This window comes from Mastigoproctus giganteus, chromosome 1, assembly GCF_048544385.1.
Source record: "Mastigoproctus giganteus isolate SK-2022 chromosome 1, ASM4854438v1, whole genome shotgun sequence".
Lineage (NCBI taxonomy): Eukaryota > Metazoa > Arthropoda > Arachnida > Uropygi > Thelyphonidae > Mastigoproctus > Mastigoproctus giganteus.
In genome coordinates this window covers 239,253,465-239,325,553 of record NC_143575.1, presented here as the reverse complement: position 1 = coordinate 239,325,553, position 72,089 = coordinate 239,253,465, and the positions used below count along the sequence as shown (strand labels likewise).

The window sequence follows — 72,089 nt, the reverse complement described above, 5'->3', positions numbered from 1 at the left end:
TGCTATGGCATATCTGTGGGCGGTTTGTCTGTTCACAGGTGCTGTGGCCAGTGATTTGTTAAGACTGAATGTAATGGCGCGATGATCAGACGTTGTCCAGGCCTCACGGACGGTCCAATTGGAAATGTTGTTGGCAGCATTCCTCGTTGCCATGGTGACGTCTATAGTGGCCTCCCATAATGTGTTGCAGAATGTAGGCAGATTATTGGGTAAGTTTAGTACAGTTAATGTTGAGGTTGCCAGGAACTCTTCCAACTTGGTCCCGTTTCTGGTACCCTGTCTATCTGGGGTATGGCTGTGCCACATTGGCGACCGGCAGTTAACGTCTGCTCCCACGATGATTTTTGCATTTGGAGCATATCACTAGCCAGACTTAGGTACCTTACTGCGAAGTCGATGTCCTCACCCGGACGTCAGTAAAGGGCTATGACATAAAACGCGCCCAAGGTCGTATGCGGCCCAAGATGTGCATAGCTGAGTAATTTTGGTCACCGTTATATCTGGGTTTCTTACCAAGATCGCTGCCCATGGGGTGTCATCCCCCGTTTGGACTACTTTGTATGTTATGGGATAGCCCCTGACAGCCTTCATATGTATATATGGTTCTTGTAATATTACTACATCAATGTTTTCTTCTTCCGCCTTCTTGCGGATTTGGTCGGCGACCGCTTTGGCTCTATGTGCATTTATCTGTATGAATTTAACCTCTGTGATGTTATATTTTTTAGGATGTGTTCCCATAGTTGAGTCTTGATTGGAATAAACTCTTTGCTTTCAGGTATGTAGGACATTGACCATCTCTGATTGAATGTGCGCTATCTAACTTTAAACTCTTGCAGTTTACACAGGTTGGGTCGGTGTTTTTGTTTGGGCAGTCACGGAAGGCATGACCTTTTGCCGAACAATGCCCGCACGTGGGAATTGTCTGGGTGCATGTGTGGGTTGTATGCCCAAATTTGCAGCTCCTGTAGCATTTGGGCACAGTCACATGCTCCCGAAAGCGGTGACTGCCCCAGTTAACATAGATTCTGTTCTGGATGCTTAAAGCCCTCCATGCCATGGGCGCGAGCTCAACAACCCAGTTTTGGCGGCTTCCGTCCCTTGACTTGGTTATGTACTTGGGCGTCACTAGGTCTTCCTTATTCCTGTCCGAAAATATGGCCTGTAGATTTCTTTGGAATAGCTCCTCTGATAGTTGATCTGGGGTAAGGTCTTTGGCCAGGTCGTATATTACGATTGAAGGGCCTCGGTTTTTGGGCGCAGCAGCGGTTAGTCCTAGTTCAGGTATTTTCGGATTTTCTATTATTCTTTGTGCTTCCTCTCTTGTTTCCGTTTCTATCAGTAGTCCGACGTTCCTTGTTTTCCTTACGGCCTTTATTCTTGTTGTTTTAAATTCTTCGTTTAGGTTAGTCATTATTTGGGATTTGAGTTTTTCACTGGACTGGTTGTCGTGGAGCTTTGTTGGTCGTAGGACCACTAAGTGTGGTTGTTTAGGTAGGATCTTTCTTTCGGGTTCGGGTGCTTTGCCGGCCACTATCGAGTCACTTGTTGGTGTCTTCAGCGCTTGTGCATACGATGGAGCGCGCTGTAGCATTTGTTTGTCTCCATCCATGTTTCGTGCTTCCAATATTGCCTCTGCCTTCTGTAGTTGGCCGAATGTGTTCATTAAGATGGCTTCGAGTTTATTCCATTGGTGTACGATTTCTGCTCGTAGTACGGATGTTATTCTGCTGCAGTTTTCCTTCATCAGATTTTCTAAGGCCGCTCGCAGCAGTAGTGTTTGCTCTGGAACGGTTCCCTTTGGTAGTGTTGGATCGAGTTTAGCATTTTCTGAAGGCTTGGGTTGGTCATCTGTCCCTCTTGGGTGTTCATGCTGATCCTTTATTTGGCTGGTACTCCGGGTTTTCCGGTCAGATTTTGGTACTGTTCCATTTTTGTTTTTTCTTTTGGCAATTGGTCTATGATCCTCGGCCTCTTCCTGTTTCTTTTCAGTTTGGTTGAGGGTACCAATCTCAATGACTTCCATGTCGTTTTCATGCATTTTATTTATTTTCCGGATAATCGGAATTGTCTGGTTTATCGAGGTGCTGCTGTTTTCCTACACAGGTCTCTTCGGAAGTCGCTGAAAGATGCCTCACACGAGTCCGTACGTTAATTTGGAGAGGTACACTACTATGTGTGTGTTTTTCCTTCCCCCACCGAAACACATGGGGGGTGAACAGCCGAGGGTAGAAATTCCCCTAGAACGATGGGAAGTTTTTCCTTAGCGGTTTCTGAGGACGCTAAAGATGATGGTCAGATGAAAAGATCAAAAAAAGTTGGGAAATGCACGAGAGAGAAGTTCCACTTCACCATGAAAGTTTATGGCAGAGAGGGGGGGGAGGGCAGTCACTGAACGCATAGTTTGTAATTAAAGGTTAACTCAGTCACAAGAAAGTTGGGGCTCTCGTTCAGCCCAGGGTACACACTATTTGGGGGGGATCCTTCCCCAGTCAAGGGCCAGATCCTAGCGCGGCAGCCGCGTTATACCGGAGCACTTCTCTATTTTCCCTTCGCGAGCCGCATGGTGACCATACAGTCTCGCAAACAAAGGAAAACAGAGAATAACGCTAGTATCTGGAGTAAATCCCAAAAGAATAGCAAAGGTTTCTCACCATGGCACTCCAATAAGGTCAGTCTTCTTGTGGAAATACATTGTAGCACTTACACTGTTGATTAAATACTTTTTTTTTTTTTCCTAATTTCCAATGTTCAGTTTCTTAGAACGAATGTCACGAAACTCCTCAGGCACTGTCTCAACATTGGACAGTGGAGGATTGAAGAAACGTTGCCTGATCTGACGAATCTCAGTTCCTGCTGTTTCACGCTGATGAGAGAACCAGAAGGTTGGTCGCGGTGTAATGGTGTGGATATTGTTTTCGTGGTGCATGTTGGGTTAATACAAGTAGACAAACATTTTAACCGCACAGTTTATCTGAAAATTTCTTCCAGCTAGGCGGTCCCTTTACGACCGTAGTATCCATTTGTGAATGGGTTCTTTGAACAAGATAATGTGACATGCCTCCAGGTCAGAAATGCACACAAACTGGTTCCAGGAGCTTGAGTAAAATTCTTATTACTGCTGTGGCCTCTCCTGTCAAGAGATCTCAGTCCAACTGACCACCTGTGAGATTAGACAGAACGAGCTCTTTGGAACAGAGGTCCGTTACCATTTTCAACAACTATGGTACACAATTGGGTTAACAATGGTCCCTGAAGAACGCTTTCAACACTTCGTTTAGCCAAATCACGAAAAATGGGGTCTGTTCCGATGGCCAAGGGGAAAGTCCTGTTTTCACTGTTAGTTACATGTACATAATAAAGGGGAAATTCGGTATAAATGTGGTAACAGTTGGAAACGTGTAGAATTCAAATTACAGAGTAATCCCCCCATTTCTCCAGTCAAAGGAGGTCTCAACGATTATCTTGAACATTTTCTAAGTTAAACTTTTCTAGTACTGGCAGGGACATAGAGTCAAAAGAATTCTTATTAACAGCAACAATAATTTGTATCTTAGAAACTCGTAGATTTGCTTAAACTAAAACTTTGTAAAGAAGGCTACATTGTCTTGTTTCGAATGTACATCTAAAAGAACTGTAATTCTGATTTCAGGAGGCTGAAATTGTCTACTTAATTTTTCTGATGAAGTTATTCGAACTGTTCGAAACTGTAAGTATTTATTAATTTTATATGACATAACTTGGATTTCAGCGTTATAATAATAAGTTAATTAATCCCATTAAGCGTTAATGGGATTAATTAGCGTTAATTAATATATATATATACATATGTGTATATTATTCTTTTAAATATACACTCTTATTTAGATTTACTTTTATAATACTCAGTATATACGTTGTTATCGGAATTTACTCTGCTGTGCATATTTTCAATAGAATAAAATGAATATTTGAAAAGAATTTCTAAACTTTTCCTGTTGATTTTCCCGATATGAAATAAGGTACTAATTTTCTTATTCTTATACACTATAAGAGGAACGCACATTTCAAAGAAAGGTCAATTTAGCGTGTGTTCAGGTCAATACACAACCTGTTGAGTTTTGCATCCAAGGTCATCCACATCGAGGTATTGAAGAAATTTGTCTTGGCAGTTCCGAAGCCAAGAAATTAATACTTCGCTGACCCCTTGACTCCATCCCAACAGTTAAAAAACAGAAAAACATCTTACTTCACTATTTTTATTTTAAATTTCAAATCTTTTCCAACACCTTAAGCAACTTTAAAATTTGTGTCTATAAAAGAGGGTCAATGAAATCAGTGAGCAACTGAATCGTTTGATCCACTTTCCAATGGGTCCATCCATTATATTTTACTAGATGGAAACTAATTTCCAACCGGTAAAGTTATCCCATCTTCTTCATGACTCACAAACAACCAGAGGATCGAAGTGTTTCTTCCTATGAAGGGACTTGTCTGGTGCAGGATTTTGACCAGTGTTGTGAGTAGGTTTCGCTAAAAGTTTCTGTTATTTATTAAGCTGTAAAAAAAGTGAAGAACTTTTTTACAATTTTACTCAATGGACATTCATCTTTTTAGGTGTTCTTCGTTTTACGAAAGAAAACGGATCAAATCAGTCACCTGCACGTGATCCATCACACAAATAACGTACTACTATCGTATTTCTGCTTGAAGTATTCTCCAGGTGTGTATAAATTTTGATTTGATAGCCTCAACGATTCGATTTTCTTTTTCCGTGCATTGGACGTGATGGTCACTTTTAATTTCGATGGTGTCCTAAAATTTCTGTAGTATCCTATCGTATGTTGACTTGTTGACTTTCTATGCTACCTATTTTTTATACGTTAATTTGCGTTTAATTGTATTTTTATTTATTTTTTAAAGGTGGATCCATTTTAACTGTTATTGCTCTTAACGGCTTTGTGCACGTGTTCATGTATTTCTATTATGGTCTGTCTGCTTTTGGCGAATCTGTAAAGAAGTATTTGTGGTGGAAAAGATATCTCACATTGCTGCAAATTGTAAGTATTTATACGAGTGTGTCTTGTAGCCAGGGTGCCATTTTAATTACATTCATATATGCTATCCAGTTTTAAAATTGTTCTAGTAGCGAAGATAAGCTAACCAATTTTCTGAAAAGCCATCACGTCAATGATGCGAAGGAATATTTTTTGGTCTTTTCCACAACTTGAGATATGAAAAACAGCAAATCAATACATTCAGAACTTATTATCTAAATACAATAAGCTTAAATATGGAAACGTAACTAAAAACGTTGTTATGGCAGTGAATCATAAAATAGCAATGAAATGTGGAGAAAACAAAAACTTCCGACAGGTATAGAGGACATTTATAGGAGTTGTATAAGAATTATCAAGGTTATTATGTATAACCTGGTGTCCCCATTTAGTGTTGATGAGCTCCACGCTGCAACTGCTCTGATCAGAGATAGAAAATGCCCAGGACCAGACCTTTTGGAGGAAATAATCAAAAACACTGTCGAGTACACCCCCAGATCATTTAAAATCTCCTCAACTGCTGTTTGCAAGCTGGAATATTTTCAAGAGATTGGAAAATAGCCAATTTGATACTCATCCTTAAGAACCCCAAAGAAACTTCCAGAGTTACCAGAATACCGCCCAATCGCACTTCTTTCAGTCCTTAGTAAACTATTAGAAATATTACTCCATAAAGGAATTTTACAGCATTACGAAAATGCCAACTTGCCTTCACCAAAACAATATGGGTTTAGACATGGTTCCTCCATGGTTGATGCCTTACAAAATCTTCTCATAGCGGCTGCTGACACAGATTCAAATTATATTAGGGCCACCCGTAATCTCTTAGATATACCCACATATGTATTATGATTGTAAATTGCGTGTGTTCTCTGGTCGATTTGCCTGTTTTGCTGGACGAAAAAATTCCAGTTTCTGGGGAAAAAAATCTCGCTATCTACGCCTGAGACTGACTAACTCAGCCACGGAGTGAAAGAAAAGCCGACTAAAGTTCCTCGCGTCATCAAAGGGATTCGAACCCGGACCTTTCCCTCCCGGTGTGGGGAGGACGGTGCCGATACCACGGTGCTGCTTGCGTGGGGCTGCTGACACAGACAAGAAGTACTTCTTGACTTCGCTGGGGCGCTCGACTTACTTTGGTGGCCGAGCGTCCTTGGCAGATTTCGCAGAGCCTCCATCCCTAAAATTTTTATGAGACCATCAAATCATATCTCTCCAACAGAAGCGTCGCAATTAATGCTCCATATCACAAAGTCTCGAGAAACGTCTTCCGCGACTGCCCGCATGGTTCGGTCCTGGGACCTTTATTATGGAATATTGTTTTGGATGACTTCTTCAACATTGATCTGGGAGATGTCATATCTCAAGCATATGCTGATGATCTTATCATCACTGTGGTGGCGGACTCCAGGGCCGGCCTTAAGACACTTGCTGATCATGCCCTTTGCATTCTCAAAAATTGGGCAAAAGAGAGTAACCTTCAAACATCTCCAACTAAAATTAACTGTATACTCTTGAAAGGCAAACTAAATACTGGAAGACCACCGCAAATAAAACTAGATGGAAAGACCATTAAATTGTCAACGCAAATGAAGTACCTTGGAGTAATGCTTCATACCAACCTCTTATTCCAGCCACATCTGAACTACCTCCGAACCAAAATTCGAAACTATGCTGTTCTTATTGCCAGGGTCTCACGCTGGGTTTGGGGCCTTAAGCGAAGAACCCTCTCATTAGTCTATAAGGCTGCTTTCATACCTATCGTCACGTATGCCCCAGGAATCTGGTTCATCAAAGCTGTTATGGACTCCAACAGGAAAATAATAGATACTATTCAGCAGTTCATTCTGCCTGCCATTACCCGCGCCTACTGCACGGTCAGCACCCACGCCCTCCAGATTCTGACAAGTGTTGTACCCCTTGATTTGGAGGTGGTAAGAAGGATATTGCTCTACTGGCTTTCAAAAGTAGTTTCACATACCATCCTCAACTACACAACCAACCCGGCCGATGAATGTAAGGAAGAGAAGCAACGAATACTTCACCACTTGCAGCAGGAGCGTCAGAGTCAGTGGTCCAACTCTACAAAGGGTGAAATCACCCGGAAATTCTTTCGAATGTAAACATGATCTTCCCCAGACCTCCCCCATGGTTCTCGCTAGGTTTATACACAACTTACCAATTTACTGGCCATGGATCCATTAAAGCCAAGCTAACATCACTGGGCATCATTGAAGATCCATCTTGTGCTTGGGGGAGGGGGGCTGGAAAGCTGGAAAATCTAAACCTCAACAACAGAACTCAACGTAATACTTGTCATATACAACACACAATACTTTTTTCTGGCTTTTACAGAGTAATCTATATACTTCACAAGAGTACTTACGGCGCAGTTGTGTGAAACCACCCGTGGCGCCCCCTGAAACACTATGTGCTCTATGTACAGAAGTAGATACAAGATGCTCGAAAATATTATCACATGACATGAGTACGGCGTATGATGCCTTCCAACGACTAAACAGGCATGACAGCAGTGAATCATGCTCGATATTAAGATTATCTAAAAGATTCTGTGGCAACAAATCCCATTCTTTCACGACATGAGCTCACCAAATGACCGAGGTGTTGGCTGTCGGCGTTCAGCGAGAAGCCCAAGGGCATCCCACACATGTTCGATCGGATTTAAGTCTGGTGATCGTGCTGGCCATAGCAGTCGTTGGATATCTTCAGTTTCAAGATATTCCTCCACCACTTGAACACAATATGCAGTGGCGTTGTCAAGAATATGGTGTCATTACATCTGAGCAGTTACGGTATTCCTATAAAAAAACATGAAGGTGGGTGTGGCCGTTGTTTCTTATTCCGCCCCACACGAAGACAACACTTCCACCGTAAGAGTACCTTTCTCTAAAGTTGGAGGGATGGTACCGCATTCCTTGTTGTCTCCAGATAAAAAAAACGTCTAGAATCTGTTTGAAGGCTAAAATGGGACTCGTCAGAGAACAGAACTGTATCCCATTTGTCAGTCACATAACAATAAAATCTTCGTGAAAAACATTTTCTTCTGTTAATTTTGTCGAGCAGTGTAGAAACCTCACAACTATTATTTTAATTACATTTATTTATTTATTTATTCAAATAATGAACACTAGTTTTTCACCAATGCTTCTAATTTTCGTACGACTGACTCTTTTTGCTTTATTTTGACAGGTCCACCTGTTGTTCATTTCCCTGTATTATGCACAAATCCTTCTATTTCAAGATTGTGGTTTGTCACCAGCCTACAGCCTGTGGATTTCTGCAATGACGTGTATTTTGGCTGTTCTGTTTATCAGCTACTATTTTAAAGAATATACTGTAGAACTTTGGATTGTCAGAAGTATAAAATTTCTCATTCTTAATGTGCAACGTAATAACCTTATTCCAATCGACATCCACAAACCTTTCGCTACGAAAGAAGACGATTCAGATGGAACTAAGAAAGAAAAATGACTTCAATGAACATCGGATATTTTATATTGAATTCTGAAATCAATTTCTTTCCTTTGCCATTTTGATTAAATTTTATTTTTTGTGTAGAGACCAGCTATATGTGGAATAAATAATCAATTACAATCATGGACTTCATGGACTGCACAATTTTTAGTGTTCCACAGCAATCAGTTAGACAATAATTGAAGTCGTTCAATTTACCGGTAAATTGAACCACTTCAAATTACTGGTAACATTAAGAAATATTTTTAAGAGTAAGAATAATGGGTCGCAGTCCCTCAACTCATTCGACTTCCTTGGGTGAGGACAGATATAAAGAGGATTTTGATTTGATTATTGAAACATATCCCGTACGATTCTTCTTGGAAAATTCGATTATCCTGAATGTACACTATGTGCAGTATTTTCTCGAATACAATGTACCTGATTAAGACGCCAATCCCATTTTTAAATGGATAAAACATTTAAAAGAAAAATATCTGATTTCATTTTAAATTGGGAAGATGATTTCAATGAACTTCAATGTGCTCAACGTACTCAACGTGAAAAACCGTGAGCGCGTACATTTATTATCGACGCATTAGCATTATAGAGGAATATGATGCAATGAAGCAAGCTAAAAGAGCACCAGGGAAAAAAAAAGAAAAGAAACATTACCATTTCACCCAGCCATTCATTCCAAAAGTTTATCTAGTTCAGCCTAGATTTATTTAAGCTGTCAATTTCAACAACGAGAGATGGAAGTTTGTGCCTTCAATGAACTACCCGCTGGTTAAAGGCAAATTTCCGCACATCTATTCTGTAATTTTCCAAGAACAGAAGTTAAACTAACAGGTCTGCAAGTATTCGTGTCACCCTTTGACCTCCCTATGTGAATTGGGGATACATTTGCACATCTCTAGTCCGTGGGGACTTCCCCTCGGTCCCAGGATGCTGCCTCCTTCAGTATAAATAGATAGATCCCATCCCCCCAGATGCCTTTCTTAGGTTTAACTTCAGAAATTTCTCCTCCACTTTGCTCTCAGTTATTACAAAATCATGTAACTTCCTGTTAGAGTTTGCTAAGCTTCTGGCCACAGTTCCCAACAGAATTCATTATGTGTGATTGTAGATGCAAAATACTCATTTAAAAAAATGAATCATCAACAATCGAACCATCGATATCAAGTGGACCAATATGATTCATCTCCTTCCTTCTAGAGTTGTCTAAGTAAAGATGTCTTTGATTTAACCATTGATTTAACTATTTCAATTTCCAGAAATTCCTTTAGGATTTCTGATTGGACTATACTGACTACATAATCAGTAAGCACCGGTCAATCAACATTTAAGCAGTCGCTCCTTTCAACTACTTCTACTAGTCGGCCTCCTCTTCCTCCTACTCTGCCAGATCTTAGAAGATTTTCTATCAAAACCATCAAATGTCTTCAATTCACAGGGACTTTAATGCTAACATTCATTCCTTTTTTAAACAAGCCTCAGAATATGCATTGTATGTAGGCCTTACTTCGTGCTACAAAATGCTCTGCGAGCAACCATACTACAGTTCCATGATGAACAGATGAATTTTTTTCTCTGCTCAAAAAAGCCAACAAAGCAAGCATAGACTTTCAACGGAGAAGGTCCTGGCCAGAACCGAAGGTCACCAAGCTGAAAAATATCTATAAAGACCTGCTGAAAGAAAATAAAAAAATTCCAAAACAAAACCTTTATCTTTTGCAATATTTAGTTCATTCTACAGGAAATTCCGATACGTGGGGTCTATTAAATTAAATTTGCAAAAATACGTTTTACTCTCATAAACTGTGCAACAACACTGTGGTCAACAATGACACAGAAACCACTACCTGGAAGGATTCAGTTAATGCCATCCTGGATGGCCTGCTTCTCGTAGACGACCTCACTACAGAAACTCCAAATAAATTATCTATTAGGAATTGCAACCTAGCATTCCTCATATGAAACGGAGCTATTCATTATTCCTCGTTAAAGCTGACACTAAGCAAAATAAGTATTTATAAATGTTCAGGTTTAGATCTTGTGGAACGTTTTAATTCTGAAATTTGCCGGAATCCTTTCAGAAATACTTTTAACTATGTACAACAAATGTCTTATTGAGGGGATTTTTCCTAATCTCTGGAAAGTAACTTTGATCAAAATTATTCAAAAGCCTGGAAAAAAATTAATAAATCTTATCCCAAAAATCCAGCTTTCGATTCCCTGAATCGAAATAAGACAAGACAATAAGACAATAAGACGATAAGACAATTGAGCTGAATGCTCAATTGTCTTATCAAAGCCAAGTGTTTTCAGCAAATCTTCCAAGCTATCAAAAGATATTTTCAAAATAGATTCATCCCAGTATTTTCGAAACAGCAGTTTCTCTCTCCCTCTCAAGGACTAGCTCAAGAGGATGTCCCCAAGGATCAGTACTGAGTCCCCTCTTCTGGTCCGGCCGATGACGGAGGAATATTTACGAACCTTTTTCACAAAGTGGCTGAGTTGATCGATCTCAAGCGAGAATGGCAGATTTTTTCTCCCGGGAATTCGAGTGTTCGTCCAGCAAGCGGAAAATTAACCTCAGAGCACACGCAATTTAGCAATTTATATACAATATACACAGAGCAATATGGTCTTAGTCACAGATATACTACAACTACTACTGACCCTCTTGTGTTTTGGGCAGCTGGCTTTTGCAAAAACCTGACAATATCTCGGGCTTTTCCTGTGCTGATAATACTAATTCCAGGTCGATCGCGGCTTCAACTAGAACAATGTGCCAATATAACTCTTTCTGAATTAATCAAGTGGTCTAGTATAAATATCTGGCATAAAAACAAAACTAATGGATTTTATGCGTAGGTTATGCTTCAGGAGTCTGGTTTCAGAGAGCCATTAATGTTAAACTTTGTTCCAAGCTTATCTGCATTCAACAAGATTTGTTGAATGTATTGGTTATTCAGGCAGGTGAGACCATGAGTTGCCAGTGCGATTTGCTCAATTTGCGACCTCTTACTTGTTTCATATTAAACACGTTTCTCAGCATACAGTCAAATATATGCCAAGGGAATTTGAAATGAGGAAACTAATATTGCTTCCTGAGAAATGTTGTGCTTTTATCTTTAATTATTTCGACAATCTCAGTTTATACAGTTAGAGTTTTCTTATAATAACACTGCCAAATAACATGAATAAATTAATATAAAATGGATTTCCTATCTGTTTTCATCGACTCTCTTAAAAGCATTTTTAAGAAACCATAAAAAATATAGAAATTAAGAAACCTTTGAAGCTAAAACTTTAACTATAAAAGTATTAATTACAACACAGAAGCCACGAGGATTCGCATACTTTACCAACGATAGAGAACAGCTACCTTCCATATAATATCGTCCCCAAAATTTTAATAAATGCAAGCACATAGTCTGTTTTGTTGCTTGCTGTTGTTGTGATTCAATTTAGGAATGCACACCACAAACAGATTTTTCTTTTGACTTCAACCACATCGCACGTCCAAGTCTGCAAAAGATACTGGCTTGGTATTACACAACCCATGCCTATTCTGAGAAACAGCCCTTTTCTGAAAAGAACTCCACACTGAAGTTTAACAAGAGCATTATAATAGATTGCCAGTTCTCCGTAAGTATGGTGCCTTTTCACCTTTATCAGTTCTTGAGCGATTCCACCCAGATGAACTTTGAGGTTGTCCATTATTAATAAAATATCCACATCTGCATGGCTTCACTGTGTTTTAGTTCTGTGTTTCTCTATAATTCCTGTCTTTTAGCTGTTCCATCTATCTATTGCTGTTGTAATTCAATTTAGGAATGCACATCACGTGAGGAATACGTAAGGAATATTTCGAAGCTATTGCAGAAGCCAAAAGATCCTCATGGCAGAAATTAGTGTCCCATACAGGTAATTCTGACCCATGGGGATTAATATACAAAATTTGACGTGACAAACTTGTAACTCCTGAGATATATAGTTCTGTGTACTCTAACGGAAGTCGCTTTGACTACTGATTGGCTCTCCACGGTTGAAACTATTATAGAGAGACTTTTCCCCTGATGATCACCCAGAGCAAGACACAACCGAACAAGCTCAGATAAGGTTCGTTAACAGATCTTACAACGGATCAAATGACACGGAACTATTTAGTCTAGATAAACTTGCACTTGCAATTTCTAAAATCAATCTGTCAAAATATCCTGAAATGGACTTAGTTGAAAATGTGGCAATCAAAAGATTTCACCAACATTTTCCACATATATTGTTGAATATATTCAACAAATGTCTATTAAAGAGGACTTTTCCAAATTTTTGGAAGATCGCATTAGTAAAGATGCTCAGAAAGCCCGGAAAATTGGCAACGGATCCCAAGGCATATCGCCAATATCCCTTCTAGGAAATCTTGGAAAGCTTTATGGGAGATTATTAGCTCCTAGGATGCAGAAGGTTTTGGCTGCAAGTAATATGAGTTCTAATTCAAAATTCGGCTTTAAGAAAGGTTCCTCCACTAAAGATGCCATCAGAAATTTGGTGAATCTATGTAAAACTACAGACAAAAAAATACATGATGGTTGTTTTTATCGACTTTGAGGGCGCTTTCGATACACTCTGGTGGGAGAGCGCCCTCAGGTCACTTCGAGAGGCAGAATGTGATAATTTACTATATCAGGTTATTCGATCTTATTTTTCAAATAGGCAGATAAAAGTCATCTCACAACACTTGGTATTTTCAAAATTCATTTCCAGAGGATGCCCACAAGGCTCGGTCCGTGGACCTCTCCTCTGGAATTCTGTTTTAGACCAATGGTTACTAAAAGAAAGTCAAATTTGAAATAAAATAGCATATGCCGACGATTTAGCGCTATGCATACCAGGCAGGTTAAGGCTTTTGCAAGAAACACATGGGAAAGAAATCCTGGATGATTTGCTGGAATGGTCTAGAATTAACAAATTAAAAATTTCTGAGACGAAAACTAAAATGATGATCTTCAACAATAAACTGGATTATAATAGACCTCCTAAACTGAAGATCAACAATGTCCAAATTCCTTATGTTTCTCAAAATAAACACTATTCTTATATCTTATATCTTATATCTTAGTCTCTTAATTGATGATAAATTTTCTTTTATTCCCCACGTAAAGAACATAGCTGAAAAGATTAACAAGTTTACTGCCAATGTGATTAGGCTCTCCAGAGCTGAATGGGGTATAAAGCACAAAACTTTGGCATTATATTATAAGGCTATAGTTTTGCCAATTGTAGTATATATGGCTGCCATATGGTTTCCTAGGATTACTCACGTCACAGTGAAGGCCAAATTCTTATCATTGCAGAGAAAGATGATATTGGCAACACGCAGATGCTGCAGAACAACATCAACCAATGCTTTACAAGTGATCTCAGGTTGTATCCCGATTGACCTTTATGTGGCATACCGAGGCATGATTTCTAACTTAAAGAAAGGTTTGGCAACTCAAATCCTCGACATTGCAAGTAATCCGGCCACGGACATTCGGCAGGAGAAAATTAATCTTTGGACAAAATTCACTGAGAAGTGGAAATACAGACGGCAATCCAGTGAAACAGGACTCACTACCAGGGAGTTCATTGAAGACGCAATGTTTGCTGTAAATAAGAAAGTTATGGGATGGTTTTATCCTTCAATGACCACGTCATATTTAATAACTGGACAAAGTTCACTGCGGGATAAATTGTGTAAATTTTGACTCGAACCTGACCCTTTGTGTTTTTGTGGGGCAGTAGAAGATTGGAGGTATGTTCTGCTTTATTGCCCGGCTTATGACGACTTCAGACAAGAATTATTTAACAGCACTCAACCTATTAGGATTGACAACCTCGATATTTTGATTCAAGATGCCAAGAACTCTGCAGCATTCCAATCCTTTTCTAACAAGGTGTTTAAAAGAAGACGCACCTTGTTTACTAATTCTAGAAGTGGTGGACAGTAGACTGATGTATTCGTGAAATTATATTTCTACCTTACAACTGTTAACTTACAAACTAAATGTTATGTTCTTAAATTAATAATAATATAGAATGTACAAAATGGTATTAACTATACATAAAATTTTATTTTTTATTTATTTTATTTTTTCCCCCTCGGGTTGGGCAGCCTGAGGGCTCCTGTCCTTTGGTATTGCACTCCTTCCACTGGACGACTTGCACTGGAATAATAGGGGCAGGCACAACTACTCATGCTTAGAAATGGGCAGTGATTGACAGGGCGTTGATCTGCAGAGTGTAGACAGTTACTCTCTCTCTCTCTCTCTCTCTCTCTCTCTCTCTCTCTCTCTCTCTCTCTCTCTCTCTCAACACAGATTTTCCAAGGTGGAGTTCGACTAAACGTCTAGGTGCCACCCAAAACAAGTACATCCGCATACATACATACATAGTATATCTTTTATTGCGTTTTATTGCTTGCAAGTGATGCTGTATAATTAAAATTGTTTCTTGCGCAGAATGCGATGATTGTAAATAGAAAGTGTTTGTATCTATGTATATTTGTATATATGTAAATAAAATAAAATAAAAATAAAAAAATGTTCCGTCTATCGCTCCGTGGCTGAGTTAGTCGGTCTCAGGCGTAATAGTAAGGTTTTCCTCACCAGAAACTGAGGTTTTTTCTTCCAGCAAACAGGCAAATCGACCAGAGAACGCACGCAATTTACAGACAAAATAAATATTGGTAGATTTAATCATTTACAGGGGACCCTAATATCATAATTTGGCTTTGTTCCATCTATCGCTTGTTTATTTCCAAAATATCAATATAAAAGAACGAAAGAGACGTTAGGGTACAGTGTATAACATTCAATCTCCATTGGAGTTATTCTTCCTTCTTAGTTAAATTTAAATGGTCGGCTTCCTTGACCAAAGATTTTCCAAATCCACTTGGAATAAGGACATCCGGTTCTTCTTGTTGACATCGATTCAATGAAACAGCCTTTCCTCTGACATGCGTATGTTTGTGAAGATAGCTTTTTATGTAGAAATCGATGAACAGAACGAAGAAATTGGTCATTGAGAGAGTGAACCACAAACTGTAGATGGGTGGCACACCGCAATCTCGAAATAGTAAAATCTGTAGATAGTAGAGAATCATTAAGAATAGCTGGACCTGTCAAAAAATAATAAAATAATAATAAGAAATTTAATACAGTATGTAAGTCAGAAATCAGCTTCATTATGCATACATAAAGAGTACGCCTGCCTGTTATGAATGAAATTCAAATGAAACCACAGCTTAACACGCATGCTCGTATAAACACTTACAATTTGAAGCATTGTGAGATAATTCTTCCAGTACAAATACTTCTTTACAGATTCACCTAGCGCAGCCAGTGCATAGTATAAATACATGAACACGTGTACAAAGCTATTAAGTACAACAACAATCAAAGAGGATCCACCTTTAAAAAATAAAACAAAAAACATAAATTAATGCATCAGCAAAACACTCGTTGTGCATAGATGGATAATACATTACTGTAATATTAATTTCGATTTACTCTAATATATCGCACACAATAAGGTAATTCAGCAATCTTTGAACAAGATTCAATTTAAAACTGAGCATCAAGTATTTTAATATACAGAAAAAAATATATATGGGCTAAAAAGAATCAAATCTTTTTATTCTTTTTAGCACACTTATCAAACAACAGATTTATGAGATGGTAATGTCATTGTCTTAGCCCGAGTAGTCAAAGACTTGACATCAAATTCTGAACAAATTCTAGAGAAATGACTTTGGGTATATCAACGATTGTTCGCCAAAGAGACAGTATACGTTGTATACGCATGTGTGGACATGTGTTTTTGTAAAGGGCGGCTCCTTGAACGTCAGTTCATCTCCACCTCGTATCTCTGTGAAGATTAGTATCACTACAAACGGGCCAGATGTGCGTGACGTAGGTTTGTGTGTATAATGTGTGTGTTCTGTTGTTCTGTTCTGGCCACTTAGCTACCGAGAAGCATCAGTCACCTGGACAGATGATTCTGGGTACTCGTCCACACCACGGGAAGGTGGGCCAGTCCCAACAATGCTCGTGATGTCTCAATTCGAGACTGTGACCCAACTGATGTTGCCAAATGGTGGGTCAGATTCCTCTGAGGTGGGCCTCCACAGGGGAAAATGGGGGAAGGAAGGAGAGAGGGGTTCCCGCTGCGTATTAAGAAAAAAAGGAGGTTCCTGTAGTGTATTAAAAAATAATAATAAATAATAATAATAAAAATAAGGGGTTCCCCTGGGGTATTAAAAAAAAAAAAGAGAGAGAGAGAGATTTTTTCTCACCCACTCTTTTTAATACGCCACAAAGTGAAAAAAACAAGTTGAGATTTATTCATTTACAGCAAAATCTATTGTTTTATAAAATGGTGAGGGCACAGCCAGACAGTTCGTCGTAAACATCAAATTGAATGTCAAGTTGGGTTCGGGCCAGAGTAACTGCTGTCATCTGAGGCAGTACCAGTCTTCTCATAAAAGCTTCTTTTGCAAAAGACTGCAGCGCTCGGTAGATATCTACATCCTGCACCAACACTGACTCTTGACCAGTGAAAAGATTAGGCACTGCTTCCCTAAGCCTGGCCCTAGAATCCGTATAGTTTGGGCATGAATGCAATACATGTTGACAGTCTTCAACCTCTCCACACTGACATAGATCTGTTGTTGACAACCTAAATTTATATAATTTCATGTTCATCGAGCTGTGACCAGTCAGCAAGTATGAAGTAAACAGATCCATACAGAACCAGACATTCATCTTCTTGTCCATCAATGTGTAGGCCTCGGGGAAGAATTTTTTCGTAACACAGACAACTGATGAAGTGTCCCATCTAGATTGCCAAAGGGTTATTAGTTCATTCCAAATTCTTTTAGGTTCATGTTTGACATCCGAGTCTAAATTAATTGTGATTCCAAAGAGTTCTGAGGGAATTGTACGTTTTAGTCTGTAGGTCAATCCTCTGTAGATCACGTGTAGGTCGAGAGGCAGAAAACCCGACAGGACCTGAAGTGCGGTCGTTGAGACTGTGCGGCACGCTTTCAGAACACTTAGGAACATTATTGTCTGAAGTGTCATCAATTTAGCTTTGAATTATACAATTGTGACCATATAGAACCATGTGCCTGCAGCATAGGCCACCAGAGGGACAAACACAGCTGTATAGTAGAGCCTCATGGATCGTCTGGAGAGGCCCCACTCATTTCGAGAAACTCTAACTACAGCATTGGCAAAGCGTTTAAATTTTGGACCAAGGCTTAACAAATGTGCCCTAAAATTCAATTTATGGTCAATAATAACACCCAACAATTTAGTTTCGGTGACTATAGCGATTTGAGCATTACCAATTTTAGACGCAGGTGGATGCCGGATGTCAGGTTTACCCCCAAGGACCATGATCTTGGTCTTGGAAGGACTTATCTTCAATTTATTTTCGTGGGTCCAAATCTGTAGGTCTTCTAGGACTATTCTAGCTCTATACGCAGAGCGTTATATTTCAGGCGCGTTAGAAAATAGTAATAAATTATGCTTTATAACAAAAAACGAGAAAAAATCAATTACTTTCATGTGCGAACAGGGAAATTTTAGTTTCTGCGCATCTACCACGTAGCCCCTTCATTTTACCAACCAGCGAATGGCAGCGAAAATTGTTTTTTTTTATATATAGTACTTAGAACTCTTCATGGGTTGAAGGAGATGAGGGGGTGGGGTCATGCCGGAAAGTTTGCTGATCAATCTGATCGTTGTATAATTTTGTTATACACACCTGGAATATACTTAAGGGCGAAAAACACCAGCAGCATGGCAATTGAGTGATGACTCACATGAAGATGACTGATTTGAGAACTCTTCTTTCGTAAAACGAAGAACACCTGTAAAAACAAACGCAGATTAACTAAAAGTAGCAATAAATTTCCAGTTTGTTTAGAGCTTAATAAACTTAAAAATGCTTAGTAAAAAATTACTGGAAACAGTTTGTCAAAATTCTCCACCAGATAAGTTTCGTCCTAGAAGCAACTTGAACAACACAAAACGCAAGTGTACCTTCGATTCTCATGTTGTTTGCCAGCCATGAAGAGTCTGACGAAACATAATCACAGATTCCTACTAGTCCAGGAATCCTTGATGGTCTTGTGCTGAGAATCTTGGGGATTTTTCTGGATGGAAATTGGTTCGAAGTTACTCACTGGGTCCTTTGGTCGTCTTCTGTATATCAATAAAATATTAAACTGCTTAAAGCGCGTTTGGGAAGGTTCGAGATTGCAATGAGTGATTGAAAAAAAAATAAAGAAAACTATTTTCTGAAATACTGTTGCTATGCGGTCAGATGTTGAAAGATTTGAGAATGACAGCAGAGGAGGTCAGGAAACCCTCAGCCCAAAGAGTATATTCTTTGATTCTGAAGAGTTCCCATTGTACAGGAGATGAGTGAATGCATCTGCAGTTCACAAAGGGAAATCAAAAGGCAACATGAGGACAATTACAGCCCAGAACTGTTAACTTAATTTCTGTTCCAGGGAAAATAATTGAGTCACTGGTTAAAGAAGTAATGCAAGAGCATCTGGAGAGATTGCAATTATACTGCAGTCAGAGCACGAATTTCTTAAAGGACGATCTTGTCTGACAAATTGGATGGATTACTATAACACAGTAGCAAAGGAACTGGATGCAAAAAATAATTTTAACATCATATACTAGGATTTCAGAAAACATTTTGATAATGTTGCACACGTAAAAGACTGCTGTACGAATTGGAGCAGAGTGGTATTAAGGGCAAGTTGCTGCTATGGATAAAGGTAGGGCTGGGTAGGAGAATAAAGAGTGATTATCAAAGGGCACTGCTCTTTTTGCACAAATGTTATTAGCCTGAACTCAAAATTAAAGGCTGGACCCTTTACTGTTTACAATATACACTGAGTGATAACCGAATTATGACCACCCCTATGAAAACTGAATGTAACCCGTTGACCACGTGAGGTACGAGATTGTGGAGTTAGTCGACCTACATAGCATAGATAAGGTGTCAGTGGTTCAGTAGGTAGTAAAATTCCGAGCGTGATTGGTAAAGGGGAAGGATTAATCGGATTTTGATAAAGGACAGATTGTGGGTGCACGACGAGCTGGTGTCTCGATTTCTCAAACGGCTGAACTGGTGGGGTATTCGAGAGCCACCGTAGTTAAAGTGTACCAGGACTGGCGTAAAAATGATCAAACAACGATCAGACGACAAAACTGCAAAGGTCAGCGAAAGGCTGTTAGAGGTGAGTGTCGGGAACTCGTACAGGCGAACAGGCGCACCACTGTTGAAGAGTTCACTGTCCAATACAACTTGGGCCAACCCGGAACAATATCTGGCATGACCAAGCATCGCACGCTCGCACGTATGGGCTATACCAGCAGACGACCCCTACGGCATCCTCTCCTAACCAAGGTTCAAAGGTTCAAAGTTCGACTGGTGCAAAGAGCATGCAAGTTGGACGTTAGAAGACTGGAAGAAGGTGTGATGGTCGGATGAGTCACGTTATTTTCTCCACACCGTGGATGGTAGTGTACGGATTTGGCGTCAGCAACATGAGGTTCTTGTTCCATCATGCACGGTATCAAAAGTGCAGGCCGGTGGAAGCGGTTGTATGGTGTGGGGCATATTTCACTGGCAGGAACTTGGACCCCTGGTGCATGTGGATCAACGTATCAGTGGTCTCCGCAATCGTCAACTGCTTGCTAACTGTGTACACCCCGCTGTTTTACACTTTTTTCCCGAATGGCGATGGTATCTTCCAAGATGACAATGCGCCTAGCCATCGGGCACTGGTTGTGTAGGAATGCTCTGAGGAACACAGTTCTGACTTCCAGCATATCGATTGGCCTCCGAACTTCCCGATATGAATCCCATAGAGCAATTGTGGGACACTATGGAAAGACATATCAGGCGCCTGAGTACACCAATCACCTCCATTGCTGACCGAACGCTTGCGACATCTTGTTGAATCAATGCCATGTCGGATAGCTGTTGTACTGAGGACAAAAGGAGGACCTACGAAGTATTAGGTGGGTGGTCATAATTCAGTGATCACTCAGTGTATATAATTAATATCGTTGAAGGCGTATGCCTTAATATCTAAGGTTCCAGGTCATAAAGTTGCCAGGGTGGTTAGGGAAAGTAACTGGGATATGCTACTGCAGGAAGATCTAAACAAATTAGGCAGACGGGCTGGGAAGTAGCAAATCGCGTTTCACAGCGACCAATGCAAGGCACGTATTGAATATGGGTAGCAGTAATGCCAGAATAGCATACCAACTGTGCGGTACCTCACTGAGGAAAGGGAAGAATGAAAAGAGCTGGTAGAATTGTGTCATCAGATATGAAGTTCTCTGATCAGTGCATATTGGCTCCTAGGATAGTTTATTGGATTTGTTAATGATAAGCAGGAATAGGATCCTTGGTGTTCCCTTTGTACAAGCCCATGTTAGGCCACACCTTGAGTGCTGCATACAGGTCTAAAGTCCTCATTTTAGGAAGGATATTGATTTGTTGAAACTTTGCAGAGAAGAGAAACGAGCTTAGTTGGTGAACGTTATATGAAAGGAACGTGCACGAGGTCGTGAACGTTAAATGGAAGTACCATTAAATGGATTACTGGGGAGAATCAGACACTTGCTGTTGGTAATGTCGATCGCGTATGTAGAACGCATGCCAACTTTCATTGTAAGTCAACTGCCTCCATAACGTTCCCCAACCTCGTGCACGTGCTTCACTGTCTAATACCTGACCACACCCAGCATCATTTACTGTTCCATTCTAACGTTTTTTGTATATTAATATCAGTTGAAGAAGGGACCCATCCCGGCATAGTATGTATATTCGTAAATAGTTTAGTGTATTGTAAATATTTTAAATATTTGTATAGTTTATAAATATTTTAAAAAGTTTTATAGTTTGTAAATATTTTAGTTAAATATTTAAGTGCTGCTCTTTCAGATGCAACAATAATCCTCATAGATTATGGAACCCGAAGCAACAGACCTTTTCCTAAGTGACCTATGTGAATAAAGGTAAATAATTATGTAGTGATATTTATTCGACCTTGAGAATGCCGCGTGGTGGGGTAGCCAATGGGAGAAGAGAGATGTGGGTCACGTGGTACCAGTGGGGGGGTAATTACGTCATTACAAATACACAGGTATATAATTACATAAGTCATATTCTGATTAGATATCGATCAGTACCTTTCACACAGGTATGTCTTTTCCGTAGAAAAGATTTGACTTTCTCTGTCATACCTCTATATTTTAGGTAGAAAAGCATGTGCGCGGGTTGGAGAGCAATGCGAGCAGGGTGCGGAGCCCCCTAATTATTATTATTATAATGATTTTAACAAACAGTAAAAATGAAGTTCACTAATTATCACGTACTTACTGTATCTAGTAGTTCTAATAACTTGGACATAAAATATATCCAGACAATGTCAGCCTCCTGAAATTAGAATCACAAGTCAGTGCATTAGAATCATTTCAAAAAAAAATTTGAATAAAACAATATTTATATAGATCATTAACAGCAACAATATATATATTGTTGCTGTTAATGTTAACAGGACTCTATCCTGTTAACATTACTCTACCCCTCTGTGTATACAGTTAGCGCAGTAGGTAGGATCGCTGTTCTATCCACACCCGATGAAAAAGATTTGAGTTCGGGTCCCTTTCATGAAGTGAGGAATTTTTATGGTCCTTTTTCACAACGTGGCTGAGTTAATCGGTCTCAGGAGAGGGCAGAATGTTTTTTCTCTCCCAAAAACACTCGGGTTTGACGTCCAAAAAACAGAAAATAGACCTCGGAACACACGCATTGTACGGACAGCGCATTAGCATTAGCATTAGTAGAGGCATTTGATGCAAGAAAGCAAGCTTATTCAGCATCAGCCAAAAAAATAAATAAATAAATAAATAAATAAAAAAATACCCACTTCCACTTCACCCCTCTGTTCGTTCGAAATACCTGTCCAGCTGAACCTTAAACTTATTTAGGCTATCAACTTCCACGACAAGGGATGGAAGTCTGTTCCACCTACCAACCACCCGCTGGCTAAAGGCAAATTTCCGCACATCTATCCTACCTCTGTCTTTCCTCAATTTGAATTTATGCCCTCTCAGGTGATTATTCTGAGCGAGAGGAAGAATCCCATCAGCATTGAGCATGCTTAAACCATTCAAGGCTTTGTACACCTCTATCAGATCACCTCGCTGGTGCCTAGTCTCCAGACACTATAATTTGCAAAACTTAAGCCTTTCTTCGTAAGAGCACCCCTTTGTTCCATTCACTAATCTTGTTGCCCTTCTCTGTACTCGTTCCAGCAGCTCTACATCCTTCTTGAAATGAGGCCTCCAGACCTGTATACAGTACTCTAGGTGTTGCCTGACCATTGCCTTATACAAGGGAATAATCACATCCTTATCCCTGCTAGAAAAATTCCTATATATCATCGACAACACACCATGAGATACTCTTGCAGCCCGTCTGCACTGCTCAGAAAACTTCATATCTGCTTGCACAACCACCCTCAGGTCCCTTTCATTCTCTACGACTGCCAGTGTAGTACCACAGAGTTGATACGTTGCTCTGGGGTTGCTGTTTCCCATATATAGTACTTTACATTTGCCAATGTTAAACTTCATTTGCGACCCCTCAGCCCATCTGCCCAACCTTTCCAGATCCTGTTGCAGCAGCATAGTGTCAGTAGTGTCCTTGACAACCCTGCCAACCTTCGTATCGTCTGCAAACTTGGACATTAAGCTTAATATTCCATCATCAATATCATTTATAAATACAGAAAACAATAATGGACCCAATACTGAACACTGAGGGACTCCACTAATAACATTAGTCCACGATGAGGAGTGTCCATTGATTACCACCCTCTGTCTTCTTCCCCTCAACCACCCCTTTATCCATAGCAGCAATTTGCCTCCAATGCCACACTGCTCCAATTTGTGTAGCAGTCTTTCATGTGCAACAGTATTAAAAGCCTTTCTAAGATCCAAGTATATAATATCAAAGTTATTCCCTGCATCCAGTTCTTTTGTGACTGCATCATAGTATCCAATCAAATTGGTCAGGCAAGACTTCCCCTTAACAAAACCATGCTGTGTCTGAGCTATAACTGAAGTCTTGTCTAGATGATCCTGCAGTGCTTCTTTAACCAGTGCTTCCATTAATTTTTCCGGGAATAGAAGTTAAACTAACAGGTCTATAATTACTTGTGTCGCCTTTTGATCCTCCTTTGTGAATTGGGGTCACATTTGCACATCGCCAGTCTATGGGTACCTCCGCTGAGTCCAAGGAAGCTCTCATAATTATGGCTAAGGGTTTGCTTACTTCCTTTGCTGCCTCCTTTAATATAACTGGATAGATCCCATCCACCCCGGGTGCCTTTCTTGTGTTCATCTTCAACAATTTCTCCTCCACTTTACTCTCAGTTATTACAAGATTCTCTAGCTTACTGCCAGAGTTGAATACACCTCTGGCATTCCCCTCGCTGAATGTGTGAATGTCAATGCAAAATATTCATTTAGTTTGTTAGCTACCTGAGCAGGATCATCAACAGTTGACCCATCGATATCAAGTGGACCAATCTGATTCATCCCCTTCCTTCTAGAGTTAACATAAGTAAAGAACTCTTTGCTGTTTTTCTTTGCATCCCTTGCCAAGGATTTCTCGTAATCTTCCTTCGCCTGCCTAACCTCCTTTGTAACTTGGTTACAGATCAACTTGTCTCTATCATAGGCTTCTGTGTCACGTGTTAATTTGTATGTATCCCATGCATTTTTCTTCTGTGCCACATGTCTCATTAGTTCATCTGACATCCATTTTGGCCTAAACCTTGAACAATATTTCTTAGTTGGTATGTACAGCCTAGTAGCTTCCAAGATAAGTTCTTTGAATGCTTCCCATTTTGAATTTGCTGTTGGTAACATCATCAGTTGATCCCACTGTATAGAATTTAAATACTGTCTCAGACCATCATAGTCGCCTTTACGAAAGCAATTACCCATCCCTTTACCCCTAATGGTAGTTACCTCTTTGAGTAAATCCCACTTCAGCACACTGTGATCACTGCCACCTAGTGGTTCATTTATCTGCAGATTCCTAATGCATGAAGAATCACTCCTGATAATCAGATCAAGAGTATTACTCCCTCTAGTTGCCTCATGAACATGCTGATGTAGAAAACAATCATCCAATAAATCCACAAAAGCCTTGCTAGTGCGTGAGTAACCAGCCCCCAAATTCCAGTCAATATCTGGAAAATTAAAATCCCCCATTATAAGACTCTCTGAATTACTGGCCCACTGCATTTCCCTGTACAGTTTCTTATTATACTCATCAGAGTCATTAGGCCTATAGCACACTCCTCTTCTCAATTTTGATCTCCCAATGTTTATGTCACACCAAACTGACTCGACACTGCACTGTCCAGCGATGTTGACTGGCTTCACTTCCTTGGATTTTATGTATTTCGTAACTAATAGCATAACCCCTCCTCCCTTCCTATTCTTTCTGTAGACGTTGTACTCCCCAAATTCCAGTTCTGCATTCCTTATATCTGTGTGATACCATGTCTCTGATATCCCAACAATATCTGCCTTTGATGTTTTGAGCAATACCTCAAATTCATCAAATTTATTTACCAAACTCCTAGCATTGGTGTACACGCAGGTATACACGCACCTGTTTCTATTCTTAGCTACCCTAACACAACCCATGTGTTTACTTGTACCCCAATGACTCCCGGCAGTCTCTGAAATATCCTGCATCTTATTTTCAAGGCTGCTGGTCATTCCAATTGAAGCAGTGCAAGAATCACTTTCACCTCTGCCAGTGGCTACTGTTAATCTATTAGTCGTTGTATCCCCCAAGCTAGCAGTTTTCCGACCCACCTAACAATGCCTCGATAGCATCAGCAAACACTCTTGCACCCCTTCTACTTAAGTGTACCCCATCCCTGTAGAAGCAGTCTCTCCTGTTAACAAGTACAGACCAGGCTGAAAAAAATTCTACCCCTTGAGCCTTGCACAATCTTTCCAGGGCCGAATTGATCGACAGGGCTCTCATCATATACTCCCTCCTATCGTGTCTGGGCAGAATTGCAGACACTTTCAAATTCAACCCTACTTCACGGCTTTTTTTCTACAGTGACCTGTACTTGTTAAGTAATTCCACCGGTTTCCTACTCTTAATATCATTAGTGCCAACGTGTACAACTATATCACCTTTTGTGCCCTTAAATACGGAAATATACGGAACAATATGGTCTTATTCGCTGATGCTCCTAAAAAACCCTACCCGTGTGTACAGGATGAATTTTTGTACTGAAAATCTTTTTATTTTAAAACTTAAATCAAGTTTTAAAATAAAAAGTTTTTTTAAAACTTAAATAGGCTTTAAACAAAATGAACCAACTTTCCGGTTTTTTTCTCAACTTTCAACCAAAGAAAATGGAAATTAGTAATGAATAACTTAAGAAGGCCTGAATGAAAGAAATGATTGTAGTCTAGCTAAAGAAATAAAACCTATTGAAAGATTGACTAGTGTGTAAAATTTAAGGACAGTCAGGTTTTCACCTGTAGCTTCTCATAGGAGTAGCCTGGATATGGGAAAGCATACGAAGGGAACCTCGTGAGGTACAGAAATGATGAAGGAAACAACGGAAACAAAACGGTACAGAGGGACTTTATTCAAAAATTGCAACAGAGCACTGGCTGCCATGATACAGATGCATCACTGCCAAAGATGGAACAAAAGGAAGAGGTGGTCCTCAGTAGGAGATATGACCACACCTAATTTCGATTCAGGCTTTGCACCGTCGGTCCATACTTTAAACAATGTTGTTGATAAGTTCTTGCGGTAACATCGTCCATTCCTCTGTCAGCGCTATCTTCATCTGGTGAATATTTTTTGGTGGGTGTGGATGTGCCGCTAAGTGTGTCTCCCCAGAGCATCCCATTTGTGTTTGATGGGATTTAGATCGAAAAACGGGCAGGCCAATCCATACGAACAATTTCCTCACTTTCCAAAAGCATATCAACAGCTGCAGTGCGATGGGATGTGGCGTTATCATCCATAAACAGGAACTCGGCGCCAATGGCACATTGGAACATACTCACGTTGGGAAGGATTACCTCAGTACAGTAGAGTCGTCTGCACAGTTAGCACAGTGGTATCGTCAGCGTGCTCCCCACGCCCTGTGGTAAAGGCCCGGGTTCGGATCCCGTTGATGACACGAGGAACTTTAATGGGCTTTTTTCCCTCCATGGCTGAGTTAGTGGGTCTCAGGGGTAGATAGCAAGGTTTTTTCCCCAGAAATTGGGGTCTTTTGGTTCAGTAAAAAAGGCAAATCGACCAGAGCTCACACGCAATTTACAGACAAATAAATATATGGGTAGCTGTAAGAAATTACGAGTGGCCCTAATATAATAATTTGAATTTGAGTAGTAGTAGAAGTAGTAGTAGTGGCATGAGATGCAAGAAAGCAAGTGTATGAGCTTATGCAGCATCAGCCAAAAAAAAAAAAAAAAAAAAAAAAAAAAAATCACACCATTCCCTCCAAATGCCTGTCCACTTCCTCCTGAAATTTATTCAACCTATCAACTTCCACAACGACAGATGGAAGTTTGTTCCAGCAATTAACCACCCGCTGGCTAAAGGCAAATTTCCGCACATCTATTCTACATCTGTCTTTTCTTAATTCGAATTTATGTCCCCATAGGTTCGTAATCTGAACAAGTGGAAGGACCCCATCAGAATTCAGCGTGCTCAACCCATTCAAGGCCTTATATACCTCAATCAGATCACCGCGCAGGTGCCTAATCTCCAGCCACTGCAATTTGCAGAACTTAAGCCTCTCTTGGTAAGAGGATCCCTTCATTCCCCTCACCAATCTTGTTGCCCTTATCTGTACACGCTCAAGTAAATCTACATCCTTCCTAAAATGAGGTCTCCAGAACTGTACGCAGTACTCAAGGCGTGGCCTGACCATTGCCTTATACAGAGGGACAATCACCTCCTTTTCCCTGCTAGCAAAATTCCTATATATCATTGACAAAGCCCCATGACTTGCCCTCGCAGCCTGTCTGCATTGCTCAGAAAACTTCATATCTGCCTGCACAATTACTCCCAGGTCTTTTTCATTTTCTACCACCTTAAGTGTAGTACCACACAGTTGGTACGTTTCTCTGGGGTTACTTCTACCCATATGCAGTACTTTGCATTTGTCAAGGTTAAACTTCAGTTGCCACTTCTTAGCCCATCTGCCCAAATTATCTAGATCCTGTTGCAGTAGCACACTGCCATTACTGTCATTAACAACCCTACCAACCTTTGTATCATCTGCAAACTTCGACATTAAGCCTGATATACCTTCATCAATATCATTGATAAATATATAAAACAACAGTGGACCTAACACCGAACCCTGTGGGACTCCACTAATAACATTAGTCCACGAAGAGCAGCACCCATTGATTACCACCCTCTGTCTTCTCCCACTTAACCATCCTTTTATCCATTGTAGCAACTTACCCTTAATACCATTCTGCTCCAATTTGTACAATAGTCTTCCATGCGCAACAGTGTCAAAAGCTTTCCTGAAATCCAAATATATGATATCAATTATTTTTTGCATACAGTTCCTTTGTAACCACATCATAATAACCAATCAAATTTGTCAGACAAGACTTTCCCTTAACAAACCCATGCTGTGTCTGAATTATTGCTGCAGTCTTGTCCAGATGATCCTGCAATGCATCTTTAACCAGCGACTCCATTATTTTACCCGGAACAGAAGTTAAACTAACTGGTCTGTATTTACTCGTGTCACCCTTTGATCCCCCTTTGTGAACTGGGGATACATTCCGCCGGTAAGTATTGTGCATCGGTTACAGTACCGCCTTCCAGTATCTGCAGCTGTGTACGTCCATCGAACACGTGTGTGTGTGTCCTGGTATCAAGGGTGGCCCCTAGGCATAACCCATCTCCACCTAGTGGATCTGTATTGAATGTAGGACCTCTGCAAAGGAGCAGCCAATACCTGTGCAGCTGCTATCTGGTGCCTGTCCCCAGGCGCGAGTAGCCAGACCTGGTTTTTTTTTAAACCTTTTACATGCCAAAGTGCACGAAATCCCGCACCCACTGGAGGTAGTGCAATACCAGTGGGTGCCCGCTATCCCGCTCACAGGCTGCCCAGGCCTAGAGCCAGCAAAAAAAAAAAAAAAAAAAAACAAGGCTGGAGCTCCAAAAACCCATTGAAGTCACACAGCCAAGACAAACATTTGTAAAGAGACCTGCAGTTATCAGTAGCATTATACATCAGTTATCCTATTAAGTTTAGCATTAACAAGGAAATAAACTGTTAACATTGATCACTATTTACATTACAGTGAGATTTACCACTCTCTCTGTTTGACAGTTCTAGCAACAGAATTTGAAAATTATTTACAGTCGGTTTTACAGCAACATAAGTTGTTACTTACCAATAGTTACATATAAATTTACATTTACATATAAATATTTAAGTTACATATAAATATTACAATTCTTCGAGGTTAGCTTCCTAATAATTTAGGCCAGTTTATACACAAAGCTTCTTGTAATCCCATCCAGCATCACTTAGAGGAGAAAGGGGTCTACCTGTCATTTCCTGTTGCGTTGATGGCTATCTTCCGATATGTTCTTCCCAAAAGTGAGTTAATCTGGATCATTATGACACCACAGTAGAGTTTCTAGCCGCAAGTCTTTTCTTGAAAACTGCCGCAGAGAACTGTTGAAATGTAGTGAAGACATCAGAATTTTCGATGAGCAAAAGTACATTATTTTCTGAGAGATTATTTATTTTACTCAGCAGTACCTGTCTTTCATTCGAATAATCGTTACATTCAAAGAGAACGTGCTGCCATGTCTCAGATGCTCCGCAGTGACAGAAAGGGTCAGGCTCAAGGCTCCTTTCGAAAAGTTTAGCCCTGAGCGATCCGTGGCCAGTCATTAAATATGATGTAGTCATGCTAGGCACAAACCATTTTGAGACTGTGGGTAATGATGCGAATTCAACATTTGAAATGTATCTTCGTGTGACTTCACCATGTTCACTTTCAGCCCATCTTTGCTGCCAAACAGCGGTGAGTTCCTTCCAGAGTCTTCGTTTTTCCTCTTTTATTCTGTTCGTAGGGTCTGTTACAATATTGAAAATATTTACAGAAATTCCTTTTTTGAGATTGTAGATCATACCCCTGTAGGAGATATAAAGGTCCAGAGGCAGGGTTCCTGCTAGAACTTGTAGGGCATTATTCGACACCGTCCGAGGAGCTTGTAGAAGTGTGAGCAACACCGAACGCTGTAATGAAAGAAGTTTAGTCCTGATCTTAGTTTTTGAGACCCTCCAGAACCAAACACCTGCTGCGTACGCAGCAATTGGTAGGAAGATAGTCTTATAGTATAAAGATAACGTCTTTTTGCTGAGGCCCCATTCTTTTCTGGAAATCCTTGCGATTCCAGCCGTGAAGTTTTTAATTTTCTCAGAAATTTTGGATACGTGAGTATGAAAGTTTAGTTTGTCATCTATTGTAAGTCCCAAGTACTTGGTGCTGGATACGTAGGGGATTTGTGAGCCATTTAGGATAACTCTGGGAGGTCTGCCATAATTGAATTGCTTTCGAAAAACCATGAAATTTGTTTTTGTAGGGGAAATTTTGAGCTTATTTAGATTCGCCCAGTTGGATAAATCATCCAATATTGTTTGGATCTTTTGTTCCAAGATTGTTCTTGACATTCCAGTAACGCCAACCGCCAAGTCGTCTGCATATGCAATTTTTTTGCAATCTCCATTTTTCTTTGTCAGCCATTGGTCTAAGACCGCATTCCAGAGGAGAGGCCCCAGGACTGAACCCTGCGGGCACCCTCGGGAAGCAGTCGTGCTGTAAGTCAGGTGTTTGGCACAAACCTTGATCTGTCTGTCTTGAAAGTATGATCTCATAATTTGGTAGATATGATTATCACACATGGCTGAACGTAGCGACCCGAGGGCGCTCTCCCACCATAGGGAGTCGAATGCGCCCTCGAAGTCCACGAACACCACCAAGACATACTTACTGTGAGAATCCTGGATGTATTTCAGAAGAGAAATTATAGCATCTTCGGTCGAGTGACCCTTTTTGAATCCGTGTTGATGATCTGAGCACAATTGCTTGTCCGATAACATGCTTGCAATTCTGGGAGAAATTAATCTCTCAAAAAGTTTCCCTAAGTTAGCCAGGAGGGATATTGGTCTGTACGCCCTTGGGTTTGTTTTGACTTTTCCAGGTTTATATAAAATTTTCAGTAGAGCTAGTTTCCAGGGTTTGGGAAAAAGTCCTTCGAGGAAGCATTTATTGTACATATTCAGTAGTATATTGGGAAACAGTTTAAAAAATTTCACAATTACCAAATTCTCTAGCACGTCCATCGAACATAATGGACCAAATTCTTTACGTCACGTCCATCGAACATAACGCTTCCCCAGACGAGAACACCTCGGCCCCATATCGATCCCTTTCAGTGATGTTAGCTGGTGATACCGTGTGCCAACCTCTCGCCAGATTAGTTGACGTCCAGAATCGCTGCTGAGACTGAATCTATGCTCTTCAGTAAAGAGTACCTTAAGTAAAAATTTTGTGGTTGTAACCTTTAGAAATAGTGTTGGTCCTTAAGTTTTGCACACGAGTGTAAATCAGTATTATTAAAGTTTAAAAAATGTTCAAATGAACATAATCTGTGAGACAGAGAGAGAGAGAGAGAGAGATAATCTTTTATTACCCTTCATGGCCATAAAGCCAGGGGCTTACAGTTTCCCAAACTTGGGAAACTTGAGACGTCTGTTGATCAGAGAAATGAAAGGATTCCGGTGAAAGACAAGTTTCTTTAAGTTACAGTTTACGTCATGGGCCAAAAGCATATAGTAAATACAATGAGTGGACAGAAATCATGGGATACCTACCTAGCAACAGGTAGACCCAACTTTCGCCCGGATAAGGGAAGTCACACAGCGAGGCATTGAGTCCACTAATTCAGAAAAGCGTTCCACGGGTATTTCCATCCATGCTTGCTGCACCGCTGTCCATAATTCCTTCACATTCCTGGGTGGAGGATCCAAAGCTCGAACGGACCTTTCCACAGCATCCCAAATATACTCCACAGGATTCATATCCAGTGAACGGGGAGGTGATTCCATGGTGGTAAAATCTACGAACTGCTCTTCGAACCATGTTCAAGAACCAACTTGAACACTGATCTATGGGGTGGCCATTGTCCTTCTGGAAGAGTCCATTGCCCTGTGAGTGCACGATGACCATGAAGGGATCAGATGGTCTGGAAGGATGGACTGCAAGGATGGACGCTGTACTTGTTACTTCTAACAGTACTTGTTAGCAGTAACTCAACATTTGCCTTGGAAGCATCCGCTAGAATAGTCCTACTAGACCTACAGAATTGGACTCACGAAAATAAATTAAAGGCAAATCCATCCAAGTCCAAAATCATGGTTTTTATGGCTAAACTTGACGTCTGGCGTCCACCTACAAGTAAAATTGGCAATGCTCAAAACCCTTAAGCCACAGAAACTAAATTGCTGGATGTTATTATCGACCATAAATTGAATTTTATGGGGAATTAGTCAAGCCTTGGTGCAAAATTTAAACGCTTTTCCAATGCTATAGTTAGAGTTTCTCGAAATGAGTGTGCCTCTCTAGACGATCCTTGAAACTATTATACTGTTGTGCTTGTCTCTATTGTATCTTATACTGCACGGGCATGGATCCATAGGGACAAAATTGTAAACTTCAAAGATAAATTGATGACACTTCAGAGAATAATGTTCCTAAGTGTTCTGAAAGCGTGCCGCAGAGTCTCAATGGCCGCACTTCAGGTCCTGACGGGTTCTCTGCCTCTCGACATACACGTGATTTACAAAGGATTGAGTTATAGACTAAAACGTAAAATTCCCTCAGAACTCTTTGGAATCATAATTGATTTAAACTCGGATGTCAAACATGAACCTAAAATAATTTGGAATGAACTAATAACCCTTTGGCAATCTAGATGGGACACTTCATCAGTTGGCTGTGTTTCGAGAAAATTCTTCCCCGAGGTCTGCACATTGACGAACAAGAAGATGAATGTCTGGTTCAGTATGGATATGTTGACTTCGTACTTGCTGACTGGTCACGGCTCGATGAACATGAAATTATATAAATTTAGGTTGTCAACAACAGAGCTATGGCAGTGTGGAGAGGTTGAAGACTGGCAACATGTACTGTATTCGTGTCCTAACTATACGGATTTTAGTGCCAGGCTTAAGGAAGCAGTGCCTAATCTTTCCACCGGTCAAGAGTCAGTGTTGGTGCAAGATGCTGATAATTACCAAGCGCTGCAATCTTTTTCAAAAGAAGCCTTTATGAGAAGAGTGATACTGTCTCAGGTGACAGCATTTATTAGCGCCTCTGGCCAGAACCCAACTTGACCTGAAATTTGGTGTTTAGGACTAAATGGTTGGCTGTGTATCTTCATCTCTTTATAGGAAAATTGATTTTACTGTTGTTTGTCACCACTGGTTACAAATGGTGTCCACTTTGAGTACATTTTGTGTATATATTTGTTTAGTAAGTTTTCTTGTAATTAAGTGATTGGTAATTCTTACTGATATGTTTATGAAAATAATGCGTAAAATGCTGCGCAGAGCAACTTTGAGTGAGAGTTGCGGTTTTTGGTGAGAATTTGATTACCTTAATTCTCTATTGAATAATTGCTAGAATTATGTTTTATTTATGGATTTTGGCTAAGTTTGCTATAAACTATATGTGTAAGTGTTTTAGAAGTCAGAGGCTTGCTGGGCTATGGTGGTTATTGTTGAATTGGTTCGGTTTCAGAGTTCTCCTGCGCTAAGGTTTAATTATATTTATTGGGCTATTCTTGATTGAACATTATCTAATCGTTAACTTGAATGTGTTAAAATTATTGTTAATAAGAAATAGATTTTTGAATTGTAAATTATTTTGAAGAATGAATATTTGTTAATCCGGAGTGATAATTGTTTAGTTATATAGTTAATATGTAGTGGTTGAGCAAAACTCAACCTTTTTTTCTCCTCCTGGATTGGCCACCAGGAGCCACTTCTGTTTCTTTTTTTTTAATACCATGGAACTTCTTTTTTTTCCCTCCTCTGGACTGGGCCTCTAGGGCGGCCATTTCTAGAATCTTGTATGTGACCTTTTTTGGTAACGTCACGTGGGTCAGAGTCTCGAATTGAGACAGCAGGAGCACTATTGTCATTGGCCCACCTTCCCGTCGTGTGGAAGAGTAACCTGGATCATTTTTCTGGCCACTCGGCTACCCAGAAGCCATGTGGCCAGAACACAAAACAGACCACACACAAACCCACATTACTCACATATCTGGCTCTTTTGCAGTGGTACTGGTCTTCACAGAGATACGAAGCATTTCAGTCTAGGTGCCACACTTTACAAAAACACATGCCCACATGTCATCCCATTAATCCCAAAGCACCGCAGAGCTCGTCGAAACTGGTGCTATGAACATGTGACTTGGAGCCGTGACAAATGGGGTACAGCCCTGTTCTCTGATGACTCCTATTTTATCCTAAAAACACATTCGAGACGTTATTTCATCTGGAAACAAGAAAAAATGCAGTACCATCCCTCCAACGTCAGAGAAATAAACTCATAATATGGAGGCAGTGTTCTCGTGTGGGCAGAATAATGATCAACAGCTGCACCCCTCTTCATGTTTTTGATAGGGGAACTGTAACTGCGCATAGGTACCAAGAACCGATCCTCGAAACCATGTGCAACTTTTTTAGAGGTTCGGTTGGTCCAGGTTTTCTTTTCAAGCACGAAAACACCACTGCACATAGAGCTCAAGTGGTGGAGGAATATCTTGAAAGTGAAGATATCCAACGACTGCCCTGGCCATCTCAATCAGCAGACTTAAATCCGATCGAACATGTGTGGGACGCCCTTGGGCGTTTTCGCATTTCATGCTGACAGCCAACTCCTTGGTCACTTGGTGAGTGCCAGTGGAAAAATTGGATTAGTTGCCACAGAACCTTATAGCACTGTTATATCGAGCATGGTACACCATTTGTCAGGCCTGTTCAGCCGCTGAGGAGATCATACATCGTACTGATATCCAGTGACTATATTTTCGAGAATCTTGTATCAACCTTTGAATTGTGACCTTTTTTTTGAAATTCTTATTCGACTCCTATAAATGTCCCTTATGCCTGTCCGAAGTTTCTCGCTGTCTTCCCATTTCATGGTTATTCTATGATTCACTGCCCTACCAAATTTTGTGCCCCTTCATCACCAACTGCAAGAGTTACACTACGTTTTCTACGAGATCTATTAATTTTGTTTAGCAGTGTACTAAAAAGTGTACTTTTCAGTACACTGCTCACCAAAAAAACAAAATTATTTCTTTCATATCATGAAAATTTCTGTAGATGCACAAAAAATGGTTACCTAATTGAAACGAGAGAATCCTTTACAACGATAAGAAATAGAACTAGTATTGCACGTAGGATTCATTTTAAACTCAGTGTTTGGCTAAGATGTTGAAGATATTCCTTGAATTAACATAAATAGAAGAAAATGTTACCAACGTAGTATAATGAGGGCGTCGTGTACTATTTTATTTAAAAAAAAAAACAATTGGAGTTTGTTTTATTTAAAACAAAACAAAAAAAAAACAATAATATAAAAACTAACTTACCCTCTTAGCAATTATCAGATTAGAATCGATTGGAAGGCACGCTAGATGATGGGTCCGTCTCAAAAGTAGTTGCAAAACCTGTAAGACGGTTATTGAATATTTAAAGAAAAACTCTTTAATTACATACCCAAACTTATGTACCAAACTGGAACATTTTACATTTAATAAACTAAATATTCCTTCAATGAGGGTGGTAATAATAATTCTCCTTAGCATTCATTTTATAAAATATGTAGAAGTAACCCATAAGATTTATACGACGCCTTGCAATAACAGGAGTCCTGGAGCCTGAAACCCTGACGACTGATGGGCAAACCAGCACCGTACCAAGAAAACATTTCTGAAACTAGAAGAAATAAACCCAAATGGAAAACCAAAGCGTGTAAAATGAACATCATCCAAATAACAGCCTTTCAGTGGTGCCTTGAGCTTCGGAACCAAAAAGAAGTCTCAAGGTGCTAAGTCAGGTGAGCACGGTGGGTGGTAGAGTACGCAGACGTTTTTGTTAGTCAAAAACTCCCAAACAATAAGAGCCTTCTTATCTGGTGCGTTGTCCTGCAAGAGGAACCAACTGCCATCTTCTTCATACTGAAGCCCTACATGACGGATACTTTGCCATAAACATTCCAAAGCGCCCGCATATTAGCAGTAATACTTTCTTCGGCCATTGGGACGAACTCTTTTTTGCACGATTCCACTGCTATTTTAGAACGTAAAGGGCATGGTTTTCATTTTTGACCTTTCTTCACGAACTTTTTTGGCATTGGGAGAGTTTAACAACTTCCACTCCGCATTTTGTTGCTTCGTTGCTGGGTCGTACTGAAAAAATCACGTCTCATCACCCATAACGATCGAATTCATGAAGTAGGGATTGCTTTCAGCGGCTTCAATGAATTCTCTTCAGTGATCAAATTGTGCCAGTCGTTGACTATTTGTTAACGAATATGGAAAAAACCGCGCACAGACCTTCGTTTTCTTCAAATCTAGTATTATTTTTAGTGGAATGGTTTCCTTAATATTGCGCAGATGTTATTAACCCATTCGGAGTGTTGCACGTTGGTCATTGGAAATGATTTCCCGCATTTAATCAACTCTGGCTTTCGAGCCGCCTTTGCTGGGCCTGGACGTTTTTCGAGTTCCAATGATTCGCTTCCATAAGCGAAACGTTTATGTTACTCGAACATACGTGCACGAGACAGACCGTCTCACCAAAACTTGATGTTTGATCTCTGTTCCATTGTCCCTCGACAACACAGAGAGAGGCGATACGTGCAGTTCAGCTCACACTACCTTCTGAAATCTTTGCAATTTCCCTGACCTTGACTGCGGTGTTCGAGGAACAACCACTCTTTCATTTCATGTTTACTTCTAGTAGATGGCACCACTAGAACTCGTCTCGTAACATGTCGCATTTTCCAATTGCCATACTTCATTTAACGCATATGCGATTCATTAACAATCGATAGTATTTTGAAACACGCAATGTTAGCAGCACCTTACAGAGCCGCACATTATGCAAATTATTCATTCCTATAAAAACACAGATTGCGACTACATCACACTTCATTCCCGTTTTTTGGTTCACTCAGTGGGTTAGCCATATTTCCAGTACTCAGGATGGCAAGTCATCGTCTTTTAGATGATTCTTTGAGATGGCGGGCTATTGGACGATTTGAACCCTGGCATTCGCAGGCAGAATTAGCACATAGGCTTAATGTGTCACGCAGTTTTGTCTCGGCACTATTGAATTGTTTCGTGCCTAAACTTCACAACAAATCCAGCTAACACCACAAAGGCAGAGAACACACGGAAATGATTATACACACTGGAAGAGACCAAGTATCTCAGGAATGGCGACTACACTGGAATTGATCTCCGATCTTCCTTCCACTGGGTTGGAACTCTTCATCCCGGTTGTGACCACACGCAGCTTCGCTACCACCACGCCAATTGGCGATTTGAACCTGGTACCATAACCTGGTTCACTTTAAATCCCCTCTCCCAAGGCAAGGAGGGGTGGAGACAGGCTTCTGGCTCTGCCCCCAACCCTGCCTCTCACTCTTTCACCTGGTGGGGCTTGTCCGCACTGACCTTTTGGAGTTGCCTTCCCTATCACTTTAAATCCCCTTTCCCAGAAGGGAAAGGTGATTTAAAGAGGATGTATTTATCCAGTTTTTAGATGCAGAGGAAACAATATTTGTAATGTGCTTATTCCAAGAGAGATTAGAAGTCAGGGTAATAGCCGATAGAGATGTATCATCTTGCATTAGAAATCGGAGTGTATTCGAAGAGAAGCATAGAAGCAAAAGAATCCTTTTGCGAGATATATGAGAGGTCTGAGTTTTAGAAGGATTGAAATCAACTAAGTTATCTTTGTCCACTGTACAATTATCTGGAGATCAGCATTTAAGGAATTGGTAGCGGATAATCCAGTAATTAAGCTGTTTGTGCATGGCAAAGTTTCTTAAACTGGAAAGTGGAATGCAATGTGCTATCATCAGCAAAACTATGGATGGGATTTGCGGTCAATGGAAGAAGTTTGTTTAATATACAAGACGAAAGAATGGGAGAAAGAATTGAACCTTGTAGAATACCACTATTAGTGGAAAAGTAAGAACACAGAGATCCATCTGCCATCACCCGCAGTGAGCCGTGAGAGAGAAAAATGTATACCCAATTACAGAAATGTTGGCAAACCATAAGATGGAAGCTTATTTAGAAGACCATTATGCCAAACACGATCAATAGTCTTTAAAATGTCAAGAGTAACTTGAATTTAACCAAACTTTTCCACTGAATTTGTCCCTAGATGGGTAATATAAGGCAGAATATCGGCAGTGGATGGACACTGACGGAATCCATACTGGCGAACGTTGATCAGATGGAAGGTTTCTACATAGTTTAAGAGTTGGCTGTTAATTGATTTCTCCATTACTTTAAAAAGAGTAGTAGTAGGTGCAACGGGACTATAATCCGATGGAAGTAATTTTACATCCTTTTTAGGAACTGGCTGGATATGAGCAAATTTCCAAGCAGAAGGAAATGAAAAAAGGTGACAACGAACAGGAGTACAGCTTTTGAGAAATACCCTCAGTACACGAAGCTTACCTGGCATCAAGATTAATCAAAGCGCTTCTGGCGTCCTTTAGACACAAGACCATAGAAGGCATTGAATGGAGTGTACTGTGAACAGTCGGAACACTATATGTACAATTATAAATTTAACTGCCTGTACGTTTCAAGCATTGCCACAAGAAATCGTTATCACAACGACTTGAGGAACAGCGTTACAATGAGGTGCCAGATATGACGTTTAACCAAGTGAATATCCGAAATTAATATTCCATTGGCTTGTTGTATTTAAAATAAAAGAATGGTCCAGTAAGCATTACCTTGAAGATTGCATTTCACATCCATAAACCTATCTTGTAATCCATTAACTAGAAAAGCACCTTTAGTATTTGTCCAATTATATGTTGCCTGGAAGATTGAGAATACTCACCTCGACAAAGATGTATCCATTCAGAAGGGCTATGATAATATTATATGTGATGACTACACCTCTCAGATCCATGGGCTTCCGTTCCTCCATCCATCTTGGTCCAATGAGTTTGACAAACACCAGATAGGCTATAGCAATACCGCAAACGGTGTTTGGGCAACTCATTAAAAACCAGTCAGCTGTGGTTGGGTCGTCTAAGAAGGATAGAACAAAACATATTTCAGAAACAAATCACAACCAACAATTATATTAAATGTATTTATTAAAAGTGCAGAGACATCGGGATATTTATGAGGTCAGTTTAGGAATGTACGCTCAGTCCTTTTTGATGGAAAGGAAAAATGTAAAGGTGTCTGCGTGCGTGTGCTTGTGCATGTTTGGGCCCCGGTGTCTGATTAAGCAATTCTCTTCTGTACGCAGTTTGAACAAAGAAGTTTTACAACTGTTTACCACAAAAAAAGCAAAGCATTTAACTAAGTTAATGTTTAATAAATAAATTTTTCAATCATATTTTTCTCTTTATAGCGCAGTAATGTTTTGCATATTTACTGTCCTTCGCCTCAATTTTGATAAGATCTAAGTCAACCTCATCTCAACTAGAGGGAGTTTTTTTAGTCGTTTTCTCTTTTGCCAAGTTAGTCATCCTCGAGTGAGGGTTGTGTGGTTTCTGCTCAAGTTTTAATATTTGATACGGTTCATCGGCCTAAAAGACTCGCCTGGTGCAAAGAGCATGCAAGTTGGATGTTAGAAGACTGGAAGAAGGTGTGCTGGTCGGATGAGTCACGTTATTTACTTCACACCGCAGATGGTCGTGTACGGATTTGGCATCAACTACATGAGGGTCTTCATCCATCATGCATGGCGTCAAAAGTGCAGGCCGATGGAGGCGATTGTATGGTGTGGGGCATATTTCACTGGCAAGAACTTGGACCCTTGGTATGTGGAACAACGTATCACTGGTTTCCGCTATCGTCAACTGCTTGCTGAATGTGTACACCCCACTATGTTACATTTTTTCCGATGGTGTCTTCCAAGATGACAATGCGCCGAGCCACCGGGCATTTCATGCGCAGGAATAGTTTGGGGAACACAGTTCTGACTTCCAGCATATCGATTGGCCTCCGAACTCCTCCAATATCAGTCCCATAGAGCGCTTGTGGGACACTATGGAAAGGCATATCAGGCGTCTGGATACACCAATCCCCTCCATACTTGCATTGCTGACCGCATTACACACAGTTTGGTTGGCCATACCTCTCGAACGCTTCCGATATTTTGTTGAATCAATGCCACGACGGGTAGCTGCTGTAATGAGGGGAAAAGGAGGACCTACGAAGTATTGGTCATAATTCAGTGATCACTTTGTGTATATATATACAGTAAATTCTAATACCTTTCGTGTTTCGAGTTTCATAATAAACAGGGTAACTCAACCCAGTTAAGGATTAAATGTCGGTTGCATTGGAACTGGTAGACGCACTGTTCTGGATGACTTAAGAGGTCACAAAAGCCTCCAAAGAGGTTGAACTTCGTCCATTTAGAAGATAAATATTTTTTCAATACAAATAACTAACAAATTTGGAAATTTTATTTTCGGAGTCTTCAACTTCCTTAATTTATGACCTGTATGTGTTGCAAAGCATTTGTCACGTATACTGATCTCAATTACTGGAACTCATATTGTATGTCTTCATGTCTTTCACTGGGTCAGCAACCATTTGACCCTAGCGAAAAAGATGGATGAGTACAATGAGATAATTAGATACTTACTTTTCAGTCTGTTGTTAAAAAAAAAAAGAAATCATTTCACTTCATCAATAAAAATCGAACTCGCCTAAAATGTAACACTCAGCGTGTATTAACTAACTTGTTTCAAGAACTACACTCACTGCACAAAAGTTTGGCGTTATCAAATAACGTGACGTACGTTAAGAAAATGTAACTTGTCACATTGTATGATCAAAAGTCCTTTGGCATCACATAAATACTGTTCTCTTTCCTGGGGATTATTAATCAATCCGATTACAGGAAAGACAGATGATCTTCCCGTTTTTCAGAAAGGTTCAAGCACGTTCAGCAGGAGCCAGAGTTGAGAAACAAAGAGAATGACTGGTGTGTCGAAAGCAGAACAATAAAATGAGTGGAAGACTAATTCTAATAGGAAGAAATGATACTGAAAGTATGCAAAAATCGCTCTAAAAATCGAAAGATTTCACTGGAGTGGTGCTGCCAACACCAAGACTGGTCTGTAGAAGAGTAGAAAAATGTCATGTGGTCTGAGGAGTCTCGGTTTACACTTTTCACGACTATTAGGGTGGAAGTGTGGCATGAAACGCATGATGCCATGGACCCAGACTATCTGTGTCCATCACACAAACGGTTGAAGGTAGTATCATGGTACGTGGTGTGTTCGGACTGGGTGCCATGTGGGATTCAGGATGAATAAGAAAAGGGACCTGATGGTGTAGACAATATCTATCCCAAATGTTATCTCTGACGCCCTGAAATCAGAGATGGGTTGTATTGAAAGATTGAGTATGATTCCCGTGATAGAACATTGCGTGATGAATCTTCTTTCCACTCGAATGAAAGTTTCAGTTATTAAATAAATAACCAAACAAACTAGTAGCTTCCCAAATAACACCAAAACAAAAAAAGAGAGTTTTTAAATATGAAACTACTTACTGGTCCTCCCAAAAATCCAGTCGTACACACTTGTGGAATTCTGCAGACAACCTTTGGCTATGTTGAACTGATCTACACCTTTTCCACCAGAGAACATTGTCTCGTAGCCGAACAGGGTACAATCTGCGCTCCTTGCATTCTCAAAGAAAACTGAATTTTTCTTAACTGTAAGTCTTCGTGATTTGCAGTTCTAAATATTTGGAAACCTTTTACTGACAAAATTACAAGCTCATTAAAATATTTTATTTCCGATCATGAAGAATCTCATTTCCTTATGGACATGAGATCTTCAAATGTCTTAAGTGTTTTTGGCATTTTAAGTGTTTTTAACGAGGTACTTTAAGCTTCAATAAATTGGTTTTACGCTGGTTATGGATAATAACTCTGTCGGGGGATGGGAATTAAATTGTATACATTGAGTGTTCAGGCAACTAAGGAAATGAAGTTCCATTATGTTATTTGAAGTTCCAACGATAGCCTACTAGAGCTCCGGTACCATTTTGGTGGTCTGGGTGCACTGTGTTCTAGTTGCTCTGATCTAGAGTTTATTATAGTGATCTTAGTGCTTCCACAAGAGACTTCTTGTTTTACTGTGCAGTGGCTACTGCTATCTGGTGGGCCTTAGTTCCACGCAGTCCAGGGTGGGCGGCCAGGCGAGTCCTGGTCGGCTAAGCAGGCCTTGACTGACGGACATTGTTAGTCTAAAGTGATCGTGTAGTGTGGGACTCTTTGGAACCGAACATTGTGTCATAAACTGTGAAATTATATTACTGTTGCAATATGTCAAAAGAACTGACAACTACAGCTCAGCCACGGGCTCAGCTAAGCCTGACAAAGCTGAACAGTGAGGAGATGGACGTTGCAGTGTGCGACGATCCAGTTATTGACAGTGCATGCTATATGGAAGAAGACTCTTCCAATGATTCGTCAGTTATCGAGTCAGTTCAGAGAACTGCCGCGAAGTGGCTCAGAGAGGACTCCTCCGATGAGGATGGAGACTCCCAGGAAAACTTTAAGCAATTGAAAGTTGTACGCCAGCAGCTCCATGATTACATGTTTAACGACTCGAACAAAGTCAACAGAGCGGCGATGTTCAAAATTCTTAACATGTGGGACCAACTGGAAGCCAAGGCTATCGAGGTATATGCCGAGAACCAGTCGCTCAAGGCGATATATATAAAATTTGTTGTAAATATGGTGCAATAGATCTTTGTAAAAATAATAATTGTTGACTTCTAAATTGATTTAGAGTTTTTGATTGTGGTTTGGATCAGAGCAATCAGATCTCTATAAAATTGTGTATAAAGTTGAAAATTAAAGGGTAGTAGCGACCTGCCTCCACGAGGCTAGGGATGGTAAACTTTCCTGCTGAATTTCAGCAGGGAAGGCTAAATAGATCGAGGTAAATAGCTAAATTGCGTTGTTGCGCCTACTGCGCCAGGAAACGCACCAGATGAGTGTACATATGATGATGATGATGATGATGATGATGATGATGATGATAGTCCACTAGAACCTGGAAACCTAATCGTCCTGGTATGCTAATTGATTCGAATGGGGCCAAAATTATCGGGAGCCAACGAGGTAAGTTCCGTGTAAGTGTTCTCTGGGAGGGCTATTGCTGCCAAGTTCTTATGGGCTCTTTTCCACCATGCCGCTGGTACACATTATAACCGGGATGGCCATTAGGTGTTCCATACGCCACATATCTTTCACTTCCTGTTTTGGGTCTCAGTACTTCCCGATCTCTTTTCCTCGGATGTTTTCTGGGTGTTGCTGCTGTTGGGTACCTCTGCGTGGACAGGCAGGTAGCCATTTCCTTCTTGTCGATGAGGGTTTTGTCTGGTCCGTTGTGTGGGATGGTCTTGTCTGTTATCATTGCATGGTCCCAGTATAATTTGTAAGTAGGGGTCTCTAGTACAGCCTGGGGTTCGTATTCGTAATTTGGTGCGCTTACTTTGATGGACTACTATTTTGTGCTAGCTTCTGAGGTATTATCCTGGCAACCTGCTCTTATCTGTTGGTACACTCTGTCTGGATGAAAACCCTGCATACCGCAGTGATGTGCTGGATAAGTCCTGGAGACAAATGTCATCACTGACATGTGCCGTTTTTCACTGGGGTACCTTGGCGATGTATTTCCTTTAGTTCCTAGTGTTGATTACCTGGTCATGGATGATGAGTATGAATCAATCGGTCTCGGGTAAGAGCCTGCCGTTCGTGAGCGAAGCGCTGGAAGCCATCTTATCCTGGTGTAGGTCACTGTAGTGTCTGCCATGGAAGTGCCTTCTGTCTGTATGACTGCGGCCTCCTTGTTAAGACCGAGTGTTGTGTACCTGCTGTCTGTCTTTCTTACGGATTGGTGGATTGGTGCTCTCTTTTCCTGGAGGCAATCCCGCAGATTTTTAATTGCCTTCTTCTCTTGGTCAAAGAGGTCGGTAAGTCCAATCTTTTCTTCTTTCCGAACTATGGTAAGTCCCCCTTATGCTTGACTTCGTGTGCTGATAGCAGTTGTTCTTCATCATTATCCTGGTCGATCTGATAATCGTCTCCATCTCGGTGTTAGTCCAATCAATGAGGACAAAGAAGTACGTTAGAACTGGGACTGCATAAGCGTTTATGCCCGTGACCATGTTCGCGCCATTCAGCTTCGATTTTAGCAGGCTTCAGTCTCTGATGGGATTTCTCAATCAAGTGGCAATGATTTCCTTGTGTTCTTACTGGTGAGGATGCATTATCCAAAGATTTTTGTAGGCGTCTTTCTCTGTTTTGGCTTCTATCCCTTCACCGGTCTTCAGGTGCTATTTTCGGCCGACAGGATGCGCTTGATTCGATCCCTGGGTTTTGAATTTTGCTAGGACAAATTTTATCCAGATATCAGTGCCGAACTCTTCAGTGATCTAAATAGCTGTTGGAGTTGATTCTCGGTTGCGGCATAGATATTGATGTCATCCATATAAATCAGGTGAATGAGGACGTGAGGGTCGTCCTCCCTTTTTTAAGATATATCTGTACTTGCTGCTGTTGATCATAGTGGTCATTAGGTTGAGTGCTAGACAGAACCATAGTGGGCTCAGGGCATCACATTGGTAGGTTCGTCTTCTGATGGGGATTGGTCCGGTCTTGATGTTCTCGACCTTGATGGTGGTTTTCCATTTCGCCATGGTTACTCCTATATCAATTCGCTATGGGGGCACGTAGTTGAAAGCTCTGTGGTAGTCGATGTAGGCAGTGTGCAGGTGGTGATTCTTTTCTAGGTTTTCTCCATAACTGCAGGTTCAAAGGTCAATTGCTCCTAGCATGGTTTGGTCATCTGCGTACACCCCTTCTGTTGGGCGCCTCCGTAGCCAGGTGGGCAGGAGCGGCAGTGCGTAGCACACGCTTCTTGAGTAGACCGGGGTTCTAGCCCGTGATCACCAAATACGGAGGATGCGAAAAGGTCAAGGAATGACCACCGCATATCCCCGAAGCAATATGGCGTTAGTGCTAATGCTCCTAAAAAAAACCAAAACCAAACCCTTCTGCTGTACAGCCATGATGATCTAGCTCTTCAAGTGGTCTGATATCTTCTTAGTTATGCAGCTTTTGGGAGACAGAAGTACTTCGCCATGTTTGTGGTGTCTTTGTCTTAGCTTTTTGTAGATTTCAGGTAGATGATTCCTTCGGTCAGAGATTCTGGGATTGTGTCACGGTTCCTTATTACCTAGGTGAACTCCTTTGCTAAGTGCCTGTGTGTGTAGCTGAACTTCTCCCAATAATTGGGCATGTTATCCATTACTGGTATTGGCTGGTTGTGGGACTTCCTGATCGACTGTTGTACTACTTCCCCCCTAATCTCCCTTTCTGTTATCTCTTGTGCGTTCTTGTTTTGTTTTTTTCCTTTCCAGATCTATTCATGTTACATGGCCATTATGGCCAACTTTGCTGCTCCACAGGTTGCTCCAGAACTCCTCACGTGCCTTCTGGTTCAGGGGTCAGTTGTCTTTCTTTTCCTCTTCTCCAATTTTCCTGTAGAAGGCTCTCTGGTTTTCCCAAATATCTTGTTGTCTGTTTTTTCTCTGAGCACTCCCTGTATTATTGGTCTCGTGTTTGCTGAGAATGTTGTCTTTCTTGAGGATTTCCTTCACTTTTCTAATCAGCTACTTACTTCTGTTACTCCGTTGGTGCTGGATCACTTGGCCTATATTCACCCTTATCTTTTCTATATTCTGCTCTAAACTCCTCTTCCAGGCTGTTGGTACCTTGTCTTTGCGTTCTCTTTTCTATTCTTCTCTGGTTTCCCTTCCATTCATCCTGGTGGCTGCTACAGAAATGGGCACACTAAATGGGTGTGTCGGATGGAATCTATTGTTCCTTCGTTCTTTTTGAGGTAATCCGATATTATTCGCCGAATGAGGTGGTCTTTGGCTTGCCACAGGATTCTGTTGGGTCTCTTCTTCGGTAAGGTGTGATTTCATTTTGGGATCCATTCCCTCCAATTCTGCTAGAGCATTCTTTCAATCTTCTGTAATTCTGGATATTGGAATCGCGTCTGTTTCTACTTCTTTATAGTACAGATGGGGGAATTTGTCCCAGTGACATTCCGTAGACTCGTTACAGGATGTCTATGATCTGATCTATCCTTAATTCACAGGTTTCCTTAACACGTGTGATTTATATTCGACTAAAATTGTAAGTTAATATTTCTATTGATTAATACGCAAATTTTCTGCTACAATTTATGGTATATGGTAAATAAAATATATGATCCGATTAAGTTAAAGCCCTGACTGAGCATATTTATCTTAAATATTAGATTTACGGTAACACATGGTTTATCCCTGTGTAGTCACTTCTCTCTAAACTAGACTAAATTTTTTCTAAATAAGACTGTAATCTATTTTCACTGCCTTTTGACCTGCAGCACATCTGGAATGAAGATTACCAACAAGAGACCCAGTTAACCTTTTTAGTGATCGGTTATTGATAAAATAATCAAATCCTCATTTGCAATCATATGAACATGATTATATTCCTTCTGTAACCAATCCCCTAATACCAATTTCCACATAAGTATCCCAACAGACCCCACACCCCAGCGGACATCCTCGAATAGCAGATCTAACTACCGAATTTCAACTGGACTTAACTGAATAAGATCTATCCTTAAAATAATCCACTAAGATGTGATAAAGCTGCCGGGAGCATTTTGCGAAGCGAAGCATCGATAACACACTGTCCCAAGAGAAACTATCAAAAGCCCCTTCAAAATTAATGAAGATGCCAAGAACATATTAAGCATTTGAATCTGTAATCAATTTAACCAAAGACTTTAAAGCATTCTCTGTATTTTTAGTTTCTCAGGTGATGTCAAAATGATCTTAAGATGAGCATCCTTCCAAGTGAGGAAAAAATTCCTTCATGCAGACATTTGTTGAAAACAAGGTGTTCAGGGAACAGTTCGAAGAAATACTTAATAACTTCATCTTCAATGAGGTCCATACCAGGACACCTGTTATTACGAAATTTGCTGACAGCTAAATTGAAACCCTCCATTGAAAATTGGCTCCCGAATATCACTAACATAACCACAATTTAAAGGATCAGCAGAATCAGAACGCACCACCTCATCCGCAAAATAACAAGATTCATTGATTAGGTGATCAAGTATAATATTAATACTGCCCAGCCAATCTAGAGTTTCAGAGTATCCACAACGCACAGAACCTCTGAAACACAACTTATAAGCAAAACCCCAACGAGTCTCATTACCAGTTGTTTGCACGAAGTGCTTCCATGCATCCAGATTCCTCTTAGCTATTAAACGGGTGTGTTTTCTCTTGACCAATTAATATTTAGTTTTCAACCTAGCAGTAGATTCTTTATTATCCCACAATTTCTGGCGTTAGAACATTTTACGCGCATTGTTGGCCTCCTTCCGGAGATCAGTAAAATCAGAGGACCTCCAGCTCACTGGAGAACGTTTACCTTACTTTAATTTCATTGACTCCTTCGAGGCATCAAACAACTTCTGCTGCAATAAGTGAACCAAATAAAATGCATTAATCGTATCTAACTCATTTAACCTTTCACCAAAATTGTCCTTACAAATCTGTCAAATCTAACCCCAGACAGCATGTTTGATCGCAAATATTCGAAATTGTAAGGAATTAGGCTCAATAAATCAACATCTATTACAGCCTAAGTGTAAATAATCGTTCTTTGATCGCCGTTAATCCAATCTGGTTTAACTTGCCAATTAGACATTGAATTTAAAGCCATACTATTGGTTAACATTATATCGATGTTAGATTCACCATTAACAGTTAAAACGATTGGTTCATTGCCAAGCTTATTAATAATCTCAAGTTTTGATGAGGATATCAACTCTTCCAATAACCTGTAGGAAGGCCACAAACAAAAATCAAACTTATATTCGGGTCACCCGGTAATTTCTTACATATACCCATGTGTACTGTGTCTATAAATTGCGTGTGCTCTCTGGTGGATTTGCCTGTTTTTCTGGACGAAAAAAACCCCAGTTTCTGGGGAAAAAACCTTGCTATCTACGCCTGAGACCCACTAACTCAACCACGGAGTGAAAAAACCCATTAAAGTTCCTGGCGTCATCGACGGGCTTCGAACCCGTGCCTTTTCCACCCGGTGTGAGCAGAACGGTGACGATACCACTGTGCTACCAGCGCAAACTATTCGAAAGACCACAGGAAGAATGAGTTCAATGTATTGGTTATAGAGTGTATTGTGATATGGAAGTGATAAGATCGTTGGTACAACAGGTGGAACAAAAATACAATGCTGGCAAATCAGCTTTCTTTTTAGGCCGTACCATATTTGTGATGGGTGTTTGATTGGAATTGGCTGGTATTCTAGCGGAAAAATGAACAAAATGAGTGGGGTCATAAAGTAATTGCAAAAGTCTCAACATCTGTCTGAACCCAGAAATTATTTCCCTGTTAGGAAAGCAAAAGTTGAGTTTGAATGGAAGGAAGTCAAGAAGTTCAGAGTGATTAGTGGAGTTAGGAGGAAGATGTATGAAAGAGATGAATTTGACAGAATGGGGTAAGGAAATTTTAAACCAGAAGTGGCCAAAAAGAGGAGATTCCCCATTTGCAAGTGTCTGTAAAAAAATATCATCTTTAAAGCGAATAATTAGAAGGATGCTGAGATGAGTGTTGATAGAAGAAATGGATAAATGATATTCTCCCAGAAAACAGTAAGTGGATTTTTGGTAGATTCGATGTGGAAATGGATACGGATAGTTACAAAATGAAATGTGAAGTTTTAGTGAGGTTCAGGTCTTTTTGCAGATGTTTGATCTGTTATTTAACTCTTCACGTTGCATTCAGTAGATAAAGTAAAAATAAAGGTTGGGAGAAACATTTTTCATGAGTTAAGGACATTTTTAGATACGTTGTACACACAGAAACAACCGTCTGCCCCACCTCAAATAGTCTAGCCAACTTATAATTTCGCAACGAGTTTTCTCGGTACTGCAGACAGTTAAACACACATTTACGACTCATAAACGTCTTACTGAATAAACGTCAAAATTAAGTTGTCAGTTATGGAGAAATTCTGAAATATCTGAATGCGAATGAATACTTTACAGTTAGGAAATATTTGTACAAAAATGAATTACTATTTTTAGACTTCCTATAAAAATTATTTTTGATTATAAACATTTATAAAATAACATTAAAACTTTTAGTAGTATTCGAATGGCTGAATGACACAAGGAAAGCGGAATTTTCCTGTCTTAAAATAATTTCCCAATTTGATGTTCCCAATGACTTCGATCCATTTCCAAACTAACAACTGTCCAAACACGACAAGGGAATCTGATATGGGAGTGGTCTCAGGTGAACCAACTGAAAGGTTTCACCAAGATATATCTAAAATGGAAAAAAGATACAAGAGAAAATGGAGTCCAAATTTGTTGGAAGACTACTTTTGGAATCTCGCACGGGACACGGCAATGGACGAGTATAAAAGACAAAAAGAACGACAAAATAAGTGTTTTGTTATCAACTAAACATTTTTGTAAATATAACAAGGTTACTAAACCCCCATTTTTCAATATTTAGTACTGGATGTAACTTTTCTTAAAATATATGAAATCTTATTTTACTGGAAACTTAGTTTTTGACTTTGATCGCTTCTTCCTTAAAATTGATGGGAATTACAGCAATGTGGTTACCCTATTTGAATTCAACAACGTCAAATCTACAAGAATCACCCTCAATTTTACCAGGGGTCGAAAAAAAACGTGGTTTTTTTTTTTTTTTTCCGACCTGTGTAATTGTTGGTTCTGATTTGCTTCTGAAATATATTTTCTTTCTATCCTTTTTTGATGACTAAACCACAGCTGGCTGGTTTTTAGCGAGTCACCCAAACATCGTTTGCTCATTGCTACAGCCTTTTTAGTGTTTGTCAAATTCATTGGACGAATGAACGTCCGAGATGGATGAATGAACGTTAGCCCATGGATCTGACGATCAGGGCATACCTCCACCACTTGATCTCTATATGCAGTGGCGTTGTCGTCCATTAAAAGAAAATCTGGGCCAACTGCACACCCCTAAAAATTCCCACATAAGGTCGAAGATCTGTTCTCGCTACATATTCACAGTTAAGTACCCATAACAAAAACACGAAGATGGGGGCAGCCTCCGCACACGAGAACACCGCCTCCACCTGACAGTTTCCCTGATGTTGGAGGGATGGAATCGCATTCCTTGGTTTTACCAGATGAAATAACCTCTACAATCTGTTTGTAGGCGAAAACGGAACGCATCAGAGAACAGAACCCAGCTGCAAGAAAGAGGAGGCCAGTAACAACGTACACACACGAAGGTATTACATTGTTTCTGTTTCATCATAAGATACTATACGTGTTTACAAGCATCATTAATTTGTTTTGACCCTAGCTATGAATAATAATAACAGAGAGTGGTGAATTCGTTGTATACGTTAGTTATTCAGGTAGGTGAGACCATGAGGTGCCAGTATGAGTTACCCAATTTGCTATTTGTGCAGAATTTGAATTGTTTTGTCTCACATTGAGCAGATTTCTCAACATACAGTTAAGTTGATGCCAGCAGAATCTGAAATGAGAGAACTAATAATGCTTCCTAAAAATACTTCGTTTATATCTTTAATTATTTCGGCAATCTCAGTTTATACAGCTGCAGTTTCCTTATATTATTACTGGCAAATAAAATGACTAATTAATACAAAATGGCACTGAATAGCCTGATCTGTTTTCATTGAATCTCCTAACACCACTTTTGAGAAACCATAAAACCTTTAGAACTGATTTCCTTTGGCGCCAAAAATATAACTTTATAAGTATTAATTACAACACAGAGAATCCAGGAAGATTCACATAATTCATCAACGAAGGGCAATAGTTATCTTCCACATAATATCGACCACAAAATTTTGAAAATTACAAGAACGTAGTATGTTTTGTTCCTTGCTGAAGTAATGGTTCAATTTAAGTACGCACACCACAAACAGATTTTTCTTTCGTCTTCAGCAACATTGCACGCCCAAGACTGCAAACGATACTGGCTTGGTAGCAAACAGCCCATGTCTTTTCTGAAAACACTCCCGACCGAAATTTGAGAAGAGTATAGACTGCAAATACTCCGCAAGTATGGTGCGTTTTCACCTTCCACTTCCTGAGGGAAGCCACTCAATTACACTTTAAAGTGGTCCTTAAGAAAATATGCATATCTTAGGAGACTTTCCTGTCTTTTAGCTGTATACTCCGCTAACATTCCAGTCTTTTAACTGTTCCATCCATTGCTTGTTTATATAGAAAATATAAAAATAAAGGAAAGAAACTGAAGTTAGAATTCAATGTACAATATTCAATCTCCTTTTGAGTGGTCCATTTTTGAGTGGACCAAATTTAAATGGTCCATTTCCTTGCCCAAAGTGTTTCTGACGCCGCTTGGAATAAAGCCATCACATTCTTCTTCTTGATGACTTCCATTCAATGAAGCAGCCATTATTTTAACATGTCTAGGTTTGCAAAGAAATAAAGGTTGTGTTACCTCCAATGAATATCTTTCTGTCGTATTCCGACAAATTTCAGCCTGCATTGCTACATTTTTATTCAGATTACGATGGATTCTTTGAAGATAGAAATGCAACTATCCACCGGACAAAAATTATATCTCAATGGTTCGAGGAATATGTCTTAGATTTCCGCCATATACCCTGGTACATACGTCTGCAGATCTCAGTCCAGTTGGAAATGTCTCGGATATGTAGGGAAGGGCAGTTCCATTTCGCAATTCTCTACAGACCACAATACAGTAGCTGACAAATTTTCTGATGGAAGAATGGTCAGATCTGCTGCTAGTCTCTCTCTCATTGGAATCGATGCCACAAAATGTCTGGGCGGTAATCCGGCAATAGGTAACCCTACTATGTACTGAATAAAGGTTTCTAATATTTTGGGCAGTGGTTGTATATTTTAATGTTACTACGAAGTGATCCCAACATTGCAATTCAGATATTATTGTAAACGTGCTGCAGCAATTTTGTTTTTAATAAATGTAGTAGCCTGAGCTCCTAGTATTCTCAAAGAAAAGTGGAATTTTCTTAACTATAAATCTTTGTGATTTTAGGGTCTTAATATTTGCAAACTTTATTACTGACAAATTAAAAGCTCATTAAAATATATAACAGGTACAAAAGCTATTATTACTCTGAGGGTTCACGAAGAATCAAAAAATGGGACCTGATGGCAATGTCTATTCCATCTGACGCCCTTCAATCAGAGATAGAGTGTATTGAAAGATTAAGTATGCTTCCTGTCATAGAGCATTGTGATGGATCTTATTTTCACTCCAATGGAAGCGTTAATTATTAACGCTTCCATTGGAGTGAAAATAATTAACGCTTCCATTGGAAGCGTTAATTATTAAATAAATAATAATCAAAGATTCTCGTAGCTTCCCAAAAGAAACCAAAACTTTTTTTTTCTTAAGAATATGAAACTACTTACTGGTCCTCCCGAAAATCCAGTCGTACACACTTGTGGCACTCTGCAGAGAAATTTTATCCATACCGAACTGGTCTACACGTTTTCCACCAGAGAATATTACCTTCATAGCAGAAAGAGAACAATCGTGTAGTAGCCTAAGCTCCTAGTATTCTCAAAGAAAAGTGGAATTTTCTTAACTATAAATCTTTGTGATTTTAGGGTCTTAACATTTGGAAACTTTATTACTGACAAATTAAAAGCTCATTAAAATATTTTATTGCCGATAATGAAAAATTCCCTAAGAAAATGAGATTTTTAAATGTTTTAAGTGATTTTAATATTTTAAGCGTTTTAATGAGATTTATTTATTTGTTTTTAACATATAATGTACACAACAGGTATGCGCGCAGTTAAAGTGTATAACAGAGCAGAAAAAAGATAACAGAACAAAGATTGTACAAAACATAAAAATAAATAGTAGAATAACTCAGTTTATACATAGTGGGCTATAGAGTGCAGGGAGTATAGGATGTACCGGAAAGAGTAAAGGAAAGGAGGTATATATAGAGCGAAGGAGGATGTAAGGGAGTCCATTCCTCCGCAGGTTGAGTGGGCCGAAAATGGAAGAGGAGGGCCGTCGAGAGGGTTGGAAGATAGTCACGTATCAGAGGAGACACAGATGAAACAATTCAAGCTACCTGAGTGTCAAGTCCAGTATGTAGAAGTGATTACAATCTAGGTGAAGATGTTCGCAGTCGGGTTAAGACAGTCGAATCTGAGGCGGAGATGTTCAGTATATGAGAAAAGGGTGTCGATCATTGTGCATTGGTTCCAGGAACGCTGTACCAGTGATCTTCTTCTGGTGAAGATATCATGGGCGAAGGTAGAGAAAGCATGGTACTGGTCTTCCTCATTGATCAGAAGATGTTCGTTTCCTCGAGGCAAGGCATGTATTTTTGTTATGAGCAACGTTCGCAGGTCCTCGTAGAGCGGGAAAACATAGAATAGGTGATACCAGTCTTCGTTTTCACCACGAAGACAGCGAAGGTCATCCACGATGTTCGTAGAAGCAAGTTTGTGATTTATGGATCTATCGCCTGTAATCAAGAAAGTGGTGTATAAACCTGGGCTGTACCATACTGGAGCTTTAGGGTAGATCTGGGCTATTTGAGGTAAGAATTATTTGGTGATGGAGCCTTTGGGGGTAGTATTCCATCTGTTTTGCCAGGCGTTAAGAACGTAGACTGCAAGGCGCTTTTTTCCTTCTTTGATGATATTTTTTGGGTTTGTAGTGAAATCCAGGATGGTGATTGGGAGTCCTTTTGCGAGATGGTAGTGCACGCCTTTGCGAATTACCTGCAGGTCCAGAGGGAGAACTCCTGCCTGGATTTGGAGCGCTGGATTGCTTACCGTGCAGTAGTCACGGGTGATAGTGAGAAGGATATTACGCTGAATGGAGGCGAGCTTCCTTTGGTTATGAACAATGAGTGCACTATGATACCAGTCACCTGCACAGTAGATTATAGTGGGAATAAATACAGCTTTGTACAGTATTTGCAGTGAGCGGCGATTGAGGCCCCAGTCAGTCTGCTGATCCTCGTTACCATTGTGATGTAGTTCCTCACTTTGCGATGAAGGTAGTCTAGATGCGGGTAAAACCTGAGCTTGGGGTCGAGAATTACTCCAAGCTACTTCATCTCAGTTGCCAGTTTCATAGTTCTCCCAGCAATTTTAATCTGTAGCGGCCTGCTTATTTGAAGGGTTCCTCTGAGTAGAATTGAAGTAGTTTTCTCAGGGGATACATGGGGTTTATGGAGGCTGGCCCATTCTTGTATCTTTGTAAGGGCTTCATTGGCTGTTCTTTCCAGAGAAGCCCTGGAGTTTTCGGTGACTGTCAGAATCAGATCGTCTGCGAAGGCTTGAGTGGAAACTTCGCCCAAGTCTAGGTTCAGGAACTCATCCATGACCGCGTTCCATAGGAACGAGCCAATGACAGAGCCCTGGGGAAGCCTCTGTAGACATTTCTGGAGACTTCTCGATAGGCATTTCTGACTGTAACACTTCTGTTGTGCAGATAGTCTTGTATGCAGCCGTAAAGATTTGCTGGAACGCTAGCTTATCTGAGTCTTTCTAGTATACTTGGTTACCAGAGAAAATCAAGGCCCTGGCGAAATCCACTGATATTACTAAGTAGTATTTTATGGCTGAATTTTTGACAGAGTCCATGAGCTGTCGAAGGGCATCTTCTGTTGAACAGCCTGCCAGAAAGTCGAACTGGTTTTGGGTACTGGAGATTTGCACTGTCATAGTGTTTTTCCAATCTGGTTAAGAGAAGACGTTCAATTTTTCTTAAAACGGGAAGCAGTGCTATGGGTGTGTATGACCTTGGCTGCTCTAGTGGCTTACTTGGGTTTTTCAAAACGAGGCGTAGAGTGGCCTCTTTCCAGTCATCTGGGAAGGGTCCAACTTCCAGGCAATGGTTGTACAGGCTGAGAAGGAGATTTGATTGCGTCTCTGTGAGCTTCTTAATTACTTCTTCTTCAATGAAGTCTAACCCTGGGCTTTTTTTGCTTTTTTGTTTTGTCAATGGCAAGTTTTAATTCATCTAAGTTGAAAGGCTGTTCTATAGAGGTGGTGCTGTAGGATGCGTTTTCAGCAAAGATTTCTTGTTGCTGGCTGGATTGAGGATCTGTGTTAAGCGGGAACAGGTTGTCCAAGATGTTGTTTACTGACTCTTCCCATGTGAGAGTTGTGGTATCCTGTGGGGTGAGTGTAGAGGAGATGACCTCACCCCTGGGGAGCTTGTTCGTAACAATGTGATACACAACTCCCCATGGGGGTACTGTTTTCAGTCGTGGAGTCCAGGTGCTCCTATGTGTTGTACAATTAAAAATTCACTCAAACGGGAAAAGTCCAATTCCCGGAAATAAAAAAGGTATTCATGACAGCAAGTCCAGCGCCATGAAAAATCGCAAAGAGCAGGTTGCTGCAGGAGACATCATCAGATACAGACGAATTAATGAGGACATCATTAACTCAGAACTCGACCGTCAGCCAGTCAACCTAGTGCAAATAGTTTTATGAAACTGTTTCTTGTTCACAGCCATATCCAGATCCAACATGTTCATGAGTACTAATGTTCTTTTGAAGAAGGAGTTCCTGAATATCTCTAATCTAGAGTTACGGATGTGGAATGTAGTCTTCTATCTAGCAGCCACAGCTGGAGCGTAAAGATCAATATGGCATAGAAAATCCGGCAGGTAGGTAGAACCAGCAAAGATATGGTACAACAGGTTTAGATCAAGAACAGTTCGCCGAGTTTCCAAAGATTGAAGCTTGAAGTAGGAATAGAGATTCCGGTAAAAGATTCTGTGGAAAAACATGGGGTTACGTCTGGAAAGATAGTGGACAAATTTCACCTGCAGCGATTCTATTTGCTGTATCAAGTATGTGTAGTGCGGTTCCATATAGGAGAAGCAAACTCCAGTATAGAGAATACAGTTGTCTTGAACAGGAGCACAGAGAACTGAGGATCTTGAAATCTATATGTCTGCCGTTTAATGAAGCCAATTTGTTTTTTCGCTTGTTTTAAAATATTTCTAACATGTTTATCAAACCCACATGCAGCGGTAAAAGTAACTACTAGATCCTTAACTTCGGCAACTCTGGAAATCGGCATCTCCTTGATGTAATATTGATTAACTTAGTTTTTCTCGAAGCTACAAAGGAAGTAGAGCTGCATTTCCTAGGATTAACCTCCAGACCATTCATTCAAAGCGACCCAATCAGCGAAAGAGTTGACAACAGTCTGAAGGTTAACTGCATCATCTTGACTGTTCATAGGTGAATATAGTTTCAAATCGTCGGCAAACATTAGAATCTTAATACCACCTCTCTCAACAAATTGCGGTAGATCATTGATAAAGATGGTGAATAAAAGAGATCCCAGAGATCATCCCTGTGGTACTCCTCTCGATGGAAAAAATTCCCTTAAGACTTCCTGTCCAATGATCACCCTATGTTTTCGATATGAAATATAACTCCTAAACCAGGGTAGTAGAGGATCAAGTTTTTCATACCTTAAGAGTTCTTATCTGTTACCCCAACTGGACGTATTATCTAGATGTTCTGGGGGCAAAGACGTTTCACGTGAGCGGGTAGCTAATATCAGGGAAGAGAGCCTAAAAAACTTCAAGGGTTGTGTTAGGGTTGTTAAATATACAAGAACAGTAAATCTTAATTGTTTATACAGTAACGTTAGAAGTGTCGTCAATAAAATGAGCGAATTCGAACTGCTGGTTAAAACAAGTAACGCGGACATCATAGGGCTTACAGAGACGTGGTGCCACCCGGAAATTGGGGATGATGAGTTTCAGTACGGCTTGTATAATGTATTTAGGAACGATAGAGTAGATAGAAGAGGTGGTGGAGTAATGCTTCTTATCAGAAGCAGCCTGAGTGCGACGATAGCTTTCCCGGATTCAGACATTTCACATGCTAGTATAGAGTCTGTATGGTGTGAGACAGTTGGAAACAAAGGTATAATGCGAGTAGGAGTAATCTACAGACCAGGTGATTGTGAAGATTATGATGAAAGCCTCTACATGCAAATGGAATGGGCAAGTAAACGTCAATACCTTATTATGGGTGATTTCAATTTGCCTCTAATTGATTGGAGTAAATGGGAAGGAAACTCGTCATGGGGAACAAAATTTTTAAATCAACTAGATGACTGCTTTTGTATCAACATGTCAGGGAAAATACTAGAGAAAAGAATATCCTAGACCTCATCATCACCCATGAATCAGATGACATAACAGGGCTGACAGTACAGGAACCAGTAGCAGGAAGTGATCACGGAGTTCTGCGGTGGATGATGACGAGAGAGGTAGCAGAAGTAAAAGGCAGAGGAATGGGTTTTAATTTCAGAAAAGGAAATTACGATGCCTTAAGGTACTACATGGCCTCTATTAACTGGGTAGATGTCGCGCAGAGAATGAATACATTTGAACTGTGGTACGCTTTTAAAACATTAATCACAGATGCCTTGAATGCATATATATCATTAAAAAAAATACTCCACGAGGAGGGTTCCAAGTTGGATGAATAGTGAAGTTACCACATTACTTGAGCAGAAAAAGGTGGCATGGAAAGGCTACAGAGCAATAAAAAGTACTGAAGCCTATAACAGCTACAAGGTGATCTGTAATAGAGCCACAGAAAAGGTTCGACAGGCAAAGGCAGTTTATGAGAAATCACTAGCAAACAGAGCAAAGAGGGGGGGATAAGGAATTCTTCACATATATAAATACCAAGAAGAGCGGGACAAACCAGATCGGACCTTTACGTAAGGGAAAGGGGATAGCAATAAATACACCAGCTGCCGTTGCAGATGAACTCAACAGTTATTTTGCATCGATATTTACAAATGAAAAGCCTTTTGTGGCAATGGGAAATTGTGGGAGTGAAGTTGAAAAATATGTAATTAATGATATTGAAATTTCGCAAGATTATTTAATGAAAAAAACTTTCGAGCCTACAGACCAGTAAGGCTCCTGGAGTTGATGGAATATACCCTATAATCTTAAGAGAGGCGGCAAGCGAGTGCATTGAACCATTGAGGCTAATTATGCGAGCATCACTAGACTCTGGGGAGATTCCCTTGGATTGGAAAAGTGCAAATGTATCTCCCATACATAAGGGTGGCTCTAAAAGTGAAGTTAGAAATTATCGACCTGTCAGTCTGACTTCAGTAGTAGGGAAAATCATGGAGGCAATAATCAAGGGTGGAATTCAGGATCATTTGGATCGAATTGAAATTCTCAAGGATACTCAGCATGGTTTTGTAAAGGGAAAATCATGTTTAACAAATCTGGTTCGCTATTTCGAAAGGGTCACTCACGAGCTGGATTTAGGGAATAATTTCGACATTGTTTATTTAGATTTCAGCAAAGTTTTTGACTCAGTCCCACATGAGCGGTTGCTTTATAAGCTGGAACAGGTTGGAATCACTGGGAAAATCCTTAGATGGATAGAAGGATGGCTTCAGGGCAGAAGGCGGAGGGTTGTGATAAATGGCTATTCCTCAGATTGGGTTGATGTAAGAAGTGGGGTTCCCCAAGTATCAGTATTAGGACCACTGTTGTTTTTAATTTTCATAAACGACATTGATGAAGGGATAGAGGGCGTGATGTCTAAATTTGCAGATGATGTTAAAATTGGTAGAGTAGTTAATGATCACTGTCAAGCTGAGCTTCTTCAGAGAGACCTAGATAGACTTCAGGAATGGTCAGAAAAATGGCAGCTGTGCTTTAATCGAACAAAGTGTAAGGTATTACACCTGGGAAATAGTAATCCCAAAAAAACGTATTCACTTGGTGGAGTTCAACTAAACCCAGTACTGGAGGAAAGGGACTTGGGTGTTACGATACGGTCAGACATGAAATTCTCTGAACATTGTAAACAGGTTGCAAGGAAGGCCCATGGTGTTCTATCGATGATGTATCGAACTTTTGCAAGTAGAGATAGGGATGTGATAATCCCATTATATAAGGCTTATGTTAGACCACACTTGGAATACTGTGTTCAGGTATGGAGACCGCACCTAAAGAAAGACATCGAGCTTCTTGAAAGGGTGCAAAGACGAATAACTCGCCTGGTGAGATCGGCAAAAGGGCGTCCTTATGAAGAAAGACTTCGAATATGTGGGTTGCAGAGTTTGGAGGCTGGACACCTTGGAGGAGATTTGATTGAGGTGTTTAAGGCTGTGAGAGGCATCAGTGGAATGAATGAGGACGAAATTTTCCAGATTATAAATGATGCTAGAACTGGGGGATATAAATTCAAGTTGCGGGGGGAAATGTTTAGATTGGACTGCAGGAAGTTTTGTTTTGGCCAGCGAGTTATAAATTACTGGAAAAAGTTGCCTTCGTGGGTGGTAGAGGCCGACAGTTTGGGGAGGTTCAAAGGTCATCTGGATAGTACTTTCGGGTAAAGGAAGCGCATAGGATGATAGGTTTAATTCCCTTTTTTTTTTAATAATTATTATTATTTAGTTATTTATTTTATTTTATTATTTTTTTATCATTGTTTTGTCCGGATTTTTTTTTTTTTTTGGCTGGTGCAGCATAAGCCATAGGCTTTCTTGCACCATGCGGCCGTTACTAATACTAATACTAATAGTGGCTTAGTTTTTTTGCAAGTTGATTGTGCGGGACACTGTCAAAAGCCTTAGAAAGGTCTGTGTAGACCACAGCAACCTGTCCTCCGCGATCGACGGTGTCTATAATCTGCTGCCAGATAGTGAGAAGATTAGTGGTAGATGAGAGGTAACTAAGGATACTTTAAGCGCTTGGCTTCAATAAGTTGGTTTCAATGAATAATACTTCGGGAAGGGGAGAGGATCGTATTTTATACATTAAGTGGTCAGGCAACTAAGGAAATGAAGTTCGTTTTTGGTTTGCTTAATTTTTGATCTTTTCAGAATATAAATCGTCTCACCTGTTTCATATTAAGCAGATTTCTCGACATACAGACAAATTTATTTCAGGAGAATTTAAAATAGGAAAATTATTAATATTTCCTCAGCTGCTTATTCTGGCTAAGTCTGGTTATTCTGGCTATACGGTGGAGCTTCCTTATAGTAATGCCAGGAAGAAGAATTATAAAATAATTTAAAATGGCATCTAGAACATGGAAACCTTAAAGTTCTGGCATGATAAGTTTACAATTACATTAAAATTTATCAGCAAATTAGCAATATAACAGTTAACCCCACAGTTAGTAGTGAAACAAATAATACAGAAAGCGAGAGCCAACTATAAATTACATGTGTGATTAGAAGTGTAAATTCTATTATGCTGTTTACTTGTGAAAAGGAAATAATATAAGCTATTTTCTTGGAAAAAATAATGAACTTATTAAGTAGTGAAAAAGAAAAGGCTTACGCTGAATTAAGGCAAAAGGAGGTAAGACTAAGAATGGTAACAACGCCTCAATTTCTCTCTAATTGCTCTAATAGATTTTGTGGTATAAAATTTAAAGTTAGCAAGTATAAAAAGCAAAAAGCAAAGAAAATAGCACATAATAATAGAGGTACGTACTTCGGATATACCGGGAGCGTAACTCCCCGTCCCTTTAATAAAGATCCTGGTATTAGAGTAGGTAGTAAAGATATGAATAAAGTCCTGGCATAGTTAAAAGTTGTCCGAATACTGAATGTAGGAAAATTGCGAGGTGAAAATAATAAAGAAATATAGAAATATCTCTTATAATATATTGAAGAAATACCAGTTATAGCATAGTAAAGAATATTATAACTGTTACTGAAAATATTTAGTATAGAAATACATAAAATAAAAATAATTAGAATAGAAATATCACGAATAAAAATAAAATAACAATTCAATCTGTATCAAATAATAAATCTACCTTACAGAAGTTGTAAAGCAAAAGGAATAAACAGAACATGAAACTTGCCACTTTAACCCAGTATAAACTTAGCTAAAATGAATTATGACTCAGAATGTTACCTATTATAAAACAAAGGGCAGCGTCCCCTCAGTTTAGGTTACTTTAAGACAAATTAAATAAATAATTAAATACCCGAAAATAGTAGGTAAAAAGCGCCCTCTGTGTTTACTGAAATATAATACCCAATGAAAGAAAATAGTTGGTACACAAAATTAGGATGAAAGGTCCACATACAAATATGAATACCTATAAACTAAAGTAAAAAATATAAAAACTTAAACAATGATCTGGGACACATTTCCTACTTTTCCTGCAGTTCCATTGAATTCTCCCATACTCCTGCAGTTCCATTAAATGGAACTGCAGGAGCATGGGAGCACAAGCAACTTCAAAAGTATGATCAGAATCGAATGTAGTAGTAGTGGCATGTAATGCAAGAAAGCAAGTATATGAGCTTATGCAGCATCAGCCAAAAAAAAAAAAAAAAAATCACACCATTCCATCCAAATGCCTGTCCAGTTCCTCCTTAAATTTATTCAACCTATCAACTTCCACAACGACAGATGGAAGTTTGTTCCAGCAATTAACCACCCGCTGGCTAAAGGCAAATTTCCGCACATCTATTCTACATCTGTCTTTTCTTAATTTGAATTTATGCCCCCTTAGGTTCGTAATCTGAACAAGTGGAAGGATCCCATCAGAATTCAGCGTGCTCAACCCATTCAAGCCTTTACACCTCAATCAGATCACCGCGCAGGTGCCTAGTCTCCAGCCACTGCAATTTGCAGAACTTAAGCCTCTCTTGGTAAGAGGATCCCTTCATTCCCCTCACCAATCTTGTTGCCCTTCTCTGTACACGCCCAAGTAAATCTACATCCTTCCTAAAATGAGGCCTCCAGACCTGTACGCAGTACTCAAGGCGTGGCCTGACCATTGCCTTATACAGAGGGACAATCACCTCCTCTTCCCTGCTAGTAAAATTCCTATATATCATTGACAAAACCCCATGACCTGCCCTGGCAGCCTGTCTGCATTGCTCAGAAAACTTCACATCTGACTGCACAATTACTCCCACGTCTTTTTCATTTTCTACCACCATAAGTGTAGTACCACACAGTTGGTACATTTCTCTGGGGTTACTTCTACCCATATGCAGTACTTTGCATTTGTCAAGGTTAAACTTCAGTTGCCACTTCTTAGCCCATCTGCCCAAATTATCTAGATCCTGTTGCAGTAGCACACTGCCATTACTGTCATTAACAACCCTGCCAACCTTTGTGTCATCTGCAAACTTCGACATTAAGCCTGATATACCTTCATCAATATCACTGATAAATACACAAAACAACAGTGGACCTAACACCGAACCCTGTGGGACTCCACTAATAACATTAGTCCAAGAAGAGCAGCACCCATTGATTACCACCCTCTGTCTTCTCCCATTTAACCATCCTTTTATCCATTGTCGCAACTTACCCTTAATACCATTGCTCCAATTTGTACAATAGTCTTCTTGCCAACAGTGTCAAAAGCGTTTTGAAAGACTACAGTTTAAGCGATACTAAACTCACTCGCATAGATGATGTAACTATCTGCAATTAGTACGATCTTAATCACCAATCGATATACTTAAATTTGAGGATTGGCACGAAGGTCCTCTTATATAATTCATTTCCTAATAAATCAGAGCAACTTACTTGCAATTATAGCAGTCGTATACCTTAAAAAACGCAGCGAATAAATACGGATTCTACCTATCAGAACAACTTAGCAGACATACAGCAACCTCTTGCCTAAAGCAAAACAGAATAACAACTTCAAGACAAGGATCATCCACCTTTATATTTTCTGTACGCTATTTTTAAACTCTCCCTCCTTTCACTTTTGTTGCCCAACATAAACTTCAACCTTGTTACCAACAGCGTTTAATGCACGCTGCTCACGTGGGACGTTTGCTATAAAGTGAGACTGAACTTGAGACAATTAATACGAATATATTGAAATGTTTAATAAATACATTTTATAATTTCGGAAAACCAGGGGTTTCCTTTAACATTTTCTTTGCTATCTCCACAGTGCATTATGCACATTTAAAAGGATGATTGTGTCATCCATTTTGAAGCGATAAATTTTACGAGAGTTTCAAAATGTTTGCTTCATTCTTGAACAAAATGTATCTTCTAAATGAAATGTAATAATTTAAACCAAGCTATTGAAATCTGTCAAACGTTGACTGCTGAAACCTATAATCATTCAAAACGACAAAAAAGTTTATTTTTATCCATTCCTTCTGAAGATTCTTTCAGATTCTTTTCTGAAGTTTCTTCAAGAAATTTCAGGAAAGAATCTCAGAAATTATTAAGTTATAAATAATAAAAAGTATAATGCAAAATAGAACTTATCAATAAATTCTATACATTTGATTTTAAACGCAATGAATTTATCTTACACAAAATGACGCAAAAGAGAAACATTGAACACTAACAATCAAAATGTATTTCTTCTTTCATTTCATGAAAAGTTTCAGTAAATCTTGAAATGAAATCTTGTTTCCTTAACAAAATTAAGAAACCGAAATAGTTTTACACCTATCCATTTTTACAAATGAATACCTTTATTTGTCTCATCTATTGAACGCATTTCATAAATGAACACAATCTCACCAACATGGTGCAGAACCTCGTGTATCATTTGATGTAAAATACTGTCACCAAATTCTGTTCCCGAAACTAGAAAGTCTCAGGTTGAGGAAGTTATTACTTGCATAAAAGATATGGTCGTCAATACCTTAAAAACGTCAAGATTAAAACGATGCATAAGATCAAGAACAAAACTTTAACTGTTCAACCATCGCTTGTTTATTTCCAAAATATCAAAATGAAAGAAAGAGACGTTAGGGTTCAATGTACAATATTCAATCTCCTTTGGAGATTTTTTTCTTTCTTAGTTAAATTTAAATTGTCCGCTTTCTCGGTCAAAGATTTTCCGACACCACTAAGGACATCCGGTTCTTCTTGATGACTTCCATTCAAGGAAGCATCCTTTCTTTTAGTATGTCTAAGTTTGCGAAGATAGTTTTTCATGTAGAAATCGATGATCAGAACCAAGAATTTGGTCATTGAGAGAGCAGTCAACAGAATGTACATGGGTGGCACACCACAATCTTGAAACAATAAAATCTATGCGTAGGAGAGGATCATTAAGAATTGCTGGATCTGTGAAAAAATAATAAAATAATAAGAAATTATAATGCAGTAAGTCAATCAAAAATCAGGTTCATTATGCAAAAATAATTCATACGTAAAGAATCTGAGTTTGGAGCTGCTAGACCCTAGAAAAATGTAGGGGTTTCTACAATAGCTAGAACATACCATGAACTTTGACGGTAGAGTTGCAGAGGGCGATTCTTATGGGGTTTTTTTATTTATTTTTATCATAACAACAAATGCACACCCTTGACTCTTATGCGGACAACTCAAATCCGGCTGCGAATCGGTCTGGTGGAGCAAGAATTCATGCATGTTTTCCACAATATGATAGTCGCATTTGGGTATGGAAGATGCCTAGAGAACTCTTAGAGCCTGCGTGTATTGTCCCTCATCTAAGGTTGGGAGGGAGTGATTTCAGCGCCTGTGAGTGTTTCTCGTGATAATACCACTGGTCGTAATGCGTGGAATTTCAAATGCTCCACCCTACTTTGCTGTTCAGGACAATACAGTTCGGGAAGCGCTTATTATGACAATTTTATGATAACTGCCCTGAGGTCTTCCAATGCGCTACTCTTCGTGTGACAAAGCTAAGGATTGTGAATTTGTAATTTCAACAGAATAACATCGGAGCATTATGGTGTCCAGAACCATCTAAGCCTTTTAGGATGAACTGAAACACAGAATGAAGGCAAAATCGAAACGAAGAAGCCCTTTTCGTTACTGTAGTAACGAAGAGGACCTTCTTAAAACCATAAAAATGCTTTTAAGAAGAATTGGAGCACACTGTCGGCAGCTTTCTACTAGAAATTTATAGACCATGATGCCTTAATGTTGTCTGCAGGGCGAAAAGTGGGACAACACACTATTTATTCTGTAATTTCTATTAATTATTGGATTCTTAATGATTAATTTCAATAATTATATGTAATTAGAGCTACTTATAATTATTTTCCACAGGATTACTCCCTAATGAATATTGTATATGTATTATATTACAGTTTTCTGCACAAATATTTTTGAATAATGGTGATTACAGCGAATATTAACAATGCGTACTTTGAAAAAACTTCAAAAGAACTTATAAAACTGGCACAGGTCACTAAGGATAAACCAAGTTTATCAATTCAATAAATTTCAATCTGATTGTCTTATAATTTTCATATACACGCCTGGACAATACTTAACGGCGAAATAAACTATCAGCATGATAATTGTGTGATGACTCGCATGCAGATAACTGATTTGAGAACTCTTCTTTCGTAAAACGAAGAACACCTGTAGAAAAAAAACAGAGATTAAGTAAAACTGACAAAAAGAATTTCAGTTTGTTTAGAGCTTAATAAACATGAACAATACTTAGTAAAACTTTACTAAAAACGGTTACTCAAAATGCTCCACCAGATGTTTCTTCCTAGAAGCAACTTTAAAAACACAAAAGAAAATTGATTCTTCGATCCTCACCTTGTTTGCCAACCATACGGAGCCTGACAGAACATGACCACAGACTCCCTATTCCGGGATTCTGTGATGGTTTCGAGCATCTTGCATATGTTTTTCTGGATGTCAATTGGTTCGAAGTGACTCACTGGTTTCTTTAGTCATCTTCTATACACCAAAAAATATATAAAACTGCTTGAAGCGCTTGTGAAGGTTAAAGATTGGAATGACAGATTGGAAAGAAAAAGAATAAAATAAAATATTATCCCATTTTCTGAAAATCTAGTGCTATGAGGTCAGATGTTGAAAGATTTGAGAATGACAGCAGAAGAGACCATGAACCCTTTAGCCCAATGAGAGCATTCTTGGATTCAGGGGAGGAGTTGTACGAATGTGGCCTCCGTAGCCGAGTGGCCAAGGGCGGGAGTGCAGTAGCACACGCTCTTTGAGTAGAACGGGATTCAAGCCCCTGACTGCTAAATACGGTCGATCTGCCAACCCGCACTGGACCAGCTTGGCAGATTATGGTCAATTTCCCTCAACATGAGTCGTTGAGGAGGCTTCCATCCTGCAGTGGGTTGATAATGGCTGCAGTTTGGTTTTATCTCCAACTCACAAAGGGGAATCAAACGGTGACATGAATAATTTCAGGCTTGTTAGCTTAATTTCTGTTCCAGTGAAAATAATAGAGTCACTGACAAAAGAAGTAATGCAGGATCATTACTATATCCTTTTAAATCCTTTTATTTTAAAATAAAAAGATTTATTTGAAACTTAAGTAAACTTAAACAGGATGAACTAACTTTGTTTTTATCAGTTTTAAATTTTCAACCGAAGAAAATGAAAAGTAGCAGTGAATAACGTAACACTGCCTTGAATGAAAGAAAGTGATTTCCACCTATCTAAAGAAACAAAACTCATTTAAAAAGATGCATCAGTATTATTAAAGTTTAAACTTAAAAAACGTTCAAGATGAGCATAATCTCTGAGATTCTGTTGATCTCAGAAATAAATGGATTGCAGTAAAATCCAAGTTCGTTTGAGTTACAGTTTCACCTCGTGAGCGAATAGCATTTAGTAAGTATACACGAATCTGTAACTCATTGGAGAACAAGCAACTTCAGAAATATGACAGAATTGATTAATATGTGCTGAGAAACACTGCAGTTTAAGCGACGCTAGACTTGGTTACACGGATGATTCACCCAGAAGCAATTTATGCGGACTTAATCACTAACTGGATTACTGGAATTTGAGGAATGGTATGAAGATCATCTTTAGCAATACATTTCCGTCTAAACCAGAGCAACTTACTTGCCATTATAGCCATGAAGTATTCCAACCACCCACGCAGCAAATAAATACCTATTCACTGAAATATAACAGCAGACAGAAGGCAACCTCTTGGGTGAAGAAACACACCATGGATAGCTTTCAAAACAAGTAAAGTTTCTCAATAACTGTGGCGATCTCCATTCGGGTTTCCTTTCACAGAAAAATGACATCATCCTACTTTAAATTAACTGCACGCCATTTGCATTTCTGTCTCCTTTATGTCCTTCCACACGAACTCTAATTTTGTTACCAACGGTGTTTCATGCGCATAACCAAGCACGAGGTTCACGTGGCACTTGTTGCTGTAGAGAGAGAGTGAGAGAGACTGGCTAAGTATGAGGCCATTACATCAACATATAATACATGCCAGTATTCAATAAATATATTTTACAGCTCCAAAATTAAGGATTTTCTGTTAGCCCTTTCTTTGTTATTCTTACAATGCATTATGTTCAGTTAAAAGAATAATGTCCAGGAGAGTTATGACTTATATTTTCCAGCAATGTAGTTTATTAGAGTGTAAAAGTTTTAAGTGGATTAGTGAATAAACTATAACCATATAACGAATTGCAGTTAATCAACAGGACAATTGAAAATTGGCAAATCGCAGGCGAAAGTGAAATGGTGGCTTAGAGCAGGGGTCGGCAAACTTTTTTCGGAAAGGGCCAGATCGTAAAATTTTTAGGCTCGGCGGCCCAGGTAGCAAGCTTGAAGATATTTAATCGTAAGGGTAATTCTACTCATAGAGTAACAAAAAAAAAAACAGATTGAAAATCTTTTTATTAGGAAGTGATATTTTACATAATAGTTATACACATGCTGACACTTACAAAAAAATGAATAAAATATTTCCATTTATTAATAAACGTATTATAGAACTGGTTAAATTTTGTACTAATGCGATGAATGTAATTGTTTTTTCTGAGATAATATTTCATCATACTGGAGTTCGAAGTTAGTACTTCCTATCATTAAAGTTGTTTGCAAATGGTCATCCGTTAATAATGATCTGTATTGCGATTTTACATATTTCATTTTCGAAAATGTCTTTCCATATTGGTAAGTACTCCCAAATACAGATATAAATCCCCGTGCATATGATTTTAATTGACCGTATTTATCTTCCGAAAGATATTTATAGAATTGGGTTAGATCCATTTCTTTAAACCTAACCTTTAGCGTATCATCATTTTGCAGATCAATCACTTCCAATTGAAGGTCTGATGGAAGCTCTTCAATTGTACAGCCAAATGGATTTTGAAATATGGAAATGTCTTTTGCACTTGCATCAAGATCCGAAAAACGCTGTTGTAACTGTAGTTTAAGTTCAGAAAATGGGAATTTCGCTAATATTTGAAATTTTTGACAGAGTGGAAAATGGTCAAACTTGGTTAATGTGATTTGTGTTTCAAACATTTGTTAAGATATCCCACGATGTCTGTAGCAAATGCTAATTTCCATAGCCATTCATCGTTAGATAATAGTGGTTGTGGGCAGTTTTTCTCATTTAGAAAAATTTCTATTGCTTCTCTGAGTTCAAAAAATCTCAATAAAATTTTTCCATTGCTGAGCCATCGAACTGCTGTGTGGTAGGGCAAATCAGGATATTCGGCTTCAGTCTCTAATAAAAAATCACGAAACTGACGATGGTTAAGTCCACGAGAGCGAATAAAGTTAACCGCTGATACAATTGGTTCAATAACACATGAGAGATTGAGGTGTTTCCCACAAAGAGCCTGCTGGTGAATAATACAATGAATTACCAGAGGTTTTGAACATTTAGCTTCTTCACAAGACTTAAAAATTTGTCCAACTAATCCTTTCCCCGTTCCACACATATTTTTACCACCATCAGTTGTGACACATTTTAACTGATTCCATTGCAAATTGTTAGCGTTTTCTCGACTTCCTTGAAGATATCTTTGCTGTAGTTGTTCCATGCAGACTATTCATAGAAGCTAATTCTTCAGTAACCTCAAATTCAGTATCGACTCCTCGAATAAACAGCAACAGTTGGGCAGTATCAATAATGTCTGTAGACTCATCAAGAGCCAACGAAAACCACTTGAAATTTTTTGCCTTGTCTTTTAATTGAATCTTGATGTGGCTACCGATGTCCTCAACTCTTCTAACAGTTGTTCTCTCCGAAAGACTGACAGATCGAAACAAATCCATTTTCTCTGGACACATTTCTTCGGCTGCCACAAGCAAACATGATTTAATTAATTCACCATCGGTAAATGGTTTCCCTTTCTTGGCTAATAAATGAGCTATTCGTAAGCTTACTTTAGTTACTGCTTCATTATCATTTTTTATTTTTTAGCAAAACAAAGTAAGGAGAAAATTCTATACATAGATGGATTAAGTGTAAAATCAACATTATAATTATTCAATACTTGAAGGAAACAAAACAGAGGGCTTCCAAGTAATTGTTGAGTACGAGGGACAAGCAGTGACAAATTAGCTTTATAATGAGAGTTCAAGCGGGGGTGGAGTGAAAGGTATTCGTTCAAGAAGAGATGGAGAATTGTTAATGGAGTTTATGACATTGTAGACAAAAAGCGTGCAGTGGAGTTGTCGTCTGGAGTGAAGAGGAATGATTCTGAAGCGACCACAAAAAGCTCCATAATTTCGATGGTGAACGGGCAATGCGATTTCGATAGCATAAGAATTTAATGAATTTAATTTGAATTCTCTCAAGTCTGTAAGAAAGGTATTCCTGTTGTGGGGACCAAATAATATCTTCTTGTAGAGAAGAATTATAACTTTGTCGCTCTTAAAAATTTAGGAAGACCGCTTAATTAATTCAATAAGTTTGGAAATCTGAGATATTACATGATTAACATGGAAAGACGGATGAAGGTCAGATAGAAATAGGACACCTAACTCCTTGAATGTATCAATACTTGCAATTAAAAGAGTTTCCAATATAATAATCAGCAAAAATAGAGGGTCTGACTGCGCGCTTCGAGCAAAAGCGACATAATTTACATTTTAACAGGTTTAGAAACAAGCTATTTTTAATTAAGGAAAGGTAGAGAAGAAATTGGAGGAATGGAGGAAAGCGTTGGAAGAGAGAGGCATGGGGATAAGTAGAACAAAGGCGGAATATATGGCATTGAGTGGAGAAGATGAGAATTCTATAAAACTGCAGGAGGAAAACCTACCATCAGTTTCGAAATTTAAGCATCTGGGATCGAACGTTGAGAGAAATGGAGGATTGAATGCAGAAATACAGCATAGATGCTGTATTTCTGCACTCAATCCTCCAATGTGAATGGTTCAACTGGAGAAAGATGAGTGGGGTGCTGTGTGATAAGAAAATAAATTGCACAATGAAGGGAAGATTGTATAAAACTGTGGTTAGAGCCGCATTGATGTACGGTGCTGAGATATGGGCGATTACAAGGGCACAGGAGAAGAAGATGGAAGTGGGGAGATGAGGATGCTAAGATGGATGTGTGATGTGACGAGGAAGGACAGGATAAGAAATTAGTACATCAGAAGTACTGTTAAGGTGGGGCATCTGAGTAAAAAAATGCAGGAATCTAGGTTGAGGTGGCTTAGACATGTGGAACGAAGAAGTGAGGAGTATGTGGGGAAGAGGTGCGAAAAGTTGAAGGTGATAGGGAAGAGGAAAAGGTGGAGACCTAAGCTGAGATGGAAGGACAAGGTGGCAGAGGATTTAAAAGAGAGAGGATGGAAGAGAGAGGAAGCCCAGGATAGGTAGGAATGGAGGAAAAGAATTAGGGATGGAAATGCCGACCTCATATAAACGTGGGAAGAAGGCGAAGATAAAGAAGAAGAAACAAGTTATTTTTAATGAACCAATGTGAGAGGGAATCAAGACAGGACTGGAGTTCGTCGCTATCGGTTGAAGAATAAATAACTTTGTAAAGTTTAATATCATCTGCATAAAGTTGCCACTCAGCACTAACGGATTGAAATAAAGTTGATATATTATTAATGTAAACAATAAAGAAGAGTGGACCCAGGAGTGAGCCTTGAGGAACACCTTGCGAAACAGTAAACGGAGTTGATGAAGTACTTATTACGGATATTATTTTTACGATATCTAAGCAGTGAATCAAGCAAATTCAGTAAAGGGGATCGTAGACCATAAGACGAAAGCTTGAAGAGCAGAAGATCGATGTAGACAGAGTCAAATGGATGTGAAATATCAAGGAAAAAGCGAATCAATTTGATTTCCTTTGTCCAAATTAGTTTGTAGGTAATGAAGGAACAAGGCCAGACTTGAAACAATAGATTTCCTGGGAAGAAAAGTATACTGGTGATTACTGATAAAATAAATATAATCTTTATTGTGTACAAAGAATGTATACAATTTACCCTTCACGGCAGGAATGCCAGGGGCTTCACATTGGCTGGTGTACAAAGGCCTTGAGGACGGGGCCCACATCGAGGTTCGGGTTCATCCCCCAGGGCCAGTAATATAATACGGTTCAGTTAAATTATTCACAATATTCATAAGAATGTTATACAGTATTTTTGACATTATATACAATATTATACAGATATCCTATTTAAATTTATTATATTGCGACATTACTGTGCAGTTTGCCTGGATGAGAGTAGGTCATCAAGAATCTCCCTCCGGTATTTGCGGTCCTTGACAAATTTGTAGAGGTCGCCTTCGATGGCTTGGACTGTGATAAGCATCTGCTTGGGGAGAAAGCGGTCGCTAAGGGCTAGTCTGTTATGGTTGGATATAAGTGTTGGAGATGATCTCAGTCCGGGTTGAGGGATCCTCCAGCTGCACAGTTCCCATATGCTTGGCTCTGAGATTATTCCAGTGGTCATTTTGACAGTTAGGGTGAGGCGTCTTTCCATTATAAGGTTTGGCAGTCGTGCAAAGTTCAGTGCGGTTGCCATCGCAGTTGTTCTTTGCTGGGGTGGACGATGATGTTTATGTGTGACCCAACGAAGGAGCCAGTATTCGGAGGAGTACACACGCTTGATATTCGTGAGGGCTGCAGATGCCCATATTTCTGAGGCGTATAACACGACGGAGTATACAGAGGTGTATACGTACCGCCGAGTCACATCCAGAT

At 39.6% G+C, this 72,089-nt stretch overlaps 1 protein-coding gene across 1 annotated transcript; it reads right to left on the bottom strand.

Moving 5' to 3' along the window:
* Positions 1-15,390: 15,390 nt before the first annotated feature.
* On the bottom strand, positions 15,391-41,662 carry LOC150091677 (very long chain fatty acid elongase 7-like). The gene is made up of 7 exons (XM_090369234.1): positions 41,566-41,662; positions 38,881-39,074; positions 35,379-35,456; positions 21,984-22,040; positions 18,333-18,438; positions 15,837-15,973; positions 15,391-15,681 (listed from the first exon to the last, which is right to left on the bottom strand). Exons 1-7 carry the CDS (start codon positions 41,660-41,662, stop codon positions 15,391-15,393), a joined length of 960 nt encoding a protein of 319 aa, XP_090225360.1.
* Between the last annotated feature and the right edge of the window lie 30,427 nt (positions 41,663-72,089).

Excerpts from the sequence above, each read along its gene's own strand:
- LOC150091677 (XM_090369234.1), bottom strand. The coding sequence starts at position 41,662 with ATGTTCTCTGGTGGAAAAGGTGTAGATCAGTTCAACATAGCCAAAGGT. Across the intron at positions 18,439-21,983 it reads TATTAGAACTACTAGATACA|GTGTTCTTCGTTTTACGAAA; the intron begins GTAAGTACGTGA and ends TTGTTTTTACAG. Across the intron at positions 15,682-15,836 it reads ATCTCACAATGCTTCAAATT|GTCCAGCTATTCTTAATGAT; the intron begins GTAAGTGTTTAT and ends ATTTTTTGACAG.